This window comes from Budorcas taxicolor, chromosome 5 (assembly GCF_023091745.1).
Source record: "Budorcas taxicolor isolate Tak-1 chromosome 5, Takin1.1, whole genome shotgun sequence".
Lineage (NCBI taxonomy): Eukaryota > Metazoa > Chordata > Mammalia > Artiodactyla > Bovidae > Budorcas > Budorcas taxicolor.
In genome coordinates, this window is record NC_068914.1 from 154,840,159 (window position 1) to 154,903,022 (window position 62,864).

General features: G+C 52.0%; 1 protein-coding gene across 1 annotated transcript; it reads left to right on the forward strand.

The window, feature by feature from the left end:
* The first annotated feature begins 21,137 nt into the window (after nucleotides 1-21,137).
* On the forward strand, nucleotides 21,138-56,157 carry FAM83F (family with sequence similarity 83 member F). Its single transcript, XM_052641306.1, has 5 exons — nucleotides 21,138-21,626; nucleotides 45,696-45,863; nucleotides 46,375-46,496; nucleotides 47,328-48,019; nucleotides 56,108-56,157. Exons 1-5 carry the CDS (start codon nucleotides 21,138-21,140, stop codon nucleotides 56,155-56,157), a joined length of 1,521 nt encoding a protein of 506 aa, XP_052497266.1.
* The last annotated feature ends 6,707 nt before the right edge of the window (nucleotides 56,158-62,864 follow it).

A 62,864-nucleotide genomic window follows, 5' to 3' on the forward strand; every position in this document is an offset into this window, starting at 1 on the left:
GAATGGGCCTCTAGGGCAGGCAGGGTCAGTAATTGCAGCTCCCAGGCTCTGGGGCACAGGCTGAATAGTTGCGGCACATGGGCTTAGTTGTGGCACCCCAGCTCCGCAGCATGTGGGATCATCCCAGACCAGGAATTAAACCTGGGTCTCCTGCATTGGCAAGCGGATTCTTTACCACTGAGCCACAAGGGCTGCCCTCAAGGTTTTAAATACCTCTATCACCTTGGAAATGCTATCATCATCTCTCCCTTAGGCAACTGAATTCACCTCCACCCTTTTCTCCCTGTACACTCCCTTGTCCCCTGTTCATTCTCTGCACAGATTCCAGAGCCAGCTTTGTCAAACATGAGTCTAATGGCACCACTTTCCCGCCCAATGCACTTAGGTTTACATCCAAAGTCTTAACGCAGCTCTGTGAGGTCTGGCCCCCCTTCACCCTCCACAGCCTCCTGTTTCATCTCGCCTCTTTTGCTTCATGTCCCTGCCCCTCGGCCTTCTCTCAGCCTCCAGAAGGCCAAGGATCTGTCTCCGTATCTTTCACACCTGCTGTTCTCTCTGCCTGGAATGCACATCCCCTGCTTTTCACCTGGCTCAACTCCTACACCCCTCCAGCTCTTGGTTTAAATGTTACTTTCTCAAATTGTCCTTTCCTGACCCCTAATTTAAAATAAATCCTTCCTGGGACGTCCCTGGCAGTCTAGTGGTTAATTCACTGCCAAGGACCTGGGTTCAATTCCTGGTTGGGGAACTAAGATCCTGCAAGCCACGTGGCACAACCACAAATAATCATCCTTATCGTCATCCTTCCCATTAGACTATCTCGTGGTTCCTGGTACTTCTCCTGAGGAGCACATACACAGAGGGTGGTACCAGAATGATTACTATGACCCATTAGACGGTGGCTCAGACAGTAAAGCGTCTGCCTGTAATGCGGGAGACCCGGGTTTGATTCCTGGGTCGGGAAGACCCCCTGGAGAAGGAAATGGCAATCCACTCCAGCCTCTTGCCTGGAAAATCCCATGGACGGAGGAGCCTGATAGGCTACAGTCCATGGGGTTGCAAAGAGTCAGACACGACTGAGCAACTTCACTTCACTTTATTAGATGGTAAGCTCCTTGCAAGCGGAATTGTCTCTGTTTTGTAAACCACTGTAGCCCCAGCATCTTGATATTAACATTGATGCCCAAGTTATACTAGCTCTGGGCCACGTGTGCGTGCTCAGTCTCTCTAAGACGTGTCTCTTTGCGACCCCATGGACTGTACCCGCCAGGCTCCTCTGTCCATGGGATTTTTCAGGCAAGAATACTGGAGTGGGTCAGCATTTCCTCCTCCAGGGGATCTTCCTGACCCAGGGATTGAACCAGTGACTCCTGCATTGGCAGGCAGATTCTTCACCACTGAGCCACCTGGCTCTTGGCCATCTGACCTCAAAATCTCCAGCTACTTCTGGAAGCCCAAGAGACACAGGATGGTATCTCTCATGTGTTTAAGCACCAGTCTGCTGGTATCTCCTACTCTGGCCATGTTCAATTGCCTGGGACACCCTCTGCTGACAACGTCTCCCCTGATGCTGCAGATTCACTGTGTATTGCATCTGTCACTGGTGAAATGGCCCAATCCTTCAGGAAAACAAACCTGCCCCATCATCCATGTGGCAAGGAGTTGGGTGGAGAATGACCTGCACCCTACTCTGAGTAGCCCTTGTCCCTGGGCCCCAGAGAGGCACTGCCTGGGTCTAGGGTCCCTCACCAGAGTCTCTCCATCAGATGGGACAGTGATGCCACCTTCTCCTTCATCTCTTTTCTTTCTTTAAAATAAATTGTTACTCTTTTTAAAATTTATTTTTAATCTATTTATTTGACTCTGCCAGGTCTTACTTGCACTATGCAGGAACTTCCATCTTTGTCACGGCCATGCGGGTTCTTTAGTTGTGGCAGATGAACTCTTAGCTGAGGTCTGTGTACGTATGCATGCTCAGTCATGTCCAACTCTTTGCGACCCTGTGAACTGTAGCCCACCAGGCTCCTCTTTCCATGGAATTTTCCAGGCAAGAATACTGGAGTGGGTTGCCATTTCTTCCTCCAGAGGATCTTCCTGACCCAGGGATTGAACCTAGTTCCCTGACCAGGATCGAACTGGGCCTCCTGCATTGGGAATGTGGAGTCTTAACTACTGGACCTCCAGAGAAGTCCTTGTCTCTTTTCTGTCTCTCTCCCTATCACCCCTTTCTCCTTCAGCTAAAAAAATGCTCCTGTACCTATTCATTTGTGAAATAATGTCCCAGGAGATGTACACTCAAGCTGTACAATCTGGGCTTAGCTATAATTCATTTGTGAAATCAACAAATATTTACAAAGCACTCCCAGGGGCCACACGCAATCAGCCATTGGGTCCTTCCTATCTCTTGACCTTGCCCTCTCTCTGCTTCTGTGCCACGGTCATTGCCTTGTTTCAGACTTCCCTTGCTTCCCTCCCAGGTCACTGCCATGGTCTCAGAACTGGCCTCCCTGCCTCCTGGCTGGCCCCCTCAATCCACACTGCCAGAGCTGATTAACATGCAAAGCTGATGACATCGGGCTTCTAGTAAAGCCTTCAGGGGCTCCCCATGGTTTTCAAGCTAGAGTATAAACTCCTTAGCTTCTCACTAAAGACATTTTGTGATGTCCTGACTCCTGCTTGTTTGTTCAGCTAAAATCCCCACCTCTGCCCAGAATGAGTCATGATATCTCAGACTGCTGAGTCTTCCCAGCCTGTTCCTTCTGCCTGGATTGTTTCTCCCACTTTTGATCTAGACCAGTGCTGTCCAATACTGCAATAATGATAGGAAAGTCTCTATTTGCTCTGTCCAATGTGGTGGCCTCTGGTCATATATGCAGTGTGTCCAGTGCAGCTGAGTTAGATAGCCAAGTGACTACTTATTGGGCTGTTTGGATCCAGACAACTGCTACTCCCTTTAAAGTACTTCATTCAAGGCTCGTGTTCTGCACTGGAAAGCCACCCCAACTTCACAGCTGATGTGGATTCTCCTTCTTTATGTCCCGTAGCCTCTTTGCTCTGTCTCTGTCCCCACACTCAGAACTTCACTGCATCATCCTGCCTCCCCCACTGCCCTGAACATTTTTGAGGGCAAACAATTCACTCAACAACAAGAATGCTTCAGTGTGCTGGTCCAAGTTTAACAACTGGCTCTTTGAGGACAAGCCCCGATTTGTCATGTTTGTAAATTCAATGATGTAAATACTCCTACTACGTGACCAGAGAATGAAAAGATAAACCACAGGATGGGAGAAAATATTTGCAAAAATCCTATCTGATAGATACGTTATCTAAGACTGAGATCCAAAATAAACAAAGAATTCTTAAAATCCAACAATGAGAAAATGAACAACCCAATTCAAAAATGGGCAAAAGACGTGAACAGACACCTCACTGAAGATATAAGATGGCAGGTAAGTATATGAAAGATGCTCAGTATCACATGTCACTGTGCTGTGCTGTGCTTAGTTGTCCAGGCGTGTCTGACTCTTTGTGATCCCATGGACTGTAGCCCACCAGTCTTCTCTGTCCATGGGAATTTTCCAAGCAAGAATACTGGAGTGGATTGCCATGCCCTCCTCTGGGTGACCTACCCAATCCAGGGGTTGAACCCAGGTCTTCCACATTGCAGGTGGATTCTTTCCCATCTGAGCCACCAGGGAAGCCCAGGAATACCGGAGTGGGTAGCCTATCCCTTCTCCATGGGGGTCTTTCCAACCCAGGAATCGAACCAGGGTCTCCTGCATTGCAGGCTGATTCTTTACTGGCTGAGCTACCAGGGAAGCTCCTCATATGTCATTAAAGAAATGCAAATTAAAACTATGAGATACCACTACACACCTCTTAGAAAACTCAAGATCTAAAGCTCTGACAACACCAAATGCTGGCAAGGGTGTGGAGCAACAGGAACTCTCACTCACTGCTGATGCAAATGAAATGAAATCAAAATAGTACGGCCACTTTGAAAGAAAATTTGGCAGTGTCTTGCAAAGCTAAGCATAGTCTTAACATACGATCTATCAATCACTCATGCTCGTTGGCATTTACCCAAAAGAGTTGAAAACTTATATCCACACAGAAATCTGCACATGAATGTTTATAGCAGCTTTACTCATAATTGTCAATGCTTGAAAGCAACCAAGATAGCCTTCAGGAAGTTAATGAATAAATAAACTGCAGGACACCCAGACATGAGCTATCAAGCCATGAAAAGACATGAAGGAAACCAAAACGCATATTACTAAGCAAAACAAACCAATCTGAAATGGCTACAATACCAACTATACGATTGATATTCCAGAAAAAGCGAAACTATAGAGATAATGAAAAGATCAAAGGTTGCCAAGGGTGAGCGGGAGAAGAGGTGGAACAGGGGATTTGTAGGGCTTCACAGTGAAATTCGTCCCTCTGATCCTATAATGGTGGTTGTACATCATTTTATGTTTGTCAAAACCCACACCAAGAGTGAACCCAACTTTGGGGGATAGTGATGTGTCAATGCAGGTTCATCAGCTGGAACAAATGGACCACTCTGGTGGGGGATATTGATGATGGGGGAGTCTAGGCATATGTGGGGATGTGGAGGAAAAATAATAAAAATCTCTATCTTCTTCTCTAAAAACTTCTCCTAAAACTGCTTCAAAAATTCAAGTTTATTAAAACAAACAAACAAACAAACAAAACCGCCTTGGCTGACTTCAAGCTACCAGCATGACGTCACTGAACTCGGAGTCGGGTAGAGATGTGCACAATCGACTCGCACGAGCATGTAGGAGCCGGCCCCAGCACACCACTGCACGAGTGAATGAATGAAGGTGCCAGATGCTGGGAGCATAAGAGATGCCTTCAGACTCCTGAGGAAGAAGCCTGTTCAGACTTCCAAGAGGCAGGACCTGCGGCTGCAGGTCTGATTTCAGCTCCACGCCATCAGATAAAGGACTGAGGCATCATGTCTTAGACTTATTCGGGAAGACAGACTTTTGTTTCCTTTGGGTCTGTTACCATTAATAGTAAGCCTTGTCGGGGTGTCTACTGAGTGTCCCAGTAAGACTAGAGGAAAGTGAGTGAGCCTGAGGCCAGGAAGCAAGAGAACCAGTTAGGAGGGTTTGCTGTCAAGAACATGGAACCTCGACCTGACCAGAAGGGTTGTGATGTCCTATATAAGGTGTCCAGAGGGAGGAAAGTTCCCACCTTGTGGAATTCAATGGCTCATCGATGCCATCCTCTCAGCATCGGTGGTGTCTATTCTCAGTGTCCGTTGCAGTTCCAGGCTTCACAGGCATAACAACAATATCCAATGAAGAAGAGACATATTCTCTCCCAGTTTTAGTTAAGGAGAAAAAACCTTTTCTGGAAGCCCTTCAGCAGCCATCTCCTCAGATCCCACTGGAAATGACTAGATCACATGACATTCTTTTTTTTTTTTCCTCTATTTATTTATTTATTTGACTGTACGAGGTCTGAGATGTGGGTGAGGAATCAAGAGTCTTAGCTGCAGCATACAGGATCTTTAGCTGAGGCACATGGGATCTAGTTCCCCATCCAGGGATCAAACCCAGGCCCCCTGCACTGGGAGCCCAGAGTCTTAGCCACTGGACCACCAGGAAAGTCCCACATGCCATTCTTAAACCAACTGCTTCCAAGGGACAAGACCATGGTGACTGGCTTAGGCCACCTGGGGGAACCTGAAAGGAGACAGAACCTGGGAACCCAGGTAGGGCTCTGCCCACAGGAAGAATCGGGTAAAGGTAGAGTAGCAGAGGGCAATGGTTGTTGAGACCCAACTACAGGGATTATTAGAAGAAGATCCACCTGGTTTATGACCAGGCCATTTCATAAACATTTCTTGAAATAATTAAGGACCTGGAGTCCAGTGGTTAAGATTTCGAGCTTCCACTGCAGGAGGCACAAGTTTGAGCCCTGATCAGGCAACTAAGATCCCACATGCTGCACAGTGTGGCCAAAGGAACAAAAAACTCATCGTGGTCTAGTAAAATGTTAATAAAATGCATTTTTTATTATTTTTAAAATAAAGAAACAAGAAGGCAACATGAGGGAATATGGCTTCCTAGCTCCCCGCTCCAGGTTGAAATACCTGCACACATATACACATGCACATGTATACACACATATGTGCACACATAGATACACACATGCATACACACATACACACATACATATACATGTGTGTGCACACAGATATACACATACACACATATACACAGATAAACACACATACACACGTGTACACTCATATGTGCACACAGGTATATGTACACCTGTATACATACACATATATACACACAGATACACACATACATATACATATGTATACATAGATATACACTGATACATACACATACACACATGCATACACATGTATACAGGCAGATACACACATACGTATACACACACACACCCTGCCATCAGCGCTCCTCTAAGGATTCCCACGTGCATGTCAATGGGGACAGGTTCCATGCTGTTCAAAGAAACCAGAACTGTACATACTAAGGCCCTGCGTCAGCTGTGAGTGTGGGGCCCCAGCCGGCCCGGGTCTGCACCATAGTCCCAGCAACTCTCTGGTCCTGAGACTCCCCCAGGCAGGGACCTCCAGGTGTGGCTCTGTCCAGGGTCATCTGTGGCCATGGCCTGACGTGGGTGGCCCTGTTCTGACAGGTCTGAACTCCCCAGGGTTAGCAGCGCAGGGTGCCTCTCGCCCCTGCTCTGACCTGGTTATGGGGAGTTGCTAGGTAACGGCTTCGCAGCCTCTGCTTCTTCCCACGCCGAGGAAGCCTGGTTACCATGGCAAGTCCAGATGAGTTGGGACGTGCAAGGGAAAGGGAGCATGGGCCAGGGGTTGGCAGCCTAGACTCCACCTCACTCTCTCTGGGCCACTGGACCTCGGGGAGGTCTCTTCACCCCTCTAAGCCACAGTTTCCTTATCAGTAAAATGAAGGAGGGGTTGGGTCTCTCCTGGCTCTAAATGACTGACGCATTCAGGCAACATAAACTAAATAAACACTGATCATCAGATGCCTCTTAGGTAAGGGTGACTCAAGATGAGTGCAGAAAAGGAGAGGATTGAGTTATCTGCCTTTAAAATAAAACAGAAACTAGCAAGCCTGGGTCTCCACTAGGACACATAGAAGTTACAGAGGTTCTTCCTTCTGTTGGCAGAAACTTAGCTTCTGGAATCAATATTCGTAAGTCCTTGGGGCTCCCCAGGTGCTTTTCTGAAATCAGACTTCTTAAATAAGTCCTCTTAGGGTCCCCAGCTTGCTAAAGCATGCTGTCCCACTCCCAGGCTCTCCTGGCCCTTATGTTCCTGTTGAAGCCCTATCACCCGCCCAGCCCTCCCCGAGTCCTGGCGGTCAACCGTGATTCCTACAGTGTGGGCTCTGCTGCTGGGTCTTGCCTTCATTCTGAGACCCGGCCTTTCCCTCTTCCCTGGTCCTTGCCACAGACTCCCCACCCAGGCCCAGATGCCAGGACCTCCACAGAACCCAGCTCTTCACAGCCCCCTACCACTGACTACATCTTGTTCATGCCAAAACCCCTCCCAGAATCCAGGCTCCTGCAGCTGAAGTTTCCTAACCCTGCCACCATCCTGCAGGTCTGCCCGCCTGAAGCTCCAAATACTGTCGGCTGCTTCACCCCTTGGCATTCCCTCCACCCCTGGTGCTGCCAGCTGCATGCCACCACCACGACCTCCTCCACCCAAAGCCTGTGGTCACAGGTGGCTCCTGAGCCCCCATCCCACCCCCAGCAGCTGATCGGTCTTTCCCTTCCTCCTCGGACCCTGCCTCCTGGTCCAGTTCTAAGTCTTGGCCACCCTCGATCCTTCTCTCCTCCAACCACACACACAGCAGAAAGGGTCGTGTCTGAATGTGCCCCAGAATGCTAGAGTCAGATCACCCCACGCTGCAGAGTCCCCTGGTTGGGGGCAGAATGAGGACTTCACACCTTATACACAAAGAATGAGAACCACCAGGTTGGTCAGGGCGAGTGGTTTTTTGACTGCTGGCTCTGCTCCAGGGCCCTCTAGACCATCTCAGCCCTGCAGAGACAGCCCCATCCTTGAGTCATGCAGCCCAGTCCCGCCTTCCTTCTAAGGACTCCTGTACCAAGGTGGAAAAGTTGGGAAGGCACAAGCTTTGAGTCAGACCAGTCCAGACTCTGCCTATGATGAGTCCTGAGCCTGGGCAGCTTATTTGACCTCTCTGAGCTATTCTAGAGAACTGAACAGAGCAACTCGGAGTTGTCATGAGAAGGAAACAAGTTAAAGGGAACTGTTTGGTGAGGGCCCTGCAAACAGTGGGCAGCCCCTCACCGCCTCCCCCCCAACTTGGTAGAGACAGGCTTCCTCGCCTCACCCCATTCCCAGACATGCTGCTGCAACGGCCTCCTTGCCTTTAGACTTGCCTGCCCTGTGTTCAGTCCTGTCGGGGTAAGTCTCTTGGTGCCTATCAAACTGATAACTTGCTGATGTAGTAAATTAACTCTGGGGGAGCACCTCTCCCTGGGCCTCACCTGCCCTCTCGCAGGTGCTTGCTGCCCTGTGATGGTGGCCCACCAGGGACAAAGTACTGAGTGTGCTGGCCAAATGAAGGAGTGATTTTTTTTTTTCTAACATATACTTTTATTTACTTAGCGGAGTTGGGTCTTAGTTGCTGCAATCTTTCATTGCAGCGCCGCAGGCTTTGTTGCCCTGAGGCATATGGGATCTTAGTTCTCCAACCGGGATCAAACCTGAGGTCCCTTCACTGGAAGGCAGATTCTTAACCACTGGACCACCAGGGAGTCCCAGGAATGATTCTTGAAGGGAGAAGGCCAGGACAGGCTGGGCTGTCCTGCAACCACCATCCCTTCCTTTGGGCCGTCTTCCTGCCTCCAGACTCTCTGCTACCCTGATCTGGCACCTTCTCTACTGGAAAACTTTCCCCCTGCCATGCCAGGCTTGGTGTTCAAGCAACCTTCTGGAGATGGTGGGGGTGGGGATGTGGAGACAGGACATCTGGGCTACTCTGCCCTGAACCTTGCCCTTCATTTCTTTCTTTGACAACTATGCTCCTGCAGGTTCCCACCTGGAGTTCCCTTTTCTTTTTATTTACTTTTGTCTCTTAGCCAGCCTGCAAGGCCAGGGAAAATGCCACCACCCTCACAAAGTCTTCCTTGATTCCCTTCTCAGCCTGGAGTAACTCTCTCTCTCTCTGCAGAACCTTCTCCAGACACGTGCTCTTCTGGTCTTGCCTGAGAGGGGTGTGTGTGCTCAGAGCCTGTGCCCTGTGACTTTGGGGGTTCCAGTCCTCAAAGACAGGGGTGAGCAGATACTAAGTGATTAAATAATTTCAGCCCAGGTCCTTCAGCTGGGGTCAGAGCTGTCTTAAAATTTGTCTAAAAATATTTCAGACACACCCCAGTTCCCTAGCCACTGGGCACAGGAAGTGCTTCCCCCCGCCTCCCCCATCACCTACCAGGTGTGCTGTTCCAGGAACTGCTCCCAAGAGGAAGTGAGAGGCGCCTCCGTCCCTCCTGAGGCCTCCCTCATAAAGCCTCCCCAGCCTCTGAGCAGAGGTCCTTCTCTAATACCAAGTGTCACTGGAGCCAACCACGAACATCCTGTGCCCTCTGCCAGGCATGTCCATCTCAAGCATCATTTGCATCCACCGTTTCCCATCTCATGCACCATCCTCGGCTCCCAACTACCAAGGGTTAAATTCAAACTCAACTTGGAATTCAAAGATTCAAGAACTTTCATGAGGCAATCTGCATCTCCAGCCCATCCCTCTCCCCATCCTTGATGTATACATACGCCCATGTATGCTCAGCTGTGTCAGACTCTTTGTAACTCCCTGGACTGTAGCTGCCAGGCTCCTCTGTCCATGTGATTTTCCTGGCAGGAATACTGGAGTGGGTTGCCATTTCCTCCTCCAGGGGATCTTCCCGACCCAGGGATCAAACCTGCATCTTCTGTGTCTCCTGCCTTGGCAGACAGAGTATCTACCACTGAGCCACCTGGAAGCCCGTACACACGCACACTTATACGCATATCTATACAGGAGCATGTTGCTGTTATTTAGTTGCTAAGTCGTGCCAACTCTTTGTGACTCCATGAACTTCAGCATGCCTGTTCTTCACTGTCTCCCAGAGTTTGCTCAAATTCATGTCCATTGAGTCAGTGATGCTACATAACCATCTCATCCTCTGCTGCCCTCTTCTCCTTTTGCCCTCAGTCTTTCCCAGCATCAAGGTCTTTCCCAATAAGTCAGGTCTTCAAAGCAGGTAGCCAGAGTATTAGAGCTTCAGCTTCAGCGTCAGTCCTTCCAATGAATATTCAGGGTTGGTTTCTTTTAGGATTGAGTGGTTCGACCTCCTTGCAGTTCAAGGGGCTCTCAAGAGTCTTCTCCAACACCACAGTTCAAAAGCATCAACTCTTTGGCGCTCAGTCTTTATGGTCCAACTCTCACATCCATACATGACTACTGGAAGAACCATAGCTTTGACTATACAGACCTTTGCCAGCAAAGTGATGTTTTTGCTTTTTAATATGCTGTCTAGCTTTGTCATATCTTTCCTTCCAAGGAGCAAGCATCTTTTAATTTCATGGGCGAAGTCATTGTCCACAGTGATTTTGGAACACAAGAAAATAAAATCTGTCACTGCTTCCACTTTCTCCCCTTCTATTTGCCATGAAGTGATAGGACCGGGTGCCATGATCTTAGTTTTCTGAATGCTGAGTTTTAAGCCAGCTCTTTTACTCTCCTTTTTGACCCTCATCAAGAGGCTCTTGAGTTCCTCTTCACTTTCTGCCATTAGAATGGTATCATCCTCATAACTGAGGTTGTTGATATTTCTCTTGGCAATCTTGATTGCAGCTTGTGATACATGAGTATTTGTTGTTGTTCGGTTGCTAAGTCATGTCCAACTCTTTGTGACCCCGTGGACTGCAGCACACCAGGCTTCCTTGTCCTATACTATCTACCGGAATTTGCTCAAATTCATGTCCTCTGAGTCGATGATGCCATCCAACCATCTCATCCTCTATCGTCCCCTTCTCCTCTTGCCCTCAATCTTTTCTCAGCATCAGGGTCTTTTCCAAATACTCACTTTATACACATACATAAATACACATATATATACACTTACACCATGACCCAAACTAATTTATTGTTTCACCTGTATTTGTCTTGAGCATTACATTCATTCACTCACTTACTTATTCATTCATTCACTCATCCATCCAACATTCCCCCAGTGCCAGGTCCATATTAGAGCTGGGATGCAAATGAGAACACAGTTTCCCTGCTTCTCTAGGAGTAATTACTCTTCAGCCAGCTTTCTGATAACTTTGATTTAATTTTGACTACTTTAAATTTAAATAGTAGACCCCTATTGGACACCCATATTATAAGTTCTCTTATAAAACCCAACTGGCCCTTGAGTCCCACAAACTTGATGGCAAGTAGACTCAGGTTTGAATCCTTAGCTCTGTGACCTTGATTGGGTTGCTAAACCTCTCTGAGTCTCAGCTTTATCAGTTACATCAGGAACAGGTTGAAACACACAATGTAAAGACGAAATGAGCAAATGGATGCCTGTGGCTAGAAAATGCTTAGAAAAAGTGTTGAATCCTAAGCTTTGTCTTTAGAAATTAAATAATTATTTGGATGATGATCTCTAGCCCACTATTAACCTTGTCAATATTTTTAAAGGCTTTTGAATATATTCAGGCAGCCTGAAATAATGTAGAATTTCTACCTCCTTTGCAGCTTCAAGGACAGCAGGGGAGATGGGTTCTGAGAATCCCTTCATTTTCTGGGCTCCTTTTGAGCTGGGAGTGGGTCTGTGTATTTTTTTTCTTGAGTCCCCTGTAACACAAGGCTCCCTGTATGTTTGCTGATAGAATTGTTGAATTCACTGATAACAATACTCAGAATTCAATCTAATAAATATTTAGTGCATGCACTCTGGCAAGATACTGTGGGAAACACAAAGGCAAGCACAATAGTTCCTAACCTTGAAAACTTAATCTAACAGGGGAGGCAACATGTTTGCTAGTGATCGCACCGCCCTCTGACTCTGGGCGTGAAGCCCTTGGGATCAGACCATTCTGGTCAGGCTAGGTGCCTCTGCCTGAGCAGGGAGAGATGCTGGCAGGGGGTGGGGTGGGGTGGGGGGTGGGAGTGGCAGTGGGGGTGGGGAGGGTGTGAAAGCCTGGTTTGGGAAACTAAGGTTGCCTTGGTCCACCTACTTCATGGTCAGGAATCTTCCGATATTAAACCAGCAGAAACCGCCTGAGCATGAGGCATTGACGACCTTTGTGTTTCCCACAGTATCTCACCAGAGTGCATGCACTAAATATTTATTGGACTGAATTCTGAGTCAGAACTTAAGCTAAGCTACCAACGCTATCTCTCCGGTGACCAGTTTTCACTCTGGATCATTGCATCCATCCCAGGACCCACAGTGGGCTGACTCACACAAGGGACAGGAAGACCTGGGCAAGGGGAGACGTCTCCAGGTGGGGAAAAGCATGAACTCCTGGGCCTCCTCCTAGGCGGGACTTTGGCTGAAGTCCTGCCCTCTCCAGGACTCTGCCCTCTGTCCCCTTCCTGGTCCTGCCCCCCACCCCACTTCCTCTTCAGTTGCACCTCCCAGGAGGATGTGGATGCAAAATTTTGACCTCATCTTTGAAGTATACCTTCAGTTCAGTTCAGCTGCTCAGTTGTGTCCGACTCTTTACCACCCCATGGATGGCAGCACGCCAGGCCTCCTGTCCATCACCAATTCCTGGAGTTTACTGAAACTCATGTCCATTGAGTCAGTGATGCCATCCAACCATCTCATCCTCTGTCGTCCCATCTCCTCCTGCCTTCAATCTTTCCCAGCATCAGGGTCTTTTCAAATGAGTCAGTTCTTTGAATGAGGTGGCCAAAGTATTGGAGTTTCAGCTTCAGCATCAGTCCTTCCAGTGAAAATTCAGGACTGATTTACTTTAGGATGGACTGTCTCTCTCTCACATACAATCCCCCAGCCCACCGACCACCCCCCACCCCCACCGCCCCCGCCTCCCTCTGCCCACACACAGGGTCACACTGTGTAACTGAATGGATGAAACAACTCACATTCAACTGAGTTGACTTTTTCTTTCCAGGTCCTTAATCTTATATCCTTACTTCTTCTATACCAAGGGAGAAAAATCTTACCCATTTTTAAGAATTCCTGGGCTTCCCTGGTGGCTCAGTGGTAAAGAATCCACCTGCCAATGCAGGAGACACGGGTTTGATCCCTGATCATGGAAGATCCCACATGATACAAAGAAGCTAAGCCCAAGAACCACGACTATTGAGCCTTTGCTCCAGAACCTAGGAGCTGCAACTATTGAGCCCACAGACCACAGCTACTGACGCCTGCACACCCTACAGTCTGTGCTCCGTAACAAGAGAAGCCACTGTAGTGAGAAGCCCTCCCACTACAACTAGAGAGCATCCCCTTCCACCCTCAACTAGAGAGAAGACTGTCCAGCAACAAAGACCCAGCATGTTGTTCAGTCAAAGTCTAGTCCGACTCTGCAACCCCACGGACTACAGCATGCCAGGCTTCTCTGTCCTTCACTATCTCCTGAAGTTTGCTCAAACTCATGTCCATTGAGTCGATGATGCCATCCAACCCTCTCTTCCTCTGTCAGTCACCTCCTTCTTCTGTACTCAGTATTTCCCAGCATCAAGGTCTTTTCCAATGAGTCGGCTCCTCACATCAGGTGGCCAGAGTATTGGAGCTTCAGCCTTAGCATCAGTCCTTCCAATGAATATTCAGGGTTGATTTTCTTTAGGAGTAACTGGTTTGGTCTCTTTGCTGTCCAAGAGACTCTTAAGAGTCTTCTCCAGCATAAATAAATAAATACAATTATTTTTAAAAAGAAGGAATTGCTTGTCAGTTCGAAGTAAAACAGTGGTGGAAAAGGGAAAAATGGGGGTGAAGGTCCAGTGTTCAAGGTGTAATGCCTGGGAGTACTATGCTGAATAAGACAGTCGTGCCCTCCAGGAACCTACCACCTGCTGGGGGAGACAAGCCATCAGCACACAGAGCCTGAGTGCTAAACGGGGGCTGAGCATGAAGGGAGCACCCCTAACCCAGACTTCCAGGGCCAGGAGAGATGCCATGGGAAGAAGTGACCAGGCAGAAGACAAAAGGATTCAGATGAATAACTCGTGGACTGGACAGAAAAGCATTTCAGCTACAGGAAGTCCCCAAGCAAAGCCACGACATATTGAGGAAGCAGAAGAAACCTAACAGGAAGCTTGGCCTATGGTGGAGGGATACTAGGGCACTTTGGAAGAGCTTTGTGCAGGGAAATGACATATATGCTTGCATTTTAAAAGAATGTGGCAGGGGGAGAGTGAGTCGGGAAGATCAGTTACGAAACTCTCACAACAATGTGGACGGGGGTGGGTGTGACAACAAGGATGGAGCGAAAAGGGCTGATAGGGGACATCCCAGAAGAGCCTCACCTGGCCTGGTGGTCCTGAGATGGGGGAAGAGTCCAAATGCATCCATGTGTCCCACTCAGGCCAGCAGGCAGATGGCGGTGACCTTCTGGAGGAGATGGACCCAGGGGGAAAAGTAGAGGGAACAGGGAGAGGAGAAGAGGATGCAGGGTTCCTTTGAGACACTGAAGGTGCCTGAGGGATGTCTGAGCAGAGATGAACAGCAGGCAGCCTGACCAACTGGGCTGGAGCAGAGGAGAAAGTCCTGGAGCGAGAGAAGAGCAGCAGAGTCATCCGAGCCCTAGGGAGGGGGGAGCGCCCTTGGAGCATGTGAGGGCTAAACCAAGAAGGCCAAGGCTGAGCATTGAGGGCTGCCAACATTGAAGGGATGGACAAAGGAGGCCAAGAAGGAGTGGTGGGCAGGTGCAGAGAGGCCAGAGAGTCGGGAAGAAGGGGCAGGTGCGAATCAGTTGGGAAGAGGAGCCTGTATGTTTCCAAGGTTGCAGATACAACCAAGTCTGGAGGTTGGGGAGGGCAGGTACTTGCCTGGTCCAGAATCAGTACGCCACAAATCAGTCCTGAACCAACTGTTGAAAGCCTGAGATGGGTCCTGAATGGCAGGGGAGAGGCCTGGGTGCATTCGCTTCTCCAGTCCGCAGAGTAAGCCAGAGGTGAAACCGCTCAGCTGGTTCAGCCCCAGGATCTAAAGCCTCTTCCTTGCAGCCCCAGCTGTAACCGCCTCCTCTTCCTCTCTCATCCTCTCCGGGAACAGGCAGTAAGCACGAATCTCACAGAGGCGTGAGAAAGCCCCCAAAGTTTTATAACAGGTGCTCATGACACAAATTGCCGCAGAGCGGGGTGGGGGAAAGTCAGCCCTGAGAAGCTTATCTAAGAATATATCATGAAGTGGGCTATTCTGGGACTCGGATTACACAGGCGGGCCCGGGGAACATAGATGTGAGCAGGGATGAACGCAACTACAATGAATGTGAACGCCAAGGTGTCAGATCTCGACTGCACACCCGACCGGCAGTGTGTGCCGGGAGAGGGAAGGTGAGTGAGAGCCAGGAGCCCAGGCAGAGTGGGAAGCGGCTGCCAGAGGAGAAGGAGGCCCGCAGGGAATGGGCGGAGGAGGCATAATTTCTCAGGAAGGCGCGGTCACCTTGGGCAAGGTGGCTCCCGAAATTGGAAGAAATGCAACCATGGTGGGCCCCACCTAGTTCAGGGAAACATTGGACACTCTACAGGTCTGGAGGGACCGGTAGAGGAGCAGGGGCTTTCCTAGGGCTTCACTGTCATGTGCGGTGTCCACAGACACCAGGTAGATCAGGACTGTGCCTAAAAGAATCAGTTTCCTGGCTGGTAAGGTCTCTCATCCAAGTACTAACCAGGCTCGACCCTGCTTAGCTTCTGAGATCAGATGCAACCGGGTGCGTTCAGGGTGGTATGGCCATAGACCAGCTGGTAAGGTATTTAATCCTCTAGTACTTCGGTCCCCTCATGCAAAGAGCCAACTCACTGGAAAAGACCCTGATGCTGGGAAAGAATGAGGGCAGGAGGAAAAGGGGATGACAGAGGATAAGATGGCTAGATGGCATCATTAACACAATGGACGAGTTTGAGTAAACTCCAGGAGATGGTGAAGGACAGGGAAGCCTGGCATGCTGCAGTCCATGGGGCCACAAAGTTGGACACGACTTAGCGACTAAACAAAAACAAGGTGTCTAAAAACTCTTGCAGGGGATCAGGCCTCAGGGATGTGCGCACCGTCATTTCCACTTACTGGCTGATAACCTTGAACAAGGGCTTCCCTGGTGGCTCAGCGGTAAAGAATCTGCCTGGTAATGCAGGAGACATGGGTTCAATCCCTTGGTCAGGAAGATCCCTGGGAAAGAGAAATGGCAACCCACTCCAGTTTTCCTTCCTGGGGAATCCCACGGACAGAGGAGTCTGGCGGGCTACGGTCCACGGGGGTGGCAAAGAGTCGGACACAACTTAGCAATTAAACAATAACAACAACAACCTTGAACAGGACATCTCGCCTCCCAGAGCCTCAGTTTATTACAATGCAGCACTTCACAGTAATCTCCTTCACAAGATACCTTATACTCAACAGCACCTCCATTGTAACCTCTCTTGTGAATGCCACTGGGTCACATCACCCTGCCTTGTAAAGATGGCTGTAGGTATTTGACTCCCAGCTAAACCAAGGGAACCACCAGGGCAACAAGCCATCACATCTGATTCCTCTTGTTTATTCTCAGTGGCATGCTATCTAGTATACACTGACTGCTCAAAAAAAATGGCTCAATAAATGTCATTAGAGAAGGCAATGGAACCCCACTCCAGTACTCTTGCCTGGAAAATCCCATGAGCAGAGGAGCCTGGTAGGCTGCAGTCCATGGGGTGGCAAAGAGTCGGACACGACTGAGCAACTTGACTTTCACTTTTCACTTTCATGCATTGGAGAAGGAAATGGCAACCCACTTCAGTGTTCTTGCCTGGAGAATCCCAGGGACGGGGGAGCCTGGTAGGCTGGCATCTATGGGGTCGCACAGAGTCAGATACGACTGAAGCGACTTAGCAGCAGCAGTATGCAAAGGGAAATATCTTGAGAAGACCACTGTGTGTTTCATAGCAGTTAGATCTAGGAAAGCCTTTTCCCAATGTGAACTGTTACTAAAATATTCTATTCTGATTCTAACCTTCTGTCGAATTTCAAGTTTTGTCACATGATATTTGCGCTCCTTGAGAACACAACTCATATCTAATCACTTAGTTCAATGTAAGCTCCACTTGGGCCAGGACTTGGTTTTGTTCAAAGCTGTACCCTCAGTCACTAAAACAGCCTGGCATTTGTGAAGTGAAGTGAAAGTCATTCAGTCGTGTCTGACTCTTTGTGACCCCATGAACTATACACTCCATGGAATTCTCTAGGCCAGAATACTGGAGTGGGTAGCTTTTCCCTTCTCCAGGGGATCTTCACAACCTAGGGATCGAACTCAGGTCTCCCGCATTGCAGGCAGATTCTTTACCAGCTGAGCCACCAGGGAAGCCCAAGAATCCTGGAGTGGGTAGCCTATCTCTTCTCCAGCAGATCTTCCCCATCCAGGAATCGAACCGGGATCTCCTGCATTGCAGGTGGATTCTTTACCAACTGAATTATCAGGGAAGCCTGTTGTCTATTAAGGCTCAATAAAGATTTGGTAAATGAATGAGTGGTTTCTGACCCTCAGCACAATGCTATGCATTCTGCAAATTTTTGTTGAATGGATAAACTATTAAACAAGGGAAATTCTATTTCTTTAAAATGTCCCTTTCTAGCATTCTCAACAGAGGCAGTACAGCAAGCTGGGTGGGTAGGCAAGCCCGGGAGTCATGTGGTCTGCGTTTGAATCCTGGCTCTTCTACTTAGCAGCTGGGTGACCTAGAATGAGCTACTGAACCTCTCTGTTTCAGTTTTCTCATCTGTAAGATGAGGATAATAAGAATTTTTCTAATAGGATTACATGAGCATATTTGAATGATATATGTTTTGCACAGTGCCTGGCATATAGTAATTGCTGCAATTTTTTATGACCATATTAGTCTCCTAATAACCTCCAATGGCTCCCCTAGCTATAGAATAAGATCTAAAGCCAAGGTCCCCACAATTTGGACCCAAGGTCCGTCTCTTTCCAGTCTCATCTTCCCACGCTAATTACCGTTTACTGGCTGCTACGCTGTGCCAGACACTCCACTAAGTGGTGAGCATCGATTAACTAGATTTCCTTCTCCTACAGCCCTGTTAGGTAGGACCTGTTGCCCACATGCCACTGATGGGACCAAGGCTCAGAACGGAGAAGTAACTTAATCAGGGACACACAGCTCATACCAGGAAAGTGGGATTCCATTCCAGGACTCTTTGACATGAAAGTTTGTACTCTTCTTCACTGGCTTCTGAAATCTTTGCTATGCCAAATGCGGTCTATGGACCACCATTGTGAACATTACCTGGGAACTTCCTAGAAATGTAGACTCTCAGATCTCATATCAGACCAACTGAATCAGAACCTGCATTTTAGCAAGATCCGCCCCCCCAAAGGTGACTACTGTGCACAATCAAGTTTTAGAAGTGTTGTTGTAAACTACTTTCTACTCGTCAGTCACAAGTGCTAATTAAAGCAAATATGTGATCTTATTTAGTCCCTAAAACAATCTGGGAGGTCACAGGAGTCAGCATTGTTATACCACTTTGCAGCTGAGGACACTTAAGGCTCTGAGAGTTAAGTATCTTAGCCGGAATCCAAATGCGCCTTATGCCAGCATGACGCTCCGACCACATCCAATCCCAGCTCCCTCTCCCTGGAATGTCTTCACTCCCTTTCTCCCCCTTGACTTCTTCTCTTCCTTTTAGGCTCCATTCAAAACCCCTTCCTGCTGGGTAAAAGCCTTCTTACCTACATCCCATTGGGCAGATTAGTTTCTTGTTCCCTAAAAGTCCCCCCAGCTCCCCACACCCATTCTTTTGACCCTAATCTCATTCTTTTATAAGAAATATGTGCTGAGCACCCACTGTGTGCACATAGTAAGCATTGAGCAAATGTTTGCTCCCAATGCACTGCTGACTCAGTTTATTAAAGGCACTTTCATCACACCTGTGTTATCCTCCAGTGTGTTTTTCTGTTCCTCCCACTGCTCTGAGCTCCCCTGTGTCCCCAGGGCAGAGAGTTTGGCATCTTGTAGAGCTTCAAGTTATTAGAAAACAAACTAAATGCTCTCCCATCTAAAGGTGAAATTTGTCTATACGTCAGTGTTCCTAGGAGTGGGACTTTCAAATTCCCAAGAGTAGCAGAGGACACAGGTGAGATGATGGACATGTCTCTGCTCACCATTCTTGACCTTATACAGCATGCTAGAATTGACTAGCCACAAAATTTGCATATATTTGAAAATATAACCCTCATTTTTCCAGGCCATCAAAAGGAAGAACCAGAAATACTAGGCGAGCTTTTCAAAACCCCCAGGGTTAAAACCATGGCCCCAGTAACCTTCTGTCATTTCACTAGAGAAGTAGAAAGGGCAAAGGTGGCTGTGATGTAGGGCAAAGATATCCGAGACACAGAGAACATAATATTCCCCACGTGCTGCTTCTACTTTTCAGGGAGATCTGGGCAAACTACAGGTTTCCAGGCCTCAATTTCCTCATCTGTTAAATGAGAGGGTTGAATTAGTTTCTAAAGCTGCTTCCAGCGCTAAGATGCTTTGCTATAAAATGAGAGAACCATGAACCTTTGGTTGCTATGATCTGAAAATATTTTGAACGTGGAGAATCAAATTGTACAGCAGTGCATGAACAAAATAATATGTTAATGACTAAGAAGATTATACTTAATCCAGTGGGAAACAGCAGAGCTGCTGCTGGTGGTGGTGATGTGTGTGTGAGTGTGCATGCATGCATGTGTCTCTTCCTTCCTTGAGCTCAAACATATTTTAAATCACTAATATAGTAATCAGGCCTCTGGCTGCCTATCTTGCCCAACACACACACACACACACACACACACACACACACATATGCTCAGACACCACTTCAAAATAAAATGAGAAAGCTCCACTGCTGGTGCTTACATTCTTGCTGTGCTTGGGTGGGTTTTTTTTAAGAAATTTTTGTTCTTATGAAGGTGCTGGACTGACAGCTCCTCAGTTCAGTTCAGTCTCTCAGTCGTGTCCGACTCTTTTCCACCCCATGGATTACTGCACGGCCAGGCTTCCCTGTCTATCACCATTACTCAAACTCATGTCCATCCTGTCGGTGATGCCATCCAACCATCTCATCCTCTTTCGTCCCCTTCTCCCGCCTTCAATCTTTCCCAGCATCAGGGTCTTTTCCAATGAGTGGGTTCTTCGCATCAGGTGGCCAAAGTATTGGATGAAGTCTCAGCCTCAGCATCAGTCCTTCCAATGAATATTCAGCCCCTGGAGGCCTCTACTCTCAGAACTGGGACACGTTGGTGGGGGGAGCTGGGGGTTTTATTACCATTTCGCTTTTGCACATCAACCGCCCCTCCTCGGCCTTCACAGTATGGCCTCGCATAGGCCTCCCGACCCGCACCGCCCCCCTCCACCCTCCACCGCAACGGGCCAGTGATCAGGTCGGCCACCCCAGAAACGCCCTGGCCAGACCACGTGCTCCAGGCCCTACCAGCCGGGAAAATGAAAGCGCACCTGGGATGCGTCTGGCCTGCTCGGTGGCAGGAAGGGTTAGATCCCTCACCGCAGGGTCAGGGCCAGGGGGCGGAAGCGGGCCAGAGGCCGCACGTGGGTCTAAGTACGGCCCGGCTCCAAGTTCCTGCCGGCTCTGGAGCTCCCGCCCCGGGCTGGGCCCCCGCAGCGCTGGGCCCCCGCAGGCCTAGGCCTCGCCGCGTCCCCAGCGGAGCCCCGCCGAGGTCGCCCGCCGCTGCTCGCGCCTGCAGAGGCGGAGGGCGCGGCCGCCCCTCCCCGCCCGACGGCCGCTCCCGCGCCCGGGCCCGCGCCGGATTGGCCGCCCTCGCGGCCAGGTGAGGCGCCCCGCCCCTCGGCGGCTTCAGGTGCGGCGGTGGGACCGGGCCGCGGCCGGGCCGGGGCCGGGGCGCCATGGCCGAGTCCCAGCTGAGCTGCCTGGACGAGACGCACGTGAACGAGAGGGTGACCGAGGCGCAGGCCGCCTTCTACTACTGCGAGCGGCGGCGCGCCGCGCTGGAGGCGCTGCTGGGCGGCGGCGAGCAGGCCTACCGCGAGCGGGTCAAGAAGGAGCGGCTGCGGGACTTCCTCTCCAGCCAGGAGCGCCAGGCCCTCCGCGCCTCCTGGAGCCCCTACGAGGATGTCGCCGCCGCCGCCACCGCCCGGGGCAAGAGCAAGGCCAAGGCCAAGACCCCGGCGCAGGCCGCGGCCGAGCCGGGTGAGTCCCTGGCCTACTGGCCCGACCGCTCGGACACCGAGGTGCCCCCGCTGGACCTGGGCTGGACCGACGCGGGCTTCTACCGCGGCGTGAGCCGCGTCACCCTCTTCACCCACCCTCCCAAGGACGAGAAGGCGCCCCATCTGAAGCAGCTGGTCAGGCAGATGATCCAACAGGCCCAGAAGGTAGGCCCCCGCCCCTGCCCCGGCCACGCACACTGATGGGGACCCCCACGACCGGCCCCTAGGACCAGGCCCCTGCCCCCCACCTTCGAGGCAAGGCCTGGGGCTGGCAGCCCTGACCACCTTCAGGAAAAGGGGTGCAGAATCCTCCCGTTCACCGTGGGGCTGCAGAGGAGAGCATGGATGTGTTTGGCGAATGACAAGGTGTTAGACAGTTGCTTGTCACTTTTACAGTGTCCAGCGGCGCTGGCTTTCCTCTGCTCTGTGCGTCTATGTGCCTGTCTGGTTTCTCTCTCTAGGCAGGAGTCGGGGCTGTGGAGCCCTGAGGTAAAATGGGCCACTACTTCCCTGGTGGCTCAGACAGTAAAGCGTCTCCCTACAATGCGGGAGGCCCGGATTCAATCCCTGGGTCAGGAAGATCTCCTGGAGAAGGAAATGGCAACCCACTCTAGTATTCTTGCCTGGAAAATCCCATGGACGGAGAAGCCTGGTGGGCTACAGTCCATGGGGTCGCAAAGAGTCAGACAGGACTGAGTGACTTCACTTTCACTTTCAAAGGTCTTGATAATAACCTGTGTGCTTCCCAGGGATTTAACAAAACTCGTCCCTGGTCATTTTCTCATTTGATCCTCAGGCAATTGCAGGAAGTGTAGTGTGGCCTCCCCACCCCCACCCCAGCCACATTGCTCTTAGGAGGCACCCCCACCTAGAGTCAAAGCTGGCCTGGCCCCTGGCATTCACACTGGCTCTGAGCCCAGCACTAGGGCTCAAGCAGCCTGGAATAAATGAAGGATGTTTCTTGACCACCTACTGTGTGCCTGACGCTGTGCTGGGCACTTCGACAGGGCAGCTGCCTAAACTCAGCAGGTCAGGGGAAAAGCTCCCACTTAATCTCATCTACTTACTCTGCCTGGGCATGGAAAGGAGAGGACGTTTGCAGAGTCTCTGGTTAGAATACTGGTGGGGCCAGTAGTTTGTTGGGCAGAGTTTCCAGATAAAATATGAGATGTCCTATTAAATTTGAATTCCAGAATAACGAGAAGAAATATTTCAGCATTATACAGTATGATTCAAATATTGCATGAAACATACTGACATTAAAAAGTTATTCACTGTTTATCTGAAAATCAGATTTAATTAGGGCATTCTGTGTTTTTATTTGCTAAGTCTGGTTCCCCTACATTGAAATTTCTTAAGAGACATCAGCAGCCTTTTGTACCCAGTTCAGAATACATGACAGAAGTGGCTTGGGTTCACTGTTCTAGTTCAACTCAATTCCTGTGGTTGGAGTCCTGTTGCCCCTGGAGGCTGAACTTGAGACAGCAGTGGTGGGGCTCCTCTTCTGGAAGGCGTGATGCAGGTGGCTGGCTAGATTGGCTGCCAGAAGGAAGGGTTAAGTTTTCACTGTCTGTGTTTCCACCCTCCCTCTCTAAAGAATCACAGCTTGTCTGCCTGAGAGTTCCTTTGTCTATCGCATTCTGCAGAAGAGAAAGGCAAGTTTGAACAGAGGAGGAGAAAGGATGTGGGCGACAATACTGTGTAGCAGGCTGGAGCTGGGGTCAGGGGTCAAGTCCTACGATGTAATACTAATAAGCCTTGATTTATGAGTACTTAATGTGTGCCAGCCACGGTGCTAATGATTTTCACAACTACTGAGTGAGATGGGTATTTTCCTTATTTTGGGACTCACAACAGTTAAGTCACTTGCCAAGCCAAAATTCAAACACCGAAGTGCTTCCTGTTAACCACAGTGCTGTTTGATGATGCAACAGATTAAACCAAGGATCTTGAATGGAACTAGCCTGGTCACACCTGGGCAACAGGTTACAAGAAGAGAGAGACAGAGACCTGCCCACTGGGACCTCCAGTCCCATGTGAGATGTTGGGAGTCTCCTAGGTAGTGGAGTGTTCTGAACTCTTTAAATATTTAACAACAGAAACTTTAACAACTGTGGACTGATCCAGTATTTACCTATTAAACCAGTGATTGTTTCCTGAGTTCCAGGCACTAGCCATAGAAAGATATAAGCTGTGGCCTTTGCCCTCCAAGAGTTAAATGCTGCCGAGGGGGTATGCTGTAAGGAAAACAGATTTTGAGGCTGGATATGGAGAAGGAAATGGCAGTCCACTCCAGTATTCTTGCCTGGAGAATCCCATGGACTGAGGAGCCTGGTGGGCTGCAGTCCATGGGGTCACAAGGAGTCGGACACGACTGAGTGACTTTACTTACTTATGCCCAATCTGGGAGGGCTTCCCAAAGGAGGTAAATTGCAGGGTTGAAAAGGGAGAGAGGAAACCGGAATGGAGGAAGAGGAAAGTTAAGAAACTCTTGTTTCTCCTTAAGAGACTCAGGAGAGAGCGCTTTGTGCTTCAGAACAGCAAGCAGCTTTGAATGACAGGAGGGAAGAGCTATTGTGGTGACAGCTGAGTATGTAGGGGGCCTGGTGCAGGGGTCCTAAAACTGGGTCCAAAGCAGGTGACCACCCCCACCCCCCCCAGGAAGAAGCAGCTTCTGGCGCTGTCTGTGCCCCAAACCCTCAGACTCTGCACCCTGACTCTTAATCATGACCAGTCACCTGCATGCGGCACCTTCTTCCCAAAGATCTTGTGAAGTAGGCAGGGCAAAATTTGACCCTCTTTCACAGGCGAGGAAACTGAGGCACAGAGAAGGAAAGGGGCTTGCCCAAAGGTCATGTGGTTAGTCATGGAGACACCCAGATCCCCAGTTTCTACTCTGAAGGCTACACCTTCTGACCTTTGCCTGCCCCACCCCCCAACTCCACGCACCCTCAGCCAACTGGCATGGGTCACCCTCCATGACTATTACTCTAGAGCCCTCCCCATCCTTTTCACCCTGAGGGAGGGAATTTCCTTGTCTCCAGGGAGAGTCTGGCTGCTGTGAGGGCGGGTGGGATGGACCAAAACGATATATGTGCAGAGATGCAGGGGACCGTTGCAGATACGGCTGGGGAGCGGCCGAAGGACACAATCCACAGGTCCAACTGGGCACCAGAGGATTTTATTTCATTTAATCCTCAATAACTTCATGAGGGGCTGTCATTTTTATTCGTTAGGGATGAACAGGAAACGGAGGCTCAGGGGAAGTAGCTGTGACTTGCCCACAGGCACAGACCAGCAAGAGTTTTAAGCCTACGTCTCGCCTCCGGGATGTGGAGAAAGGAGCCTGATTAAAGGACACTTTGAAAATATGATTGGGTGTGGGGAGGAGGGGCAGAAAGTGGTGGCCAGTGGGGAAGCAGCCCAGCTGGGGTGGAGGGGGACCGTGTGGAATGGAAGGAGGCCTTTGAGTTGGTCAGTCTCAAGTTTTCTGCTCACTGGGCCTCTGCAAATGGCAGAACGCCATCCTGGCTGCGCCAGCGTTAAGACATTTGGCCTTGTTTCCTTGTGGCGTGGGGGTTTTTCCTGCTGCTTTAATACCCCTTACATGGTTTGCTATTTTTAGGGTCACTGAATGATGTACTTTGCTTGAAGTACAGGCCGGGACTTCCCTGGTGGTCCAGTGGCTAAAACTGTGCTCTCCCAGTGCAGGGGGCCCGGGTTCCATCCCTGGTCAGGGAACTAGATCCGACATGTTACAACTAGAGATCCCACATGCAGCAACTAAGACCTGGTGCAGTCAAATTAATTAATTGAAAAAAAAATTTTTTTTAATAAAGTACAGGCGGAAAGGGTGCTTTCTGGGACCCAGAAGTGAGCTCATGGCCTGTTTCCCGCTGGCAGAGAGGACCAAGGAGGTTGCTGCCACTTGGGCTGCTTATGACCACTGTAGCCCAGGGAGCGGGGAGGAGGACCTGGACTTAAAGCGAGACCACGTGAAGACAGGGAAATGGTTGATTCTTATTCACAAGGGCAGAGCTGAGAGGACCAAACAACTGCAGTTTGGAAGGATAGTGAGTTGGATCGTTGGACAAATATTTCAAGGTGTGCTAAGCACTTTAGTAGAAAATGGACATATAAAACACACCTCTGCTCTTAAATGGTCTAACAGTCTTCTAAACCATCATTTTAATACAGACTGATGAGTGCTTGACAGGAGGCGTGGCGGGGGCCCTAACCCAGCCCCCGAGCCGTGTGAGGGGAGGACCTCTGATGCTGCCCCCTGTCTGCGGGCAAGTCTGGGCGCAGCAGACAGGATGAGACCGCGTGGCGCATCCACCCTTCTTGGCACCCTGGCTCCCTTCCGACCAGCGGCACCCATTTTTGAGGCAACCGGGTAGGTTTAGAGAGTCCTGCCTGTGTCTCAGGAGCAGACGAAAGCTTAACCATCTCACAGACTGACCCTTGGCCCCTGCCTTCCTGTGCCCCACACTCCAAGGTACCAGCTACCCAGCTCCTGGTTGCTCACCACAAGCCGCTCCTGCAGCATTTCCTCTGAACCTCAGTAACCATGTCAGTATCAGTATCAGTAACCATGTCAGTAGTATCTTCCTTTCCCAGGGGCAGCCTCTGAGGTCCAGAAAGGTGTGATGAGTTGTCTTCGGAAGAGGGGATGACAGCTCCCCCAGGTCCAGTGATCAGAACTCCCAGTGACCCCACATAAACATAAACCCAACCCCGGAGAGGGCGGGATGCAGGGCCAGGCAGCTTTGATGAACCAAAGCCGCTCCTCTCTGTTCTGGTGGCAGCCAGGAGGGGCAGGCCCACCTGGTTGGTGGGAGGCAGAGGGGTATGGGGAGCAGGCCTGGCTGTACCCCCATCTCTGCCTGTCAGTGGTCTGTCCCCTCCCTTCAGGGCCTGGCTCAGAGGCCGCCACTTCCTTGGCACTCAATCAAGTTTTCAATCCAAAAGTGACTTTTTGTTCCCAGACGTGGCTTCTTGTTTGTGCCACCTGTGTGCCTGGCACAGGGCTTGCTTGAGGAGAGCGTCTGATCCTCGGAGACCAGAAGCTTTGGAAGAGCCGGGACTTCCTTTCTACACCCCCTTCATTGTCTTTGTGGAGCCCCAGGGGCACAGGTGACCAGTGATTTGTTTAACTGATTGGAGACTATCTCCCACTGGCCCCCAGCCCCTCTCCATCCCTCTAGGGAAGTCTGGAGAGGCTCCCGTTGAACTGCGCATTGCTAAGGGGTCTCCGTTAATCTTCCTCATAACAAGCCACCTGGCAGCGGAGGGAAGAGTGCTCTGAACTGGAGGGGGATGCAGAGGCCTTTGGGGAAGAGCCCCAGAGCAGAAGGCGAGGTTGGCCAAGTGAGCAGGCTTACTTTGAGGTCTGGGTAGCCGACAGGCGAGAGCTGCTGGGCACATGTGCCCAGGGGGTGTGGCTGACTTCACCAGGAGGCTCAGCTTGGTGGGTGGCTGCCTTTGCCACTGTCTTCCCCCATTAGCCTCTATCAGCTCTTCCTCGTTCAGGTACATCCAGCAAATAGTACACAGCATCTTCTTTGGACCAGGCACTGTGCTGGGCACTGGGATATAGACAATGAACAGAGAAAAGAGAGAGGAAACAAAAACGCAGTTTACATATATATGGACTTAAATATTGCTGGTTTGTGAAATTTGGGTCTGATGATACATTCGTTAGCCACCTTGCTGCCTTGTTTGAGAGCTGGTCCCAATTTTTCCCTAATACCTTTCCCTGTTCTCCTTCCCTTCCATGGCAGAGGTTTTAGCTAGAGCCCCTGAGTTGCCTTTTAAAAGCCTGATTCGGGAGGACTTCCCCAATGGTCCAGTGGCTAAGACTCTGACCCCCCAAGGCAGGGGACCTGGGTTCCATCCCTGGTCAGGGACCTAGTTCCCACATGCGGCAACTAAGAGTTCGCAAGTCTGTAATTAAGACCCAGCACAGCCAAAGAAATAAATGTTAATAAAATAAAGCCTAATTTGCTGTGCAGAACAAGAGAAGGCCTCTCAGAGCAGCCTGTGACCTACGGTCCAATACACACCATCTGCCCGCCTAACCCTTCTTCCCTCCGCGGACCATTCCATGTGGGCATTATTTCTGAGGCTCAGAGCAGTTCCAGAGTCTTTGCCCCCTCGAGGCTGGTAATGACACAGCTTCAGTTCCAGGGACCAAGCACCTCACAGCCCTTCCAGGATCTTGTCTGGGCTTGTCCGGCATCTCTGCCTAGCCCTGAGTGCTGTGGCTACTGAGTTTTGAGTCTCTCTCCTTTATGCTCCATCACTGATCCTGAGAGCAACAGAGATCCAGCTTCATGTCAAGGACAAAGAATGGGCTCTGAAGCTGAACGGTCTTGGTTTCTGCCCTGATTGTTTACTTACTAACTTTGGGTTGAATCACTTGCCTCCCTGGAACTTCTGACCTGCACAGTTGGAGGATATTACCTAGATTTCAGATGGTTTTGAAAAACAGGGAAGAAACAGTGTGAAAGCTGAGGATACCGAGAAAGTATGGTACAAGTCCCCTCTCGGAGCTGGGAGGGAAGCGTGGCTGGGCTTCCTCCCAGGACTCGGGCTGCCAGCCAGGAGCTCAGAGTTCGGGCAGTCAGGGGTTGCTTCTGTCTTCAGGTTGGAGGCCCCGGGCAGGTGTGCTTCCTGTTTCCTCTTCTCATCAGAGGAGCAGCTCCAACGGCCCTCCCCTCCCCCCAGCCCCACACTTCTCTGCTGGCCTTGATCTGATGGCTGTTTGTCAGGGCAGCTCTCCTGCAGGGCTGTGGCAGCCAAGTTCTCAGCCAGGGTCCTTCTGTAGATCTGCCACGGGTACCCTGAACCGGGGATCCCCGAGGGCGTTCCCTTCCCAGGGTCACCTGGAAGAGCCAGTTCAAGGAGCCTGAGATTAGTCCATAAAGACTTCTCAGGAGCTAGAGCCTGCACAGGTGGTGTGGGGACACGGCGGTGGGGTGGGGTGAGGCGTGGGACAGGCTCTGTTTCTGTCTTTGGAGAGGGTTGGTTCCTCTGAAATCTGACGCTTTAGGTCCCTGAAACTCTGAAGATGGGTGTCTCCCAGGCGGATCACAGGTAGAAGATGGGGCCTTGATAGGGGTGTGCCTTCTTCACGACTTCTTGGGCTTCTGGTGGCATAGCCAGTTTTGCTGGACACTGGTTTCAGGAAGCCAGGGCAACACCAGGGGAAGAGGTACACAGTTGGCAGCCTTATTCTTGCCCTGGTTGTTTCTTTCCTTCACCACCGGTTGACCTTGGGCAAATCATTTGACATTAGCTCAGCCTCTACCTCTGCATCTGTAAAATGGGAATAACTCTTCTTGCTCACTGTCATATGATTGCTCTGAGACTCTAACGCAAGACCATGAGACAACATTTTGAAAAAGAGGAGTGAGAGATGCAGATAAAAGGGGTTTATGTTAAGAGGGGGTAACATTGTTGAAAGATAGGTGCTCTGCGTGTTACTTCCTTTAATTAATCGAGTCCTCAGCACCTGGCATGGAAAAGGGGCTTTTCCCAGAGGCTCAGGGAAAGCGGGAGGCTGTAGAGGTGCTAAGAGCCTAGCTGGGCTTCACCCAGGTCTGAGCTCAAGGCTTGTGTCCTTCTGCTACACATGCAGTTGCTTCTGGGGACTGTCCCCATGGCCACCTCTTCCCTCTGAAATCCCAGATACTAAGCATGTTTGTTGCCACCCAGGCTCTGGGAAGCTCACCAACTAGTTCTGGAAACAAATAAGAACGGGTGGGAGTAGGAGAGAGGAAGATTCTTGCTGCCTGTGGCACTGGGGCAGGTCACATCACCAGGAAGCTGGTGTGGGCAGCTCGCAGGGACCTGTTTATTTAGTTTGGCCGAACTGCGTTGATTGTGGAATCTTCGCTCCTCAACCAGGAATCAGACCCACACCTTTTTAACAGTGAAAGTGCTGAGTTCTCACCGCTGGACCACCAGACAGTTCCCTCCCAGGGACCTTTTTTTTTATAACGTATTTTTGGCTGTATTCAGGTCTTGGTTGCGGTATACGGGCTCTTTGTTTCGGCAAGCAGGCTCAGTCACCTCGAGGCACGTGAGATCTTAGTTCCCCAACCACAGATTAGACCTGGTCTCCAGGGACTTCTTACTGGCCACTTTCTGACCCCCCTCCCTGGACTTGGGTCCTCACAGTCAAACTGAGACCTTGATGGGAGTCCCAGCCAGCAACCCCACCCCCACGCCACCCCATCAGGATGCTACCTCACTGCTTCGCCTTGGCTGGTGGTCAAACCCACCACCCTCTCCTCCGAGTGTACAGGGCAGAGCCTGTTCTGGGGCAGGCTTCCAGTCTGGGGGGAGAGAGGAGCAGGGCAGAGGACCACGAGTGGGGGTGGGTCCTGGCTGACCGCCTGCCTCTGTTCTGGTCACCCCCCACCCCAGGCTGAGTCACTCTAGTGGCCCCGGCCCCTCCGCCACCCTCCCACCGTGCCTCCTCCCCAGGGGCCATGGCCAGTCAGCCGGAGCGGGTCCACTGCCTGCCCCGTTTTCCTTTTCCTCCTCTGAAATTCGTGGAGTCTGTGAACTTGCCAATGACCCCAGAATCTTAGCCCAAGAAAAGAGCCAGTGGCTTTTCTAGTCAGTGGTCTCTCTGGCCCAAGTTTCCAATAATCTGTTAACTCACCCTGACCCAGCTTGTCCAGTGGTCACCCTGTTGGGCCTTTCACCGTGCTGGTAGGGCCTGGGGGAGGCTCCAGATAAAAGCTCTTTTCTGTTCTGTGTCCTAGAAGTGAGTCAGTGGAAGGTGGGGGCGGGGCGGGGACCAGGGCTCTCCACCTCTCTGTGGGTCTTCGAGGACCAACTGTGAGTATGGGTTCCCTTCCCTGCCTTTGCTCGTTCACTCCCCAGGTTTCACTGAGCACCTGGCATGCGCCACATTACGGAAATACACAGACTCATAAAACGTGGGCCTGAGAAAGAAATGAACGCAGGGCAGGGGGAGGAGGGTGTTGAGAGCCACTAACTGCTGTGTGTGCCTGCTCAGTCGTCTCAGTCCTGTCTGACTCTGTGACCCCACAGACTGGACCCACCAGGCTCCTCTAGCCATGGGATTCTCCAGGCAAGAATACTTGCCATGCCCTTACTCCTTGGAAGGAAAGTTATGACCAACCTAGACAGCATATTCAAAAGCAGAGACATTACTTTGTCAACAAAGGTCTGTCTAGTCAAGGCTGTGGTTTTTCCAGTGGTCATGTATGGATGTGAAAGTGGGACTGTGAAGAAGGCTGAGCGCCAAAGAATTGATGCTTTTGAACTGTGGTGTTGGAGAAGACTCTTGAGAGGCCCTTGGACTGCAAGGAGATCCAACCAGTCCATTCTAAAGGAGATCAGTCCTGGGTGTTCTTTGGAAGGAGTGATGCTAAAGCTGAAACTCTAGTACTTTGGCCACCTCATGCGAAGAGCTGACTCATTGGAAAAGATCATGATGCTGGAAAGATTGAGGGCAGGAGGAGAAGGGGACGACAGAGGATGAGATGGTTCGATGGCATCACCAACTCGATGGACATGGGTTTGGGTGGAATCCGGGAGTTGGCGATAGACAGGGAAGCCTGGCATGTTGCAGTTCATGGGGTCGCAAAGAGTCGGACACGACTGAGCGACTGAACTGAACTCTCCAAGGGATCTCCCCAGCCCAAGGATCGAACCCTCGTCTTCTACTTCTGCATTGCAGGCAGATTCTTTACCCACTGAGTCACCTGGGAAGCCATAAACTGTTGACTTCTTGAATACCAGACCACACTAGCCCTTTTGAAATATATAATTTCATTTAACCTTCATGACAGTCCAGGAACTTTCCATTTTACAGATGATAAGGTCACACACGAAGTAGGAAATGGCAACCCAGTTCCATTCTTGCCTGGAAAATCCCATGGACAGAGGACCCTATGGGACTACAGTCCATAGGGTTGCAAAGAGCTGGACACGGCTGAGCATAAAGTCACACATGCTTAGTCACTCAGTTGTGTCCGACTCTGCGACACCTTGGATTGTAGTTCCCCAGGCTCCTCTGTCTATGGGATTTTCCAGGCAGGATACTGGAGTGGGTTGCCATTTCCTCCTCCAGGACATCTTCCCAACCCAGGAGTTGAACCTGCCTTTCCCTTGTCTCACTGCAGTGGGTAAATAGTGAAGCCGAATGGGAACTGAGATGAGCCTGAGTCTCACTGAGCTCCAGGGGCACAGAGAACTCTTGGGAATTGCCAGCTGCAGCAGCCAGTATGGAAGGGCGGGTGGGCAGAGGGCAGGGGGTGCAAGACCAGAGGCCTGGGAGTGCACAGACTCACACTATTCCCATCGCCCAGCTCCTCCTGGCTGCCTTCCCCTGCTCCCCACACCCTCCACTTGCCTCTCTGGGGAAGCCCTCCCAGGTAGCTTCACTACCTGCCAGTGGCCACCAGGTTAGCTTGACCACCTCGCAGAACCTCCTGGGCAAACTGCCAACTCCAGTTATCTTGCCCTGATGGATCAATCAAGAAATAGCTCGAAGGTACTTCTTGGAGTCCTGCCTTCCCCACATATTGTGTGATGCTCAGACCTTTAGGCCAGTAACCCAAACCAGCAGCTGATCCTAAAAATCATATGTGTATCTTCATTGGATTCTTTTTTTTTAGCAGCTGATTTGTCTTCCTAATTATGTTTAGCTTTAAGCTAATGTTAAATGAGCTTGCATTAGATAATTTTCACTAATTAACACCAACTTAGAGCAGGGAAAGTCATCCCAGAAGCGTGCCGTGGGGCAGTGAAAAGCTGGCCTAGGATCTGAAAAAGAATTGCTCTGCGTACTCGCTGGTGGATCACATATGCCACTCTGCGGATGCATTAGTTGCCCTTGCTCACACAGGCACAGTCTGTTCTCTGTCTCTGGAGACCTGGCCCAAGTCTCCTTTCCATCATCCCTTTATCCACCTCATTTGGGGAATGAGTGTCAAGAGCACCTCATAAGGCTCAGATGGATGGGGAGTGTGCCCCAGTGGCGCACAGCAGAGTCGGGAACAGAGCTGGCCCAGAGGCCGGGGAGTCTGCGAGAAGAAGAGGCCTGGCTGGCAGTGCAGGAGGGAGCCTGGTGTTTAATAATGTCTAATTAGTGAGCCTGAAACAATGTAACGTGGCCGCAGACAGCTGGGAATCCTCAGGGAACAAAGCCCAGACACCGGGCCTCCAGGCGGAGGATACCACCCCAGAGGTCTTGGCTCTGCCCTCTCGGTGGGCCGGGGCTCTGGTCCAGTCTGCTTCGTCAGGCCCCTCGAGGGAAGCTCCCTACTGCGGAGGTACTCTGCTTAGACCTGTGCTCCCCGTGTAGCACGGCCCATCAGGTCTCTGTCCCCCGCCATGCGCTCACAGACCCAGGCCTGAGCAGACAGGCCTCCTGGGAGCGACAGTGTGAATGAAGGCACCAGGGCCGGAGCCAGCGGGGTGTGCCTGGAGAGGGCAGAGGAGGTTCTCATCAAGGAAACAAGTGGGCCAGAAGCACATGGAGGGGCTTTGGCGAGGCTGACATCAGGCCAAGGGTTTGGGCCGGGCAGCAGCATAGTTTGGGTTGGGTTGTTGGCTCCACCTGCCAAAAGTGGAAGGCCTCTGGAAGCTCGTTCTCCTGTGGAGCTGACGCTGAGACCCCAGCTCGTACCTGGCCTCACAAGAACCGTGAGGCAGCCTCGCTTTAGGCAGAGTTCCCAGCGGACAAGCAACGCCCACTGTCTCACCACCTCTGTGGGACCCCTGACTCTAGTCTGCGCTTCCTCCACTTGCTCCCGGTTGCTCCTGGACTGTGGGGATTTCAAGAAATGAATCCAGAGTCCAGGGGGTGGAGGATGCAAGGTGTCTGTGGGTGTCCCCTGGGTGGCCGTGTGGACCTCCTCTCCTGAGCTCTCCTCTCCTCTCTCACCCCAGGGAGCCCACCCAGAATGCTTAAGGTAAAGCTTTCTTGTCCAGTTGTTTGCATCCCACCGAGGCAGAAATTGGATGGGGCCAGTTGCAGCCTTCATGACAAAAGAAAGCCTTTGCGGTGAGCTCAGCAGTGGCCGGTTGGGTCCCGAGCCCCACCTGAAGGTGTTCTCCACTGGGACAGCAGGGTTTTTTGTGTGTTTTTTTGGCCATGCCATGTGCCTTGAAGACTCCTAGTTCCCCAACCAGGAATTGAACCACGGACCCCCAGCAGTGAATGCTTGGAGTCCTAACCACTGGACGCCCGCAGGGAACTCCCAGGCCCACAGTTTTCCTAGCGGTGTGTTTCCTGCTCGGTGAGCTAGTGCAGTCTCCCAGCATCGCTCGAAGGATCGTGCGCTGTACAGACTCACTCGTCCCTGATTGAGCTGCCCTTCCCCTCGATCCGTTCAGGTTCTGACTCCTGGAAGTGTAGCTGCCTGGGCTTTCATCACCACCCCGGGCCAGGTCTGCTGGACATGGTATCAAGCAGAGGAAAACATCTCCGCCATGATGTCTGGGGCCGGTGGGCAGCTCTGCACGCCTGGCTCCTTGGGAGAATGTGCCCCTCGCGCTGGCCCGGCCACCTCTGAAGTGAGGCCCCTTTGTTCTGAGTTCCTTCAGAGGAGAGAAGGGGCTGCCGCGTGGACCCTCTGCTCACAGCAGGCCAGGCTCTGTGCTCCTCGTGCTGCTGCGTTATCTCATTTAAAACTCGGAGCAACCCTGTGAAGCGACCACCTCCCCATTTTAAAATGAGGAAACTGAGGCTTAGATTAAGTGACTCACTCAAGATCGCACAACCAATGAGACCTTCTGCTTCCGAAGAATAGATTTCCTTGCACGTACCTGCCGTTACTCCAAGTGTGATCCATCCTCCACCTGCATTCGGATCCCCTGAGGCGGGCGGGGTAGGGGTGGAGGGGTGCTGTTGAAATGTACTTGCACGGGCCTGCTGAGGATGGGGCCCTGGAATCTGGTCACCCAGCAGGTGCACCGCACCAGTCCCACATGGGGTGATGCTCTTTACAGGCTCCAGTGTGACAGCCAGTGCTCTGGGTACGTTGACGGCTCCCTGGGCAGGTCAGAGAAGGTGCTCCACACAGCTGGGCTGTCTGAGCCGGATGCTGGGTGGTCCACTCAGAACTGACTCCCCTGGACTGCCAGACAGATGGCCCTCCCGGGAAGCAGCAGCTGACCAGTCTGCCCACCTGCTGCCCTTCCTACCCCAAGGCACCTTCGGGCTGGAGGTTTGGGCAGCTGGCCCCATTCATTAGAAAAGGCCCTGATGCTGGGAAAGATTGAGGGCAGGAGGAGAAGGGGGTGACAGGATGAGATGGTTGGTTGGCATCACTGACTCAATGGACATGAGTCAGAGCAAACTCCAGGAGACGGTGAAGGACAGGGAGGCCTGGTGTGCTGCGGTCCATGGGGTCGCAGAGTTGGGCATGACTGAGTGACTAGACAACAGCAGCCCTGTTTGGTGATTGCTGCTCATGACCATATAGCTTTCTCATGGAGTTTTATAGGCATGATCTCATCTGAACCTCCCAACAGCCCTAGGAGGCAGGCAGGGCAGACATGGGAGGTAAAAGTCAGGCCCCAGGCTCACATGGGTCATCAGTGGGCCCGTGGGGACTGGGACTGCCCCTGTGCCTCGGTGGGCTCCCTCCCTTCCTCCCCAGGAAAAAGTGCCATCACCAGTACATCCCTGCAAGGAGCATGCTTGGCCTGTGGCCTCTTGCTTTTTCCCCACCATGGAGCAGATGGGCAGATCTATGCCACAGCGGTGGCAGCCACACCCACCCCAGTGCCTAGGCTCCACGTCAGCAGGCCTGGGGAAACCAGTGAAGGAGAGGGGGGTATTGTCTGGCTCAAGGTGTGCACCCTGGTTTTGTATGATTGGGGTGACCTCAGGTACTAGTCAGAGCAGATCTCCCCAGAGCCTGCCCTGACCGCATCGTCTGGGGGTGACAGTGCTGGACTGGGATCTGAAGCCTGGGCTTCTGTCCCACCTCTGCCAAAGACCCAGCTGGGAAACTTAACCTCGGGGCTGGGCTCCGTTCTGTTTCCTCCTAGCTCTGAGGTTCTGCACGTCTGGAATGTCCTCAGTGCGGGGGCCACGGGCAGAGATGCCACCTGTGCGCCACTCTGGGCCTCGGCGGCTTTATGGGGCTGACTTGTAGTCATGCTCTGTTTACTAGCTTGCTTCCACCGCAGGGAGGACGGGTACCTTCGTAATCTGCACAGAGGTGCTGGCTGTTGGTGCTGGGGACACCTCTGCCCCCAGATGTCCTTGGTGTGGACTTTTACCCCTTGGTTGAGTACTGTTCCCCCTCACCGGCTGCCTGCTCCGTCAGGACCTTGGGTAGGTGGAGTGGAGGCAGACCAGACCTGGGACCGGAGTTCAGGCAGCAGTCCCAGAAGGCACCCATTTCTTTTCCCTTCTCTGTGCCCTTGAGGAACTCCAACTCTGCCTTCCGGCAAGATGATCCAACCAAGAATCCTGCTCAGCATTCTTTTTTTTTTTCCCCCCTCCACCACAGTGTCTATATTCATTAATGAAGTTAAAGAGATAACCACAAAGCTAGGTCCACACCCCACAAATAAAACAGTAGACATGAAACACCCTCCATTTAGACATTCATTCCACAGTCATGGAGAACTGACTGTTGAGATGTCCCTTGAGGGTGAAGATTTCAAGATAAATCAGATGGCTCCTACCATCCTGGAGCCCACAGCCCAGTAAAGAACAGAGCCATTGAGCAAATGTTACAATAAAATCTCAAGGACCTCTGTTGTTTGCCCAGGACACAATGTGGGCGGGAAGCAGGGAGTGGGGAACGTTCAGGAAATTCTTGCCTGGGTCTTGAAAGATGCGTAGATGTTTCACAGGAGTACGGGAGGGGAAGGAGCTGGAGAAATGGAAACTACCTGTTATGTGTCGTGGTTCTCAAAGAGGGGTCGAGAGGGTGAGGCAGTTTTGTCCTCAGGAGACATTTATCTGTATCTATAGGCGTTTTTGGTTGTCACCATTTTGGGTGATGCTACTGGCTTGCTGCTAACCATTCTGCAAGGCACAGGGCCGCACGCTCCGCCTCCTGCCCTGGCACCCTCCCCACCCCGCCTACCCCCTCCCCACCCCCAGCAAGAAATACTGTGCCCAGAAGTGCCACTGTAGAGAAACCCTGTGTTAGGGTAACTGCAGGTCATCCGGCATAGCTGAAAGCAGGGGGCAGATGTGAGACTGTCCAAGATGAAGCTGGAGAGGAGGAAGGGACCATCATAAGGTCCTTCAACACCGAGTTAAGGAGTTTGACTTCATCAGTCTGTTGCTTGGGCCGGGCGGGGCGGGGGGGGTTGTCACTGGTATGGAGAAAGAATGGGAGCACAGCGATGGAAAAGGCAAGACTGATTAGGAAACTATCCCAGAAGTTCACTAAGAAATGAGAAGGGGGACAACTTTCCTGTGGTCCAGTAGCTAAGACTCCATGCTCCCAAAGCAGAGGGCCCAGGTTCGATCCCTGGCCGGGCAACTAAGACCCAGCACAGCCAAATAAATAAAAATAAACATTCAAACAAGGGGGTGCCAAGTGAGGAGAACCAAGCAGTGAGAGCAGAAAGGAGCTGACCCAGAGGAAGTGCACAGAGGAGGCAGGACCTGTTGGCGATCAGATTTGGTCACAGGGAGGAGGAACGAGGCCAGTAGGCTCGGGCTTCCGGCCAGGGTGACTGAGAGGATGCTGGTTTCGGAAGTGCCTCCAGGTCAGGCCAGTGAGCATGGCTCTGTGGTACAGAATGCGGTGGGCGTCCAGACCAGGTCGTCCCAGCACACCTAGGGGCGCAGTCCCCGCTGTCTTGAGCAGAGCCGTGTGGCGTGCACAGTGCAGGTGGAGTCCTTTCCCTTCGTTTTGTTAATCTAATGGTAATTAAGGCGTCCAGGAAGAGAATCTGAAAGCCGGCATTTTAATTAAAGGTAAATGACAGGTGGAGGGGAATTCTGAGGCTCCCTAACGCACCCTGCTTCCCCGCCCCACCACTGAGGCGGGATAACTGCGGAGGAGACAGTTAGCTAACCAAGTGCCTGATGAGAAGTATTACAGCATCAGAGCCTCTTTGCCGGCGCCTGTGACAGCGTCCAGAAACTCCTGCTGGCTTGAATTAACCTCTCCCCCCAGGTGCTGCGCATCAGTGGGTAACCAGGTAAAGAAGGCTGGGAGCCCGCCGGGAAGAAGGAATGACTTTTCCCTCTTGACGAAATCCACGTCCCTCTTTTAAAACCTGATTTTCCATTTATACTGGGAGCCTTGAAGTCAGGTTTGGCCCAGAGGACCACGTGGCACATTAAACAGCGGGCGGGAGTAGGGAGCTAGTTTTCATGGGCTTCATGCCGCCCGTGGATCAGAATGTCAAGCCAGGCCTCCGAGACCAAAGCGGAGGGTAATTATCACCTCTCCTCCACAACGAGATGGCAGGAGTCAGCGAGCAATTGATTTTTTTTCCCGCTACAGATATTTCACTGCTTAATTGGTAGTGACACAGATGGCTGGCCCTCAGCAGGGCGCCGCAAACCAAGCCTCCCCAAAGCAGGGTGCCCCCCCCCCCCCCGGGACGCATCCCTCCCTCTGGTTTGCCATGCTCTCCCCACACCTCCTCCTTCGGGTCCGGCGAGGGTGAGCTGGCTCCCTGCGCTTTCAATTACAAAACAAGAACACGAGTGAATCCTGACGCACTTTCCTGAGCCAGTCAAGCCCTCCCCAGCGACATATTGAGAGTCCGCCTTGAGCTGGACACCACAGAGAGTCTGGAAATGAGCAAACGGTGGACTCTGACCTCAGGCCACACGTGGGAGATAAGATATCCCGAGCCTACTAGACGCTGGGAGCGGTGTTCCGCTGGAATGAAGCCTGAAGCGGCCTGTTAAACCCAAACCCCACCACCATCCAGCCCCACCCTGTCGTCCTTGCTGTTGCTCGGTCACTGAGTCATGCCCAGCTCTTTGCGGCCCATGGACTGCAGCACACCAGGCTCCCTGCTGTCCCTGTCCCACACCTACCCTGAACTGTGCCAGGCCAATGGCTGTATGTTCGTTTGTGCTCTCAGGAGCAGACCTGATTGTGAACCTCAGTTCATGGTCCGCTGCCGTCATCAATGCAGGGAAGACCCCTCTGAATTTACTCTCTGCTTCCCTCCCATCCCTTTCTCCTGCCATAGGCAGCCCCTCTCCTCTATTCAGTGTATACCCTTGAAAAACATGAAGAGTTATCTTATGTAGTGTACTTCGATTTACATTAACGGTACATGCTCTAACATTTTAAATCCAACTATCCATTTTAAGGGCTTCCCAGGTGGCTTAGAGGTAGAGAATCTGTCTGCCAATGTGGGAGACACAGGAGATGCATCTGGGTTGGGAAGATCCCCTGCAATAGGAAATGGTGACCCATCCCAGTCTTCTTGCCTGGGAAATCCCATGGGCAGAGAAGCCTGGCGGGCTGTAGTCCATGGAGTGCCAAAGAGTCACGCACACGCGCATCTGTTTTAGAAGAACTCTCCAAGTTCTGCACGTGTAGCTCGTCCATTGCTTCTGCCTGCTGTAGAGGCCTCTGTCCTGAGCGTCCCGCGCATTCACCCGTTCTTCTAGAGATGCACATCGAAGTTGTTGCCAACTCTCTGCTATCCCAAAGAAAGCTACAGTGAATGTCTTTGTTCCTGCCGCCTGATAGACCTGGACAAAGAGCCAAGAGGCTCCCCTGGGTGTGTAGCCAGGAGTGCACTCTTCTAGGTGTGTTGTTGTTTGTCTAGTCGTGTCTGACTCTTTGTGACCCCATGGACTGCAGCTTGCCAGGCCCTGTCCCTCACCATCTCCCGGAGCTGGCCCAAGTTCATGTTCATTGCATCGGTGATGCCATCCAGCGGTCTCATCCTCTGGTGGCCTCTTCTCCTTTTGCCCTCAATCTTTCCCAGCATCAGGGACTTTTCCAATGAGTTGGCTGTTCGCATCAGATGACCAAAATACTGAAGCTTCAGCATCAGCATCAGTCCTTCCAGTGAATATTCAGCATTGATCTCCCTTAAGATTGACTGGTTTGGTCTCCTTGCTGTGCAGAGGACTCTTAGGAGTCTTCTCTAGCACCATAGTTCGAAGGCATCGATTTTTTGCTGCTCTGCCTTCTTTACAGTCTAGCTCTCACAACCATACGTGGCCACCGGGAGGACCGTAGCCTTCACTAGACGGACCTTTGTCGGCAGAGTAATGTCTCTGCTTTTCAACACACTGTCTAGGTTTGTCATCGCTTTCCTGCCAAGAAGCAATCATCTTTTAATTTCATGGCTACCGTCACCGTCTGCAGTGATTTGGGAGCCCAAGAAGAGGAAATCTGTCACTACTTCCACCTTTTCCCTTTCTATTTGCCATGTAGTAATGGGGCTTAAAGCTCAACATTCAGAAAACGAAGATCATGGCATCTGGTCCCATCACTTCATGGGAAGTAGATGGGGAAACAGTGGAAACAGTGTCAGACTTTATTTTTGGGGGCTCCAAAAATCACTGCAGATGGTGATTGCAGCCGTGAAATTAAAAGACACTCCTTGGAAGGAAAGTTATGACCAACGTAGAGAGCATATTCAAAAGCAGAGACATTACTTTGCCAACAAAGGTCCATCTAGTCAGGGCTATGGTTTTTCCAGTGGTCATGTATGGATGTAAGAGTGGGACTGTGAAGAAAGCTGAGTGCCGAAGAATTGATGCGTTTGAACTGTGGTGTTGGGGAAGACTCTTGAGAGGCCCTTGGACTGCAAGGAGATCCAACCAGTCCATACTAAAGGAGATCAGTCCTGGGTGTTCTTTGGAAGGACTGATGCTAAAGCTGAATCTCCAATACTTTGGCCACCTCATGTGAAGAGTTGACTCATTGGAAAAGACTGTGATCCTGGGAGGGATTGGGGGTAGAAGGAGAAGGGGATGACAGAGGATGAGATGGCTGGATGGCATCACCGACTCAATGGACATGAATTTGGGTGAACTCTGGGAGTTGGTGATGGATAGGGAGGCCTGGCGTGCTGTGATTCATGGGGTCGCAAAGAGTCGGACACAACTGAGCAACTGAACTGAATGGGGCTGGATGCCATGATCTTAGTTTTTTTTTTTATATTTAGTCTTCTAGGTATGCACAATCTTAAATCCATGAAGCTCTCTGCCCATTGCCCTAAGGAACAGCTGTACCAGTGTTCGATCCCACCCACAGTGAATGAGGGTGCTCTTTTCTTACACCAACATTTAGAACTGTCCAGCATTCTGGTTTTTAGTTCATATTATGAAGTCGTATCTCTCTTATCTCTGCTTTTTTTTATTTTATTCATCACTGACTCGATGGATATGAGTTTGAGCAAGCTCCAGGAGTTGGTGATGGACAGGGAAGCCTGGCATGCTGCAGTCCGTGGAGTTGCAAAGAGTCTGAGTGACTGAGCAACTGAGCTGATAAAATTTTGAAAAGTTCCATTTACTCTTATTACTATCTCTTGGCTTTAATTTGAACCTTTCTGATTACTCATGATGTTTGCTTCTCCTCATATACTTATTAGCCATTCAGGTATTTTCTCCTTAAGGAACTGCCTATTCATAGCCTTAATTAATTTTCTGTCTTTTTCTTGCTGATGTGCAAGAATCTCTTGTATGTTATTAACTTCTTTTGGTTGTAGACATTGCAGGTATCTTCTGTCACCTCCAGTTCCCTTTGTCTGCTGATATCTTTCTTTGAACAGAGAATCCCTAATTTGCTAAAGGCATTTAAAAAATTTTTATTTGTGTTATTGATTCATGCTTTTGGAATCCTAAGAAATCCTTTCTTACCTATGTCATGAAGATACTTTCCCACATTTCATGAATTCCTTTATTAGCTCTATCTTCCACTTTTAGGTGGTACAGCCTACCTGAAATCCACCTTTGTATTTTATATGAGGTAGGGATCCATTTTGTTTTCCTCTGTTCAGTATGACGATTGTCCCAATAGCATGTACTAAAAAGCATCCTTTCTCCACTGAGCTGTGATTCTATCTCTATCAGACTTAAAGTTTACACGTGTGTGTAGGCCCATGTATATTTCTGGCCTCTCCATTCTGTTCCACGGTCTGTTTACCAGTCCCTTCCTACCTCAGGACCACAGTTCTTATTACTTTGACGCTGCAGTATGTCTTACTATCTAGTAGGACTAGTGTGCCCTTTTAGCTTTTCGTTTTCAAAATTGAATTAGCTATTGTGGATCTTCATTCTTCCTCACATCTTTGAAATATCTGAGCACCTCAAAAAAAAATTTTACTGCCTGTTCATTAGAATTGTATTAGATCTTGTTAATATGAGGACTGGATTTTTAAAACATTGAATCATATTATCCGTGAACATGATTTATCTTTTTATATACCCAAATAACTTTAACTGTCCTTTAATAGAGTTTTCTAAGTTTCTCCATAGAGGTATTCATTCCTAAATATTACCTACTTAAATTATAATTTTGAATGAATCTTATTTTCCTTTTTTTTCTTTTTTATGAAAAATTGATCATTGCTATATTAGGAGAATGCTATTTTTTTTTGTTTTCCTTGTATCTGGAAATTTTGCCAAATTCTCCTATTACTTCTAAAAGTTTTTCTCTGCATCCTACTGGATTTTTAATAAAAATATCATCTCTAAATACTCATAGTTTTGTCTCTTTTAATGCTTCCAGCTCATTTCCTTTTCTTGGCATATGGCATTGTTCAGGACTTACAGTACAACAGCAGTTCAACAGCTGAACTGTTCAACACTGTTGAACAGCAGTAGTGATAGTAGTGATATTCTCAACTTGCTTAGGATTTAAAGGGAATGCAACTTTAAGTATGCTTCATGAGGGTTTTTTAGTAGCTAGCCTTTATCATGATAAGGAAGTTTCTTTCTATTCCTAGTTTTTTTGAGAATTTTAATCATAAATAGTGTTATCAAATACTTTTTTTAAAACTTAAGGTAATGTATGATTTTCTCTCTTTTATGCTATCAATGTTATAAATTAATATATTTCTGATATTGAATAATCCTTACATTTTTAGAATAAACCTTACTTGATTATGCTTTTTAAAAAATTAAACTATAGTTGATATGTTTAGTTCACTTTTATGACTTTTCCATATCATTTTCATTTTCAAATTCATCAATGTGTAAATAGTCCTATTCTTTTTTACCCTTTTTTACCCTTTTTTACCCTTTTTTTTTTTTTTTTTTACCATTTTTACCCTTTCTTGAATTGTAAGAATTTCTTAAAAAGTGAATATGTCTATGAAATTGTTAGTCACTCAGTCGTGTTCGACTCTTTGCAACCCCATGGACTGTAGCCTGCCAGGCTCCTCTGTCCCTAGGGATTCTCCAGGCAAGAATACTGGAGTGGGTTGCCCTTTCCTTCTCCAGCAGATCTTCCCAACCCAGTGATTAAACCCAGGTCTTGCACACTGCAGGCAGACTCTGCCATCAGAACCACCAGGGAAGCCCTGAAATGGCTATAACTATTTCTTTTCTCATTCAGATTTTATTTGTGTCTCCTCTGTTTTTGCCAGTCGTGCCTGTCCTCAGTGCCTTTGCTTGTGCTGTGTCCTTTGCCTGGCATGTTCGCCTCCTAGGTCCTTGGTGGCCCAGGTGGCACCCTTGTGCAGATTAGGAAAGGGCCTCTCTTTCTCAGGCAGGCCCAGCTCCCACCCACCCCCTCAGCCCTGTGTGCAGTGCACAGCCTGCAGGCCCACGCGTGACAGCCCTTCCCGCTTCCCAGCTTGGTTATTCTCCGCTCATTTCTCATGGTGCCCAAGGCTGCCCATTCTTCAGTTTTCAGCTTCCTTGGGGAAACCTTTCTTGTCTCCCCTGACTGAAAGTAATCTCTCAACTGCCCCCTCCCTAAATCCCTCCTTCTCTCCCTCCCCCTCCCTCTTTGAACTCTCACCGTGTGTCATTTGTGCATCTTGTAAGGCATTGATCTCGTTTCCTCTTATGTCATATTATTCTGTGTGGATGTCTTATAATTCCAACTGGATTAACCCCTTGAGGTTAGAGACTGCGGTTTATTTGTCTTGAGGTCCTCCCTCTGCCAGTGGGGCTCAGCAAATCTTACTTATATGAATGCTTGAGTAGTAAATGCAGAGCACTTGTGGACACAGTGGGGAAGGAGAGGGTGGGACGAATTGAGAGAGTATTCACATATATACACTACCATGTGTAAAATAGACAGCTAACAGGAACTGCTGTCTAGCACAGGAAGCCCAGGTCAGTGCTCTGATGACCCAGAGGGATGGGAAGGGAGGCTGGTGGGAGGAAGGCTCAAGAGATACATGTAGCCGAGTCACAGTGTGGTACAGCGAAAACTAACACAACACTGCAAAGCAGTTGTGTGTGTGTGTGTGTGTGTGTGAGTTGCTCGGTCATGTCTGACTCTGCAACTCCATGGACTGTAGACTGCCAGGCTCCTCTGTCCATAGAATTCTCCAGGCAGGAATAGTAGAGTGGGTTGCCATGCCCTGCTCCTGGGGATCTCCTTGACCCAGGGATTGAACCCCGGTCTCCTACGTTAGCAGGCAGATTCTTTACTGTCTGAGCCATCAAGGAAACCCAAAGCAATTATACTGTTAAAAAACAGTTAACGTAGGTGCTAAGAAGAGCCTTCTCTAGCATTGCATAAATGGTGTCAGGGGTGGTCTTTAGATGGAAAGATGATGGCAGAGCACACGTGAAGGTCATGGGGACGGAGGATACACTTACTGAGTTTCACATGTGCCAGGCACTTTGCTAAATGCTTTCACAGTTTACTTCTCTAAGCCGTCTCAACAGCCCTTTGAGACAGGTGCTACTATTAGCTCCATTTTGCTGCCAAGGAAGCTGGGCACCGATGAGTCAGCAGTGGCGTTGGTGTACCAGGCCTGGTCTGCCCGACTTCAGAGTTCGGGCATTCAGTTACAACCATGAGCAGCCTCCTTCGATCACACGGTGGTTACCATTTATTGAGGCATTGTGTTTGATGCTTACAGATGTCATTTCTAATCCTGATGCCAAATGTACCAGGTACCGAGTATCTACACTTGGCAGATGAGCAAACAGAGGCTTCTCAAGGTTAAAGGACTTACCTAAGGTTACAGAAATGGGAAGTGGTTATAATCAGATTTCTCTGACCCCAAAGCATGCCCTTCGTCTGCATCACGTACACAGCACTTGGGGCCAGCAAGAAAACCCTGCCTCTGGGGTGGAAGAAGGGTTTTTTGTTTGTTTGTTTGACCACATGGCATGCAAGATCTTAGTTCCCTGACCAGGGATCAAACCAGTGCCCCCTACAGTGGAAGCACAGAGTCTTATCCACTGGGCTGCCAGGGAAGTCCTGGAACAAAGATTGTTTGTGTAGGAAGGTGAGGCGGCTGAGCTAAGAAAGGCAAAGCTGCCTCCGGCTGCAGAAGGCCTTCCTTCTCAGGATGACTAATCAAGACTGACTTCTGGAAGTCATGGCTCAGAAGGTAAAGAATCGGCCTGCAGTGCAGGAGACCTGGGTTTGATCCCTGTGTCGGGAAGATCCCTGGCAAAGGAAATGGCACCCCACTCCAGTATTCTTGCCTGGAGAATCCCACGGACAGAGGAGCCTGGTGGGCTCCAGTCCATGGGGTCATAAGAGTCAGACAAGATTTAGTGACTACGCAGCCAGCAGAGGCAGGTCCCTTGTTTTGTGGATGGAGCAGGATGGCTGGATCCCTGGGGGCTAAGGGAGCCTGAGCCAACTGGAGCTCTGCCCGAATCTGTGCTGAGGGAAGCGCAGGGCTTTGCACAGCTGCAGGGACATCAAAGCACTCAGGTCTGCAGAGAAAGTCGTATCTGAGCAGATCTGCAGCTTGCGGAGATGGTCCGTCCTACGCATCTCCGTGACTGCAGCCTTTTGAGCCTGCTTGTTTCCCAAGGACGTCAGGACCAGCTTTCCTCAGCCTCCTAGATCTCCCCCGATATGGCTTCTGAAGGGCTGCTGGGAAACCCCCAGGGTAGGCAGTGGGGATTTGTCAAGGACGCGTGGCCAGCACCCTCCACACCATCTTCATTTCCCGGAGCAGAGCGCCCCCCTCCTGCTCAGTTGTGTTCAGAGGTTGGGGGTGGGGGTTGGTGCAGATGGCATTTCTAACTCTTGGGCACCACTTAGCCCAGCCCCACTGGTCCTCTGCAGGCCACGGTGTGACTCTCTAGAGGTGCAGTCGCCCCATGCCTTACCAGCGCCCGTTCCTGCCCAGGTCGTTGCTGTGGTCATGGACCTCTTCACCGATGGCGAGATCTTCCAAGACATTGTGGACGCCGCCTCCAAGCGCCGGGTCCCCGTATATGTCATCCTGGACGAGGCGGGTGTGAGCTCCTTCCTGGAGATGTGTCAGGGCTTGGAGCTCCCTGACTTCCGTGTGCGCGTAAGTTGTGCCCCTGGGGCAGGGCGAGGGTTGGGAAGGAAGTGGGATGGAGACCCCCTCTGCCCCTTCCTCGGCCTGCTCCCCAGTTCAGGGGTCCAGGTGAGCAGCACTGCCAGCCCCGTTCCCTCTGTCTGAAACCTTGCCTCATGAACTGATAACCCTAAACTGCACGCCCAGCTTAACACTTTATCCCAAGGCTGCTGAAGCTGAGTGGGGAGGCTCTGGCCCAGTCCTGGGTGCTCAGCCCGCAAAGTCACTGTCAGGGTTGAAGGTAGGGCTGTGTTTCTCTGCTGAGGAGCTTTGAGAGCAGACCAGGGTTTCCCTGGGCCTGTCCATGCCCAAAGCAAGACTTGCTGACCTCCTCGGGCCGTAGGAAGCAGAGTCAAATGCAGATAGAGGCCAGCAGGCAGGACCCTGTGGACAAGAAGGCTTGTCCTCTTCCCAAGAAGATACTCGGCACAGAGCTTCTAGGCTCCCAGCCTGAGTGACAGCACCCTTCTCTTCCCAACAGAACATCCGTGTCCGCTCTGTGACAGGTGTGGGCTTCTACATGCCCATGGGGAAGATCAAGGGGACCCTGTCATCAAAGTTCCTCATGGTAGATGGGGACAAAGTAGCCACTGGATCCTTCAGGTGAGTTGGGCCCTGGTTGAGGGGGGTGGTCTTTCTTCTTGGTCAGAAATGTTCCTGTTCAGAAGGATGCTGGACTGGAGCCTCCATGGTCTTAAGTGTTGTAAGTCTAAGACCCACTGTCTATTCTGATGGCAAAGAATAACCCCCCGGCCAACCCCTTCCCTCAAACTCTCTGGCTGATGGACTATTCAAGAAAGACGGTCAACTTCTGTTGACCATTCAGTACTGCCTGCCTTCCACGGTCCACAACAACAGGTTGCATTTTGAGGCTGGAAGAAGACCCTGGCAGATGGAGCAATTAATAAATGGCATCAGCCCTCTTACCTGGTTAAAGTATGGTGCCTTGCAGATGCCGTGTGTTCTAAAAATTCAGAGAAGAACTAATAAGAAATGAAATGCTAGTAACAGTAGTGGCAGCTGCAGATTCTACTTTTAAATGTATGTTTGTGCCAGGAACTGAGAAGCCTTCTGTATACGCTGTTGGACTGTAGCCTCACAACAGCTCTGACCACACGCCTCACGAGCCCCGTTTTACAAGGCAGGCAGGGCAGAAAGCAGGTTTGGATCCAGGCCTGACGTTTCTCGCCTTCGCCCTGCACCCACTGCCTGCGTTACTGCATGTGAGGCCAAGACCTGGACCCGAGGGAGTATTTGGGTCTGTGGAGGGAAAACAGCTGGCACAAAGGCAGCAAGGCGTCCGCTGGATCGCCTGGTGGATCGGGTCGGGCCCGGCAGCAGGGGTGCTGAGGTGGGCTAGCCAGGCGGCGGCTGGCGGGGCGAGGCTGCAGCCCCGGGCACCATGTGTCCTGCTTTTCCATCCCCGTGTTCTAGCTTCACCTGGAGTTCCTCCCACGTGGACAGGAACCTCCTCCTCCTCCTGACGGGGCAGCACGTGGAGCCCTTCGACGTGGAGTTCCGGGAGCTGTACGCCATCTCCGAGGAGGTGAACTTGTACCAGCAGCTGGGCCTGGCAGGAGGCGCTGGCAGGCCCGGCCTCCACTACTCCTCCACCGTGGCGCGCAAGCTGATCAACCCCAAGTACGCCCTGGTGGCGGGCAGCCGGCCCCCGCCTGGGGAGATGATGCGCTGGGCTGCCCGGCAGCAGCAGGAGGCCAGCGGCCGTGCCGAGGGGCAGGAGGAGGGCGGCAAGGGCGAGTCGGCCCGGCGCCTGGAGAGCTTCCTGCACGACCTGGCCACCCTGGAGCAGGTGCTGCCCCCCGTGGAGCCACTGCCCCTGGGAGATCTGAGTCGGAGGGACGCCCGGGGGGTCTCCCACCTGCACACGGACCTGAAGTCCAGACCCCGAGAAGCCCTTGCCCGACACAGCAAGGGAGAAGCTGCCAACGGGGAGGCCACCCTGGCCAAGGAGGGCAGGCGCTTTGGCAGCAGGATCTTCAGCCTACGGTCCAAGAGGCCCGCGGCACCCAACGGTACAGCCAGCGCCCTTTCCCCCAAGGCCTTGGCCGAAGCGGAGTTTATGACGGGGAAGAGGCCCAATGAGGGCTCCAGTGCCAACATCTCAGGTGAGTCGTGTCTCGCCATCCCCCAACCCCACCACCATCCCCAAGGCTCCCCACGCCTCCGACCCTGCTCTAGTAGCCGCCTCCGGGCAAGAGAGCATAGCGCTCTGGGCCCCACCATTCTCATGTCCCCGTCCCGCTCTGGCCTCTGCCTGCATGTGGCCTGGGCCAGTACTGCACATCAGAGCTCCAGGTTCCCCTTCTCCAAAGGCGGGGGAGAGTGAGCCTGCCCGGCCCAGCTGCTCCAAGGACATGAAGTGCTCAGGACAGTGCTGGGCACAGGAGTCGTCGGGGAGCTCTTGTTACTAGTACCACAGGCCGGGGAAGCATCTCCACCGTAAACTGCCTGTGAACCTAGAGCTCCTCCTCAGCTTCTCGTTCCTCTCCAGATCAGGTGTTGTCCTGGACAGACACCCCACCAATGCCCTGACCCACTTTTCCTCACTTCTTTTGTAAAAGCTGGACGTGGCTCCTCCCTTTGTTCATTTGAGAAGTGCCGTTTGCCATGCTGCTTACTTCTGGGGGAGATTGTCCCTGCTGGTGGTATCTTTCTGGTGGGGGCGGGGGGGAGCTCTGGAATGGTCTCCGGAGTGGCCTTTCCTGGCTGGTGGGGACAGCAGGGCCGCTGCCAGCTCCTTTTCTCATGTCAGCATCTCTGGGATTGAAGGGGTTTCTGTGTTGGGATTTCTCCCTCCCTCCAGGCTATGGGGCTTTGCAGCGGTGAGCCCGGGCTCCCTGGCTGGTCAGGCGGGTGATGGCAGGGCCTTGGGTTCCAGGATTCCTGGGTCCCCTCGAGGCCCCGGCTTTGACCTGACCCTGGCTGGAGTGCAGGTCTTCCCCTCCATTGACACCCCAGCTCTGGTGCAGAGCCTTACGCACTCAGTCTGTGCCTCTTAGAGTTGGGACAGGCCTGGAGAGTCCGAGAATTTGGGCACAACAGCAGTGCCAGGGCTAGAGTTACACTCAGCCAGGAAGCATTTATTGAGCACCTCCATGGGCCGCGGCCTCTCTTACTTGGCTCTTAGAACCACCACAGAGGTGACAGATGGAAGCTCGGAGAGGTGAATGACGTGGCACAGGAAGTGGTAGTGGGGCCAGGACACAAAGCCAGGCCAGGGCCTGTGTCCTGCCAGGGAGGGGGAGCTGGGCCTGTCCCATCCCCCCGGGGCTCCCTGGCTCCCCCGACACCAGATGCTGCTGCTGCTGCTCTGCACCTCTTGTTTGGAAGAAGGGTTGCCATGGTGAACACCTGGCAGGGAAGGGAAGGGGAGGGGCAGGCCCAACCACAAAAGGGACCGTTTGCCACGTCCTGACTGGAGGTGAAATAGAAGCTTTCTCTTCCTTCAGCCCCTCACCCCGAAGTGCTGTCTCCATAGAAACAAAAGGCCATCATCTTCTCATTTCCTGTTTCCTTTAGTGAATCTCAGCATCAGGTGCCCCTGCTTGGATGACTTGGACAGTCACTGATGCTGCTGCCCTCTTGAGTGTTTTCACGGGGTGCCAGTAGCCAGCCAAGCAGCCGGGGACCAGGCCCTGTACCAGCTCTGCCTCCGAGTGCCTGAAACCCAGAGAGAGAACCAGAGACAGAGAAGGGCAAGAGTGCAGCGGCCCATACCAGGGATGTCTAGCAAGATCACAGTAGTCCCGCTTTGCCCCTGAGGGGACACACAGAGTGGCCTCATCCAGCAGTGTCTGCACGCCTGGCAGGCAGCCAGCCCTGAGGACCTGGAATTCAAGCCCCTCGTGAGGCCTTTCCTCTGGAAGGCCGGGCAGGAAGAACAGACTCCTCTCTCCAAAGCCCCTTTGGGTGGCCTCCAGCCTCACAAATGCTTGACTGGCTTAGTGCCTCCTGTCAGGCAGCAAAAGCTTATTAGCAGGACTTCACGTGCCAGAGGGTCAGGTTACCAACAGACGGGGGTCCCTGATGTTGGAACTAGCAATCCTAGCATGCGTGGAACTGCCATCAGGGAGGAAATCACGTTAGCTGCTCCCTGGGTCCCTCCAAAGAAAGGACCCCGCTCCTCCAGTGAGCACTGACAGCATCACCAGAACAGCTATCGGATGGGTCTCGGCTCCCAGTGCCTGGCTCCCCAAAGCCGGTGCACATCCTCTCACCTCCCAGGGCTGCTTCCTGGCTGAGAAGAGGAGACAGGGGTTGAGCCTGTGGGGTCGGGGAGGGGGCTGGTCCAGAGGCCCCTTTTTGAGCTCTGGTTCTGACTCCGTCCTTTCTGTCTCTGTTGCCCTCTTGTCAAGGGAGAAAGCCCAGGCCGATGACAGAGTGGGTGAAAGAGAGAAAAACAGGAAGGCTGAGAGCTGACAGCCTGTAAAACTGCTTGATAAGAAGTATACAGTTGTCAAACAGCGTGCGGGGTTTTGCACACCCAAGTGCGGGCCCCCGGGAGAGCCTTCTGAAATCCCTTCCTTCAGGTCTGGCGGGCCCGCTGCGGGCGGCCAGGTGGTTTGAAGGTCCACAGCTCCCTCTAGTGGTGGAAGCCGAGCGCCCTTTCCTTGGCCCTGCGCTTGGCGCCTGTCAGCATCTTCCCTGAGCCGGCCATCTGCGCCCATCCAGGAGCTCCGGATTCTGGGGCAGAGACCCCACCTCAGGGGACCGCAGTCACTGGAAAGCCTGGTGAAAAGAGAGAGGAGTCGGTCCCGCCGGGCTGGGCTCAGAAATCTGCATTTTAAGCAGTGTTGTGTGAGGGTTGTCCCACGCAGAGGCCCTCGGAGCAGCAGATCCAGTGACAAGGCTCTGCCCTCAGGGGCTGCTGGGTCGGGGGAGGAGGTTCCAGGTGGTGTCCTGAAGCCCCCCACCCTTAGCCCCCCTGGAGAAGTCCCTGGGACACGGCCAGCACTTTTGTGCAGCAGGGTAAGAGGAGGAAGGGAGGCACAGGCTTGGGCTGGGCACCTGGAGTGTGCTGGGTGGACACGACGCTGAACGCCCTCGCGTGGCAGCCCTGCCTGATGGCGTCATTTTACAGGCGAGACCCCAGAGGTGCAGAGAGGTGAGGCACTGTGTCCACGGCCACAAAGGAGAAAAGGGCCACAGGCCTCCTGCCTCCCAGGGCCTCACACAAAGCGTCATGTGGTCTCTGGAAGGTTAGGGTAGGCATCTTCCCTCCATCTTTAAAGGCAGTTTGGAAGGGCCAGAGGCCTGGACACATGGCTGACTCTCCCCCAAGTGCCCAGAGGTGCAGAGGAAGAGGAGAGTGCCTCTGGGTCACCCTCTTCCAAGGGCGCCTGAACCCAGGCTTTTAAATTCATTACTATTTTTGGTTGTTGCACTGCACGGCATGTGGGATCCCAGCTTCCCCGACTAGGGATCGAATCTACAACCCCTGCCCTGGAAGCACAGAGTTTTAACCAACCTGTGGGCCACCAGGGAAGTCCAGAGCCCGGCTTTGGTTCCCAGAGTTCCCTGCAGTGACTGCAGCCACAGGTGCAGTCAGCCCTTCCCAGGGCTCTCCCAGGTCCCCTGATTCACGCCTGGATGGGCCACCCTGGCTGGCAGTGTGGGCTGGCTCCTAGGGCTGTGCTCGCTGGGCTCCCAGATTTCAGATTTGCCTGGGTCATTTTCCGGGTGGCGATCTGGTCCCCTGTGTGGGATGGAAGACTGGGTAAATCCCAGTCTTCAGAGTGCCAGGGTTCAGGGATCCTTAAGGGGCCAGGCCTCCAGTTCCAGGGTGAGCCTCCTCAACAGCTGTCTTGTCAAGATGGAGTTTCAACACTAATTTCAGACCTGAGCTCAGGAGGGCTTCCCCTGTGGCTCAGAGGTAAAGAATCCACCTGCCAAGTCAGGAGACGCAAGTTCGATCCCTGAGTCAGAAAGATCCCCTGGAGAAGGAAATGGCAACCTACTCCAGTATTCTTGCCTGAAAAATCCCATGAACAGAGGAGCCTGGTGGGCTACAGTCTGTGGGGTCACAAAGAGTTGGATACAACTTAGCAACTAAACCACAGCAAACCTGAGGTCAGGCCTCAGCTGATGTTCTCAGACTGTGCTCTGATTCCATAAACCTGAGCACCATTACCAGCCAGGGCCTCGGTCACGTGGCACAGATGAGGGGAGCTGATTGAGGATCCTTCAAGGAGCTAATCCCACTGGGCTCTAGCAAAGAAGCAGGTGTCCTCGGTCCCGCTGGCAGATGTCAGAATCTCCTGCCCTGCTGGTTTCTCTTGGGCCCGGTCAGGGCTTCCATCACCATCTCCATGGGTGAAGGCACATACATCACCCAGCCACCATCCATTGAGGCCACTGTGGTTGCTCTTGCTGTTAGTATTGGCATGAACCCTTACGTAGCTTCGGACCATGAACTCCTTATTGCCAAATTCAGACTGAAATTGAAGAAAGTAGAGATGACTACTAGACCATTCAGGTATGACCTAAATCAAATCCCTTATGACTATACAGTAGAAGTGAGAAATAGATTTAAGGGACTAGATCTGATAGACAGAATGCCTGATGAACTATGGATGGAGGTTCATGACATTGTACAGGAGACAGGAATCAAGACCATCTCCAAGCAAACGAAATGCAAAAAAGCAAAATGGCTGTCTGAGGAGGCCTTACAAATAGTTGGGAAAAGAAGGGAAGTGAAAAGCAAAGCAGAAAAGGAAAGATACACCCATTTGAATGCAGAGTTCCAAAGAACAGCAAGAAGAGATAAGAAAGCCTTCCTCAGTGATCAATGCAAAGAAATAGAGGAAAACAATAGAATGGGAAAGATTAGAGATCTCTTCAAGAAAATTAGAGATACCAAGGGAACATTTCATGCAAAGATGGGCTCGATAAAGGACAGAAATGGTAGGGACCTAACAGAAGCAAAGGAGATTAAGAAGAGGTGGCAAGAATACACAGAAGAACTGTACAAAAAAGATCATGACCCAGATAATCACAATGGTGTGATCACTCACCTAGAGCCAGACATCCTGGAATGTGAAGTCAAGTGGGCCTTAGAAAGCATCATTACGAACAAAGCTAGTGGAAGTGATGGAATTCCAGTTGAGCTATTTCAAATCCTGAAAGACGATGCTATGATAGTGCTGCACTGAATATGCCAGCAAATTTGGAAAACTCAGCAATGGCCACAGGACTGGGAAAGGTCAGTTTTCATTCTAATCCCAAAGAAAGGCAATGCCAAAGAATGCTCAAACTACCGCACAATTGCACTCATCTCACACGCTAGTAGGAGAAGGCAATGGCACCCCACTCCGGTACTCTTGCCTGGAAAATCCCATGGATGGAGGAGCCTGGTAGGCTGCAGTCCATGGGGTCACTAAGAGTCGGCCCGACTGAGCAGCTTCACTTTCACTTTTCACTTTCATGCATTGGAGAAGGAAATGGCAACCCATCCCGGTGTTCTTGCCTGGAGAATCCCAGGGACTGGGGAGCCTGGTGGGCTGCCGTCAATGGGGTTGCACAGAGTCGGACACGCCTGAAGCGACTTAGCAGCAGCAGCAGCAGCAGCCCACACTAGTAAAGTAATGCTTAAAATTCTCCAAGCCAGGCTTCAGCAATACATGAACTGTGAACTCCCTGATGTTCAAGCTGGTTTTAGAAAAGGCAGAGGAACCAGAGATCAAATTGCCAACATCTGCTGGATCATGGAAAAAGCAAGAGAGTTCCAGAAAAACATGTATTTCTGCTTTATTGACTATGCCAAAGCCTTTGACTGTGTGGATCACAATAAACTGTGGAAAATTCTAAAAGAGATGGGCATACCAGAACATCTGACCTGCCTCTTGAGAAACTTTGTATGCAAGTCAGGAAGCAACAGTTAGAACTGGACATGGAACAACAGACTGGCTCCAAATAGGAAAAGGAGCACGTCAAGGCTGTATATTGTCACCTTGCTTATTTAACTTATATGCAGAGTACATCATGAGAAATGCTGGGCTGGAAGAAGCACAAGCTGGAATCAAGATTGCTGGGAGAAATATCAATCACCTCAGATATGCAGATGACACCACCCTTATTGCAGAAAGTGAAGAAGAACTAAAGAGCCTCTTGATGAAAGTGAAAGAGGAGAGTGAAAAGGTTGGCTTAAAGCTCAACATTCAGAAAACTAAGATCATGGCATCGGGTCCCATCACTTCATGGCAAATAGATGGGGAAACAGTGGGCGACTTTATTTTTCTGGGCTCCAAAATCACTGCAGATGGTGATTGCAGCCATGAAATTAAAAGACGCTTACTTCTTGGAAGGAAAGTTATGACCAACCTAGAGAGCATATTCAAAAGCAGAGACATTACTTTGTCAACAAAGGTCCATCTAGTCAAGGCTATGGTTTTTCCAGTGGTCATGTATGGATGTGAGAGTTGGACTATAAAGAAAGCTGAGCACAGAAGAACTGATGCTTTTGAGTTGTGGTGTTGGAGAAGACTCTTAAGAGTCTCTTGGACTGCAAGGAGATCCAACCAGTCCATCCTAAAGGAAATCAGTCCTGAATAATAATTGAAAGGACTGATGTTGAGGCTGAAATTCCAATACTTTGGCCACCTGATGCGGAGAGCTGACTCATTTGAAAATACCTGATGCTGGGAAAGATTGAGGGCAGGAGGAGAAGGGTACAACAGAGGATGAGATGGTTGGGTGGCATCACCAACTTGATGGACATGGGTTTGGGTGGACTCCGGGAGTTGGTGATGGACAGGGAGGCTGCTGCGGTTCATGGGGTTGCAAAGAGTTGGACACGACTGAGCTCTGAACTGAACTGAACTGAATGTATGTAGCTTGCCTCTACCCGATTGTTCATTGTTTTCAGCCAGTGTATATCTGTGCACTGTCTGCTCTGTGCCAGACACTGTGCTAAGTTCCTGGTGCAGCAGTGGACAAAGTGATGGGACTGTGCGACACGGAGGGCCCTAGAGGCAGCCTCAGCAATCCAGGAGGATGGAGACTGGAGGACCACCCAGCTTTGGGCCCCTTGGAGCCACAGGCTGGTGGACTGTCGTCTGGCTCCCCTCCCACCTCCTCAGTGCTCCACCTGTTCTCAGATGCCCTCCAGGGAGGCTCAGCTGGACCCTCAGAGAGTCCCAAGGCCTGGGTCCCGCCCAGCTAGGCAGGGGAAGGGCTCTACTCAGACCTGTTCAGCGTCATTCTTGCTAATGGCCCAGGAGAGGAGGCCAACGCCACCTCCATGAAATTCACAGCTGAGGTGATACAGGAAGGTGGTGTGAGCCCCAGGAGACGACTCTGGCCCTGGCAGTGTGGAGAGGAACCAGAGGAAAAGGAACAGAGGCAGTCAGCACCCCAGGAGGGCTCCTCGCAGCAACGGAATGCTGGTCTGAGGGCAGGAACCCAGCTGGCCTCCGCCTGGGATGTAAAGGCAGTGGAAGCGCACGGAAGGGGCCTGGGAAGAGGAGAGCTGTGCCTCGCTCCTCCTTTCCTCCTGATGAAAGGTGTTCCCTGTGCCCCCTAAGCCTGGGGTCTGTGCCACCATGCAGGCCAGGCGCTGGCATAGGCCCTGCCAGCTCTGGGGGCTGCTGGCCCCACTGCCCCCACTTTCAGGTTGGGCAGAGGACACCCTGTCCCAGCAGTGCCACCCCAGGGATTCACGAAAGTGACTGTGGTCGTGCTTGTGAGACTGCGATGCTGCATAGAGTATTCGCTCCTGGTGAACCACCTTGCTGAGGCTTCCAGAGTGGCTCGGCAGTGAAGAACCCACCTGCCAACGCAGGAGACGCAGGTTCAATCCCTAGGTCAGGAAGATCCCCTGGAGTAGGAAATGGCAATCCACTCCAGTATTCTTGCCTGGAGAATTCCATGGACAGAGGAGCCTGGCAGGCTACAGTCCATGGGGTCACAAAGAGTCGGACATGACTGAGCACGCATGCACAAACCACCCTGCTGAGGCCAGGAGACGGCAGATCCCTTGATGTCCCAACCAGAGTTGGTCTGCATAAGGACATCAGGACAGGACCTTTCATTTTGCTTTCCTAAGGATCCTATGAGCTGGTTTCAGTAGGTTGGGAGGGAGACAGTGACCCCAGCACCCAAATTTGAGGTGTGGGCAGTGCACAGGAGAGGCGCTGGAGGCCAGCCCAGTGAGTGCTTCGCCTACAGCCCCTCACCTGTGTCCCTTGTCTCTGCAGGTAAAGGCAGTCCCAGTCCTGCCAAGAACAGCAATTGCGTGATCTCCTGAGCTGCGAGCCAGCTGTCGGAGGACCTGTGGACACCCTGTCCTGTCCTGTGGAGACACAGCTCAAACCCTGTGCCAGTTTGCACATTGGAGCCTTCTGTTCTTCCACCCCAGCAGCCTCCATCCTGGCCTTGGGACCCTGCATCCCGGATGTGAGGATCCGCAGCATCTCAAGTCAGCTGCGTGCCTCCACAAGGCTGTTGTGGCCAGGCAGGCTCACCCCTTGTTTACATGAAGTGGAAGCTTCACTACCATCTGCTCTCCCTTATGCCCAGCCCACTGCCTCCCCTGGGCCAGCCTTGCCCTGCAGGCCCCAGGTGGGGTGAGCCTACATCTTTATTCCTGAATGTGATGGGCTCTCCGGGGCAGCTCCAGTTCCCCAGCCTCTCCTTCCCTGGGCTTCCTGGTGCTGCTGGTTCTCCAAGAGGTCTGGTGGAAGGGACGAGGACAGGGCTCTGAGCCAGGAACCCGGTCTCACTCAAGCTTCTGAACTCAAGGTGGGAGACTCAGCGAGGATGGCTGGGGGCTGGGGGCTGAGGCCTTCCTGGCCTGTCCCTGCAGGCTCCTGCTAGACTCTGTGTGGATTGAGGGCAGAATTTGACCCTGCCATTTTGAGAGCCCTGGTGCTGGGGTCTCCTTTCCCTCCCCAGCACCATCCTGAATGGTCCAGTTCTCCTTGGCTGCTGCAAGCCGATGTGGTGATTCCCCGAGGGCCTTTACCTGAGGCCCTCCTCCCCTTCCGTGCCTTGATCTGCAGCCCCAAAGCAGGGAGAACCTGGCTGATGCTCTGGTGGTGTGGGAGGCTGGGCCCATCTTCAGGAGTGTTTGCCTTCCCTCCACCCCAGAACCCAGGGCTGGCCCTTGGTCCCCCTCACCAGCCAAGATGTACGTGCCTTCTGTAGTTACACATTGGCCAAAACCAGCCTTGGCCTCCTGCCAAAGCCAGACTGTACTGAGGCGCCTCAGCCTCCCTGGCTTTGAAGAGCCCTGGCCTAAATGCCACAATGCCAGGCCAGGAAGACCAGCTGAAAGTCACATACCGCCTTCTCTTCATATGTGTGACTGAGCAGATCTGCAGAGAGCCAGAGTGGAGTGGGGAGTGGACAGCAGAGAAACTGCCGGACCACAGGGGCTGAGCTGGCCCCGCCTCGGGCCGGGTTGCTGGGGGCCCTGGAGAGCCCAGGGCTACAGCAACTGCGAAAGCACCACGCTCAGCCTCTCCCAGCCTCCTACTACTGAGCCAAACTCTTGTCCTCACCTCTTTCCTTCTGCAAAACCCTGGGCACCGGCAGCACCTTGGGGAGGGTCCAGGTGCTTGGGTGGCGTAGACACCGGCAGGGGGAGCAGGGGAGCCCCGAGCATCCTCTGAGAGGAGCCTGGCCTCCCAGGGGGGCGGGAGGAGGGGCAGGGGAAGGAAGGGAGGACCTGGTTCCCGAGGTGGGTAGGGGGCCGAGGGACCTGATCCCCCCACTCCCTGAGCTTGTGTGAGGATTAAACACTTCCTGGGAACTGTTTCCTTATGCACCAAGCCCTGGCGACATGGCCCTGCTTGTTCTAGAGGGGAAAGGAGCAGGGAGGGGGCTACACCTCAGCTCAAGGTGTCTGTGGGGAGAGAGCGCCCTTGGCGGGCAGAGTGGACACCTCTGGAGGCCAGAGGAAGGGACTGGCTCCTAAGCGATTGTGCCAAGGGCTGCAGCCTTGAGCCAGGCCGTCCGTCCTGCCCCAGCTTCTCGCTGAGCCAGCCCAGGGTGGTTCTCACTCTCTTCAGAGAAGGCAAGCGGAGTGGGAGACCACGTGTTGAGGAGGACGCAGCGCAGTGTCCTGGGAAGAACACTGGCCTGTGACGGGACACCTCTCCCCGTCCTTACAGAGGTTCGGGTGAGCCGGGCTCATGGCTGAGGACCCTGGAGTCCTAAAAGCAGCTTGTCTGCCTGAGCTTCAGCCCTTCCATTCTGCCTCTCAGCTTCTCGGTTCCAGTATTTGTGCACACTTGGTGAAATATCCCCTCTGTCATCAAATCTCAAGGGGACATCTGGCCTTCCCAGTTGGACGGCAAGTTCAAGGATGGATCATGCCCTTGGTCCCTCTGCAGCAGCTTCCAGAAGGCTGGTGACGTCAGAAGGACTCTGGGAAGAATGGGGAAGAAACAGCGCTCTGGGTGCGGGGCCTGGCTTCGTGGCCCCCACCTCACCCTGATCGCCAAGCTGCCCACTGTCAGAGTGCAGTGTCTGTAAACTGAGTGCCACCAACCGGCACAGCCCCCTGAGAGGCCAACCTCGTGGGGGGAGCAGAGGCCCTTGAGGTCTGAGGCCTCGCCCCATTGGAGCGAGAAGGTGGGACCCCTGCACGGGGGTTGGAGGTGGGGGGCTTGCCCTTGACATTTGGCAAAACTTCCCAGTGTCCCTTGTCAGCCATCCTCAGGGTCTGTTTAGCCCTGATCCTTCAGGGGTGCTTTTGAGATGGCCTCAGCCAACAGCACTACTCTGCGCCTGTATGGACCCTAATAGAAAGGCTAGACCAAGAAGGCAGCCTTGAGATAGGGAGGAAATGGGACCAGAAGGGGGGTGGGGGCTGTTTTTTCTTTTTGCTGTGACTCTTTTTTCTCTTTTTAACTTATGAACACCTCCTATATGCCAGTCACTGTGCCAGGTGCTTCAGTTACCCCAGGGTCTCGTTGTTTCTTTTTTATATTTATTTACTTACTTGGCTGTGCCAGGTCTTGGTTGCGGCACGCAGGATTCCCCCCCCCCCCCCCCCCCCCACCAAAGGATCTTCAGTTGCAGTATAGGATCTAGTTCCCTGACCAGGGATTGAACCCCGGCCCCTGTATTGGGGTGGCAGAATCTTGGCCATTGAACCACCAGGGAGGTCCCACACCTGCAGGTTTTGAACTAAGGAAAAATTCAGGGAAAGGCCCTTTCCAAAGTGAACAGGAAGTTTTCCCATTGTGAGCCTGGAGCCTCTCGTTCTGGAGACTGAGCCTCACAAAGTTGTGTGATAAGCAACTCAGCTCTTAACCGCTTGCGTTTTTCAGACCAGGAGGACACTGTTCACAGTCCCACAGCACCGCGGACCCAGGTCTGCTCCTCCGGCTCAGGGTTTCCTGCCTGCAACACTTGGGACCCCAGATTCTCTTCTGGGAGAGGGTCTGTCCTACACGTGGTAGAATGCCTAGCAGCGCTCCAGCCTCCCTGCTGACTGCCGGTAGCACCTTCACAGCGGAAGTGTGTGTTAGTTGCTCAGTCGCATCCAGCTCTTTGCGACCCCGTGGACTGTAGCCCGCCTGGCTTCTCTGTCCATGGAATTCTCTAGGCAAGAATACTGGAGTGGGTTGCCATGACCTCCTCCAGGGGATCTTCCCAACCCAGGGATCGAACCCAGGTCTTCCGCATTGCAGGCGGACTCTACTGTCTGAGTCCCCAGGGAAGCCACAGCACCCTTCAGGTGAGACCACCAAAAGATAGCTCCGGAAGTTGCCAAGTGTCCCTGGGGGTTAAAATCATTCCAGTTGAAAAAGAGCTCTTTGAGCTCAGTTGAAAAGGCCACGTGCTCCTCCTCCCTGGGCTGCTTTCCTGGGCATATCTCCTGCAAAACCATTCCTTTTGTTTGACAGGACACTTTGGCCCAGAGACTGGTTGACTTGCCAAAGATTTTGCTTTCTGTGACTGACATAATAGCATCTTCCATCTTCATTCTAGTTACCTAGCTAAGCTTGTCCCCGCCTTGGACTCCCCGGAACAGGTGTGTTTATGTGCCATATCTATCTTACTCCACTCAGCCCTGCCACGTTTCCTCCCAGTCTGTTCCCCTTCCTTCAGTCTTGGTTAAAGTCCTACACAGACAGCACCGTTGGACATTACCTGTGTGTTGCCCAGCCACATCCCCACCTCCAAAGGCAGCCAGGGCTGACAGCAGAGAGACATCTGCCCTCCTCTGCGCGGGCCAGTGAGGACTGCTCCTTGGGGTGCCGTGACACGTTCTGAGTAAACATTGACGAAGCCCCCTTAGCAGCTAATTAGCCCTGCCGTGAGCTGTGTGTATAGTTTATTGCCTGGCTGTGTGCCCCGTCCCTCCCGCCTGGAGGACCCAGCGGCTGTCACTGTCATCGTCTGCACTGCTGTTGCAGCAGCAGCAGGAGGTGTGGTGCAGAACAGGCACCCTGGGTTCAGGAAGCTGAGCCAGGCCAGGGTGGAGAGGACGCACACCTTAGGAAGTGGTGGGGTGGATGCTAGCGTGTTCTCTGGGGTGCAGGGGTGGGGAGGCAGGGAGGAGGGCATCACTAGATCAGCCAGAAGGCTTTGAAAAGTTGGACAGGTCTGACTGACTCAACCCTCCTCTGTGAAGCTTCTGCCCTCCTGGCTCTGAAATGAGGAAGGCCCTGCCTCCCACTCCCCCACTCTATGCTGCCTGAAATGATACACACCCATTCTGTACCTGGAGACAGGACGCCGTCTTTCTACCTCACCGTCGTATCTGCAGTATCTGCTTAGTAACGACTCATTTGATGATTGAACACTTGACAGCCATGTGATACAGAGAATAAGTCAGGCTCATACATGGGGGTGGTGTCAGAGGCTCCAGAATTGACCATGACCTTGCAGTCTTTTTTTTTTTGGTTCTGACGCACGGCATGTGGGATCTTAGTTCCCCCACTAGAGATTGAACCTGTGTCCCCTGTGTTGGAAGAGCAAAGTCTTAACTACTGGACCACCAGCGAAGTCCCTTAGACCTTTCAGTCTTATTCCTGACTCCTGAGACTGGACAGGGAAACCAAACAATTTAATTTCTTAAGGACTTTGAAGTCCTTCCTGATCAAATCCTCTGGGAAGGCTTTTCCTGTCCTCAGTGGACAGCCTTCATCGCCCAATGGCCCAGGTCTCCAGGCCTCTCTGGCTGCTCGGGAATGACCCTGTCTGCGTGCTTCTGGCAAAGGCTGACACAAAAACAGAGGAGAAGATGGGCTTTGAGGTGAGGAAATGTGTCCACAGCCATCCAACAAGTCAAGGGCTCGAATCTGGTTATTCAGACCCTCCTAGGGCACTGTCACTGCATCCCACGGTCTCTTCCAGTGATAGCCACTTGTCTGCAGCCACTAGAAAGCAGCTCTAGGGACAGATGTCCATGTCGTAGGAGACCCACTGGGCCCTGTTACGGAAGTCAGCAAATGCCTGGGGAGCCTAGAGGAGGAAGGGAGGAAAGGCAAGAACAAGCAGCATGCCTGCAGAGGCCACAGTCCTCGGGGCACAAGCATGGGAAAAGCACATCCCATCCCATGCTAAGAGCCAAGAACCATGCCTGGCGGCCCTCACTTCCCGAGGAGCAGTTGGACTCCCTGGCTCATCTCCTTCTGGAAGTCTTGGAAGCTGGGTGATTGGACAAGGAAAGGCATTTCACCGCGGTACCTGGAAGGCTTTTTTCATCTGTTCATTCAGTGGATATTTATCGCATGCCAGGCCTGAGGATGAATAATGAGCAAGGGAGTCCCTCACAGATTTAGCATGGGGACCCATCCTGCTTGCTGTCATCTTCACTGAGGCTTGTGGCAGTAAGAGGACAGAGCAAAGGGGGCAGGCTTCCCTACTCTGGCACACATCAGCTAAATGACCCAGCAAGCTGCTCCACATCCATCTGAGTACAACAGGGATACTCTTGGTACCATTCTGCTGAGGCCAGGCGGAGTGAAGCACTCAGCTCAGTGGCTAAGATAGATGGAGAGCTCGGGAAGGGCTGATGCCTCTGGTGGTGTGACTCAGAGGGCGGGTGGGGGTGGGAAGCATTTCCCTCCTGGGACATTCTCTTCTTGATGCTTTCCCCTGCTCCCTCCCGGGAAAATGGCCACTTTCAGCGGTGAGTAGTTAGCCCAACACAGGCTTTCCCAGGTGCCTCAGCGGCAAAGAATCCGCCTGACAAGGCAAGGAAACACGGGAGAAGAGGGTGGATCCCTGGGTCTGGAAAATCCCCTGGAGGAGGAAAAGGCAACCCACTCCAGTATCCCTGTGCCTGGGAGATCCCACGGACAGAGGAGCCTGGTGGGTTACAATCCATGGGGCTGCAAAAGAGTCAGACACGACTGAGGGAGTACAGTATACCGCTGGCACGTGAGGTTAAAGCCTGGTCCACCTGGAAGAAGTTTCCAGGTCTAGTTTCTCAAAGAAAGAGGAAGAATAGTTCCAGAGATGCCACGCGGCGCGCTCTGTTCAGGGCCAGAGCTCCTCGGTGCTCGCTCACCCCACCCCACCCCAGCTCTTGGCGTTTGTTACTTGCAAGCCTGCAGAGGGCCGTCTTAACTGGTTGTTCAAAAGTCCCAAACCTCTCTTGACCGATTAGTTTGGGGTAAAAATTTTTTTAAAATGTTTGTTTGGCGACTCCTTCCTATATAAAATACAAATTCCCAAACCAAGGAAATAGCACATCAGACAGGCCCGCCGAACCTCCGGGCCAGTCCCGAACCCTCCATGACGCTCCTGACCCTCCCCAGCTTCCTTCTAACCCTTTCCGCGCACTTGCCGGCCACGACAACTGCCGGCGTCTCCCGGGCACGGACCGGGAGGAGCCCCAAGGCCGGCCTGGGTCGCGGCGCAGGACCGGAGGCTGCAGGTCCGGAAGGAGCGCCCGGCTGAGGCTCCGCGGGGCGATGCTGACCCCTGGCGGCCGCTCGCAGAGCCTCGCGTTCCTCCCGGGGCGACGAAGAAGGCAGAGGACAGGGCTCA

Bases quoted from the DNA above. Each gene is read 5' to 3' on its own strand.
- FAM83F (XM_052641306.1), top strand. From the start codon at position 21,138: ATGGCCGAGTCCCAGCTGAGCTGCCTGGACGAGACGCACGTGAACGAG. The intron at 45,864-46,374 runs GTAAGTTGTGCC...TCTTCCCAACAG, and splicing joins TCCCTGACTTCCGTGTGCGC to AACATCCGTGTCCGCTCTGT. The intron at 46,497-47,327 runs GTGAGTTGGGCC...CCCGTGTTCTAG, and splicing joins GTAGCCACTGGATCCTTCAG to CTTCACCTGGAGTTCCTCCC.